The following is a 54,184-nucleotide window of genomic DNA, read 5'->3' on the forward strand; positions in this document are numbered from 1 at the left end:
ATGTATGCCATTTCGTACCTCATGGAAGATTTGTGTGTATACCATTTCGTACCTCATTGAAGATTTGTATGTATACCATTTAGTACCTCATTGAAGATTTGTATGTATACCATTTAGTACCTCATTGAAGGTTTGTACGTCTACCATTTCGTACTTCGTGGAAGATTTGTATGTATGCACTTTTGAACCTCGTGGAAGATTTATATGAGTTTCATTTATTGGTTAAAATAGTCTCATTGACCTTTTGCTGTAAGGCGGTAGAGGTCACGAGAAATGCATAAAATTTGAAATTAAAGCACCTATGAGATATTATATAGGAATAAAGTCAATAAACACATTTTTTTTAAATCTAGAACTTTTTTATTTATGATATTTATTTCAAGTATTACATTTCTTAGCTAGTGCTTTAACAGTACACATTTCTGCCGATAACATTGATTTTGCATTCTAACTAATTGGATTAAAAATGTTTATTGAATACACGTGCCATTTGAAATTGCGACGTGTGCCTAAATATTGGGATAATCAATTTATTATCATACGGTGTAGTTGAACCTAAATGTATATATCATATTTTTTTAATTTCTCGAATTGAAAAAGCCACAGCAAGTTCTTTGATTGGTAACATAAGGTGCAAATTCTTATTCAAACATTTTTATTCATGGCCGCCTTCTTGTGTGAATATCAGCTTGTGCCTCTTTTTACTGCATTTCCTGACAAAAACAACCGTCAATAACTATAAAAACAGTTGCAAATAGTTATTCCTTTTTTGGTTAATTAACCTCATATTTTAAGAGTTGAAAAATTGATTAAGGATCAGTGCTGCAAACAAACAAAGTGTAATTAAAACTATTAAAGTTTGCAAGTGTTTAATCAAACCTATCATCAGTCATTATAAAATGTCTACGGCTGGATGCAATTTATTTATGTTATATTAAAAAAAAAATCATATCAAAATGTTTTATATCTTAAAAAATAATTAGAACTTCTACAAATATATGATATGAAATGGTAAACATGTATATAGTCCATGAGGTACGAAATGGTAGATGAATTTGGCCCATAGGATATGAAATGGTTTTTATCGTGGGTACGAAGTGCTGAATGTTGGGTACAAAATGGTAATTTTGGGTACGAAATGGCTAAGGTACGAAATGACTTTCTACCGGTCAATGTATAGATTAAAATTATTTTGTTTTTAAAAATGGAAATTTAATAAATTAAAAATCAGGAAGAAGATTGATTTAATTTGATTTCAACATACAAAAAGTATTCCCCATAAATTTACAATAGAACTAAATTTTTCTGGAATGCAGTAAAAAGATTTGTCCATACTTTTCAATAGTTGAATTAGGCATCTGTTAATGTCCAACACCATGGGAAGCAAAATAGAGGTTGGAGATTAACCCAGGGTATAACGCCTACTTTATATTTAAGTTATAAATTCATTATCAAAAGTGATCAATGCAGAGATTGTGATAGTTGCAATGATTTAAGATGAGGTTTTATCAAGTTGTAATTCATATCTCTATATTTACTCCACTACAGACTGTCATTTGATCAAACGATGGACAGAATTTTGTTTAGCATTGTCTTGTAGGTCTATCAGTGCTTTTTTTCATTAAAATTCTGTTTTGTTTGTTGTACTAGAGGAAGATAAAAGTAATTAAAATTAAAATTTCAGATTTATAATGAAAAAAATTTTCCTAAAATTTTCTATTTTCAATACAATGTGGTCAGATTGTAGAATAAAAGTACTTGAAATTCATTTACCCTCATGGTCTAGTGCATTCAAAGTTTCATAGCAAAACATACTTTATCTTCAGTGTTTTGGTGAAGACTAAACAAATATCAAGTTATCATTTCAGAAATACATTATGCTTGAAGCGCTGCGTCTTTACTAACATATAACAGTTGCTTATTGGTGTATAAGCTTGCAGTAGGTTTGGTTATATCTTCTGTTTGTTTCAATTGTTCTTTGGATGGTTCTTTGGTTTTTAGGTATTCAGGGTATGGTGTTTATCTTTCAAAGGATTCCATATATGTAATTCTGAAATGAAAAATATTTGATATTTTTACAGTCATAAAGATAAAAAAAAATCCAATGTTAGAGCATAAAGCTGCTTTGAACTTTGAATCTGTACAATAGACACACTTTTTTTTAATTTCTTAGTATCAAAATTTTGAAAAGCAAATATCTTAAATCAAAATTTAAATTGTATTTGACATATTATGATGCATTGGAAATGGAAAATTAGAAAACATATTTTTGTACATCAAGTTGTATTGAGGTGTAGTGAAAAATGATCCAAAAAGTTGAATTTACTTCAGCTTTTTCAAAATTGTTTTTGGGTATCTACTTCTTCAAAGCACTGATTGGTATCAAGGTAATCATGAAGTAAAAGTACATTTTTATTACATGACGAAGTTTCTGTCAAACAAAAAGTATTTTGATGTTTATTCATTATTTTTTAAAGAGGAACCAACTTCTTTCATGACTGAAAGCTTGTAAAAGTATTTAATTTTTGGTGAACAGTAATAAATCATCACTTAATGTTTTGACTAAAAAAAAAAATTAAAATAATTTTAATAACTTCCAATACCTAAACAAACTTCATTCTGAGTTATTTGAAACTATCATCATCTCCAAGAGTTATTTCGAGTTATCAATCCTGATACAGTAGTTATCTCTATTTGCTTCAAAAATCTCAACAGTGGGTTAATTTTCAACTCTTACCTCGGGACACTAGGCTTTCAATCAGACATTGATTGATTACTTTAATTAACTATGGTTTTGACAAATTCTCCATACAAGCTTAACAATTTTTTTTTTGTCAAAGACTTAAAGGGGCACTAGCTGTCAACTTCATGTTCACCGATTTGACTCAAATTCTCATATTTGATTTATAACAATGTAAAACATTTATCCAAACTATTAAAAGTCTAAAATAAACAGTTAACAGGACATGGGCATGATAACACGTAGCTTCGTTTCGTGTGTATTTTAGTCTAGATGCCATCTAATTAACTATCGAGTTGACCTCAAAAGTCATCCGATGACCATATAAGCCATGTAAACATAAATAAAGATATAAATAGATTAAGCAAACTCATGCTATTGGATTTTTCTAGGTCTGTTTAATTTCATATTATAGATTAAAAATATATGTTTATCATCGCTTTTATCTGTATAAGAATGATTTTTTGTGGATCAGATCAGTCAATCAAATGATTTACCTTTGTTTCACTTTCAATGTTGACATTCTTTTCCTTTAAATAACTTTACACATACAATTCACATGTTATCCATCTCTAGCTGAGGGGTTAAATTGAAGTTCACATGAATACGGATTCAATGAGGTCGAATTATTCACTTGCAAGTGAATAATTCATCATCAATGTTTCTTAGCTTATTTTGACAAAATTGAACCATACTGGCGGCTAAAAGCGAATAATTATTTCACTATTTCACTTTCATTAATGATTGAACAAAAAAAAATCATATATATATATATATAAGATTTTTTATATATCTCGTAGCTGGTGCCCCTTTAAATTTATTGTTTACCTGAATCCACAAAAAATGAGTAACACGTGAATAATAATGAATCCACAGTATTCTATTTTTGCTTACAACATGCTCATAATCGAGTTCCATCATAAAGCTAGAAATGTTCTATGGTGATAACTCTGCTTCAAATTGTGATTTCAAGATTCTAAAAATTAGTTTTGGAAACAGGCAATTTTCTTTGTCTTCTGTGCCCGTTTGGCGGCAGATTTGACTAAAATCATAAGTAACTATTTTGCATATTATTATCAAAGCCTAATTGACAATTTGTATTAATGTATTAATTTTATTTGTTAATATCCATTTAAAAATTGCTCATCATGATTTGTAGAAAAGTTTTGTAAAATTTAAGCTTTTCTTTTTAAAATTTTCCTGTTTAATAAAATATTTCTCTTTTTAACTCCCCAAGCCATTCTGTGATCAATAAATTAAATGATATCAAACCATATATATTTTTTTTTGTCTATCTAATAAAATTCTTGAAACAATGTAATCAAAAGTAATGAGAGTCAGCAAGATCATTTCAAGATCACAAAAAAAGAAGCTGAATACTGGTCCATTTATATCTTTTCATCTTGTGTACATGATTGTACCACACAAAAATTTTCAAATGAATGTGCATTTACTATTTGAATTGTCATTAGTTTGTTGAAATATGAAGTTCATTTTATACAATTCAGATCTTTTATTGAAATAGGTATTAGATTGATCTTAACTGTATCCTATTTTATGAATTGCAACAGAATCAAACTATTTTATCTTTTTCAAATAACATTGCAAAATATTTTGCAATGATGGGTATTTGGTAATTATAATATAGGTAAAGCACTTGCCATCATGAAATACTATATAGAAAAATGAGTAAAACATAATTTTTAATACTTAACTGCAGTTATTTTTAGTTTAATCCATTTTGAAACTCATGGCCAGTCCAAGAGGAATCTGCAAGATTTACTCTTAGCAGGGATCCCACATTTGCCTCATTAGTTTTCTAAAATTGCCTGTTTATAAATTTTGAAATTATAAAGAAACTAAGGTTTCAACTCCCTCAGGCAAAGTTGACCTTAGATGGATTTGGCTATTTGTTTTAAGTATTTTTGTCATATAGCTCTTCAACTGTTTCGGTACTTATACATCCCAAGGATTTCAAATGTTTGGCTTTGAGCGTTCCTGATGAAGGTAAATCCAGAAAAGCACTTCGGACGCATGAAATTATTAAACGTGTTGTTTTCAATTTTTTTCAAAGAATTTCCCATAGTCCATAGTTATGCATATTAATGGAACTGCTTCCATTATAATTGAGATCCTTTTAAAGATTCCCAACATTTTTTTAAGAATTGCATGCAATCAGTTCTATTAATCAAGCAGTTTTAAGATTTAAATTGGACCCTGTTCCAGACTTCGGGGATTTCACTTAATGAAGTTTATTTCAGATTTAACTGGGAATATTCTTTTTTTTTCCCAATAGCAAGAATGAGCTTTGTCTTGTAAGTATATATATTGACTGCAGCTGGTTCTGTTTTGACTGTTATCCTTTAAAGGAACCAGTGGTTCCCTAGAGTTACATCGTGTCAGTCTCTATCAATGTCAAGATATCAGTGATTTTCCTTCTTTTCCAACAGAAGTCATTGGAACAAGTCTTGTGAAAGATGAATTTTGATATCACCATCAATATGCTATCAAACATAATTTGGGAACAAAATCATCACTTTTTGAATTGTAAATTTTGGTACATTGTATTATATTTTTCAAGTATTATAGTTTATAAAACAAAATTTATTAAAAGTATCACGTGCAATTTGAATTTTGAAAATTATTTTTATTATATAAAGAATCAGTATTTTTATCATTTCTTACAGTTTGCAATTTTTCTTACTAGATTTTTAAATTCATAGATTTCTTACTTCATAGAACCATTTTGCAGCATATTTGTATATTTTTATGTCAGTGTTTCTTCAAAATGTACCACCGAAACTTAACAGAAAGATCGCACAAAAGTTGCGAATCTGCTATTATGGTATTATTATTATTATGGATTTGCTTGAGGAATTTTTCCCCATTTTTCTAAAAATTCTAAAATTTGTGAACTTTGGTGAATAGTTGTCTCATTGCCAAGCAATCATACCACACCCTAAAAATTCTAAAATTTGTGAACTTTGGTGAATAGTTGTCTCATTGCCAAGCAATCATACCACATCTCCTTATTTTTATATTAATAATTTTTTTATCAAAATTTACTAAGACAGTACCAATAGTGTGTAATTAACTCCTGCAGTTTTCAATCTTTGTCTTTGAAACTTCACACAATGATCACACAAATATTTAAGTTGTACACTCGGCACTATGGATTTGTTTGGTTATTTTTTTCCTATTTTTCCCCGACTTGGAAATTTAGTAATTTTTCATCTAAAAATTAAAAAAAAAAATGGTAGTTTTTTTACCCATATCTTTGGAACTTCAGAGAGTTTGCAAATCTATTGAGGTTGATTGTCATCCCCTGTTTTTACACTTTTCATTTCAATAATTTTAAATTTCAGTATAGACCATTCTCCATTTTATAAGAACTGCACACAACTCAGCCATTTGAGGCTTTATCAATTTTTGGAATATACATGGCTACTTTACCATGAGAATTGAGCACACATTCACACATATGTACACGAGAAGTAAACCTTAAAGGAAGAGGTATTCTTTTAAACTATGCTTCAAAATATTAAAAAATGTTGGTGATTAATAGATGTTAGAGCCTCCTCATGGGGTTTTTGATTATGTGATTACTTGGCTGTTTTTATAGTGATTATTTGATTACCAGACCAAATATTTCATGATTATTTGATTATTTGATTATCTAGGACTGTATTTTTGATTATTTGATTATCTTGTTTAAAAAAAATAATTCATGATTATGTCATTATATTGGCAAAAAAATGTGATTATGTGATCACTTGGACACCCCCATGAGGGGCCTCATGTTAGGCTATACCGTCTTTTTTTATTACATTTTATAAGTATTTACATATCAAATGTCTTTTAACTGATATATAAGCTATTTAGAGCTCTAAAAAAAATGTAAACATAAATCTAAATAAAACTTTTAATGGGTGGAAGAAATTGTGGGGGTACTGAAAACATTCTGTAAATTTTTAAAGTACAGGTTACCTGTTTAAAAGCACATCTGGTAGTTTACAAAATTTTATGACTGAATTTAATAAATTGTTTGTATTTAACATCGAGAATGATTGGAAAACAAAAATATTGAGATGCCTTGGAACATTCTAGTGACAAATGTATATTTCATTGAAAACTATGGATACAAAGGACATTTTATTAATTGGATAACATGGATTCAGTGAACTGATTAGCATGAAAAACTATGATAAAAATCATATAACAGCAGCCTGGAGAGCAGCTCCAAGGAAGATGGTTGATTAAATCTTCCAACCAAGTCTGAGGCTTTAACAAGAAAATAAAAAGGCAAGATTATTAAGGCCAAGCAATTTCTATACATTCTCAGAAAAATTGATAAAAAAGAGCACATTAAGTCGAGTAGCACCCTCATTTTCTGCATTCAAAACACCATCGACTAATTAACTGACCAGTTTATTATTTTAAGATACCAGCAATAGTAAATTTAACTTCAAGGGAGACAAGTACAATTAACAGCAAAATTTTATTATTCAATGGTAACTTTATGTTAAATATGCAAATGATTTTTGTGCTGTTGAAATTCAAATCGTACACTTTTAAAACCAATTTTTATTACTTTTTAGGTTCTTTCTGTGACATGTTTTCATGGTGTGGGAATAAGACTTGGTGGTCTAAAACAGCTAATATGTAGGTAGGCACCAGTATGTTATTCCATGTTAAAAAAATAACCAATGTATTATAAAAGATATCGTGCTCTTCTAGACTTGAAAGTTTATACAAGTTTGGTCAGAAATCTTCTCTTTTGGTTCACCAGTAATATTATATGAGTAGATTTAAAGATTCAAATTGATTATGTAAAAGTTGGTTGTGTTGATGGATTGCTGTCTTATCCATATGTTTTCAATATCTATTACACATTTATAGACTATTTTTTATTCAATATTCATACAGTATACCAACATTGATCCTTTTAAACAATTTTGAATGACTAAGCATTTTATATTTCAGGTTAGCATCACAGCTTGTCTTAGGATTGAGGCTGGGAATGGTCATTGGAGCTGAAATTTATGGTAAGAACCAATACGTAGACTTATGAGCTATTCATCCAAGAAAATGTAAATGCTCAAGATTTTTATTATGCACAAATGTAGATCTTGAATTAAAATGTTTTATTTAGTTATAATTGAATATATAATCTGGAAGGAGGTATTTAGATAAATAAGGGAAGTCAAAACTTATAATTTAGGAAATCTTATTTCTGGTTTTTGTTATCTCCATATATAAAAATAAAGAGATGTGGTGGGATTTCAATGAGTCAACTACTAACCAGAGACCAAATGATATGGATGTAAGCAGCTAAAGGTCACTGTATGGTATTCAACAATGAGCAAAACCTATACTGTACAGTTGGCTATAAAAGTCACAAACATAACAAAATGTGAAACAATTGAAACGTCAAAAGCAACAGCCTGATTTATGATAAAACAATGAAGGAAAAAAAAAATATGTCAGACATTAACCAACAACTTGTTTTTTATCTTTTTTTCCTGATAAAGAATGGTAGTTTAAAATTCAGGTCAACAAAATATCTTTAAAAAGAAAAGTAAAAGAAATATTATATGCATCATAATTGTAATGTCCAGTTAATTATTCTTTTGCTTTAAATATTGTTTCAATTTTCATATAGTTTTGACAGATATGTTTACGAATGTATATTTCTTTTTCAGGTAACTTTTACTGTGGCTGCATAAAATGATTGTGTGGTATAACTATAAAAAAAAAATGTAATTCAGACAATTTTTGTGTATGTTTAAGAAAATGTGTATATTTTTTTGCCAAAAAAAAAAAAAAAAAAAAAAATATGTAAAGGTTCTCCATTTTTAACAGGATTGGGAGTTGTAGATTAAATTGTATTTGAAATTTTGTACTTTGAAAAATGTAGTGAAACTGACCCATTTTACTGTAAGATCTACTTTAGATACCAGTATATTAATAATGGTTCATATCTAGTCAAAACACTTTCAGTAGGTTAAGAATGGAGATTCTAAAAAGAAAAAGAGAAAAAAAGAAAAAGAAAAAAATGAAAACAAAAAATGTTATTTATTGCAATGTATTTTTTTGATTTTCACGAATTTATAGATACAGGCTAGTGATACAGTAGTTGAACTACTTGGACCACTCTGCCACAGAGGTGAGATTTTAGTACAAAAATGTACTTATTATATTATTGAAATGTGTTGGATTTTTGTTATTGAATTATTTTTTAATGTTTATTAATCTTTTTTTGGTAATTTTGTTCAATGTAGCAAGGATGTGGAGTCTTAACAGGGTGAAAGTTATGTCAAAGGGAGGTAATTTATTATACCCCTGTTAACCTCCCTCAGTGCTAGCTTTTATTTTACTTGGATATTTATGTTTGTATAACTTTTTTTTTAAATATCAGATGTATACTAGCTAATATTGACTATTATTTAGAGCTCTGTAATTAAAAAAAAAATTGTAAGCAGAGCTCTATATAATAGATATGTAGGGTGGGAGAAATCATGGGTAACTAAAAATGATTTGGTGTTATTTTTCAAAAAGGTTCTTAGTTGAAAGTGCATCTGATATTTTTTATATACATACTTTTATTTCGAAAAACAAATGGACAAAAATAGATTGACAAGAAGATGAGTACACCCACCTTTGCAGCCAGCAGAGTAGCTCCATGGAAGATGGTTAAATAAATCTTCAAACAAGTCTGAGGCTCTAATTAGAAAATAATGAGGCAAGTTTATTTGAGCCAAACAATTTCTATACATTCTCTAGATATATTTGATAAAAAGAGGATATTTAGACAAAAAGCATTCTTATTTTCTGCATGAAAAAACACCATTGACTAATTCATTTACAATTTTATTATTTCAAAATACCAAGTACATGAACAAGGGTTTCTATTAAAATAGCAATAGTAAATTAACTTCAAGGGGAGACTATTACAATTAACAGCAAGATTTTCTTAACCAATGGGAGACAATTCATTGTTAAATATGCACTCGATTTTTGTGTAGTTGAAATTCAAATCATTAAATTGACCGTTTTTCCATCTTTTATATTAATTTTATAAAATGGTGTTGATGTTATATTATTGTGTACATGTAAGAAATCAGAACAATATTTAGTTAATTTTATGTTGACAGAAAAATGGATTTGTAAAATTATATAATGTGTCAAATTTTTATTTCTTTTTAGGGTTCTTTCTGTGACATGTTTCCATGGTGTGGGAATAAGGCTTGGTGGTCTAATACAGCTAATATGTAGGTAGGTACCAGTATGTTATTCCATGTTAAAAAATAACCAATGTATTATAAAAGATATTGTGCTCTTCTAGGCTTGAAAGTTTATACGCATTTGGTCCGAAATCATCTCTTTTGGTTCACCAGTAATATTATATGAGTAGATTTAAAGATATAAATTGATTATGTAAAAGTTGGTTGTGTTGATGGATTGCTGTCTTATCCATATGTTTTCAATATCTATTACACATTTATAGACTATTTCTATTCAATATTCATACAGTATACCAACATTGATCCTTTTAAACAATTTTGAATGACTAAGCATTTTATATTTTAGGTTAGCATCACAGCTTGTCTTAGGATTGAGGCTGGGAATGGTCATTGGAGCTGAAATTTATGGTAAGAACCAATATGTAGACTTATGACCTATTCATCCAAGAGAATGTAAATACTCAAGATTTTTATTATGCACAAATGTAGATCTTGAATTTAAATGTTTTATTTAGTTATAATTGAATATATAATCTTGAAGGAGGTATTTAGATAAATAAGGGAAGTCAAAACTTTTAATTTAGGAAATCTTATTTCTGTTTTTTTGTCTAGCCTTGAAGGAGTCAAAAAGCGAGACATAGGTATGCTGTTTCCGGCGGCGGTGGCGGCATCAACAATGTATTAGTTTGTGATTAGGTCTAGTTCATGGTGACCTACTATTGGTAGGTCAATGATATTTGGTATGCAGTTGTATTATTATTGGCACATCTCATTACCATGGAGATTATTTGGCCCCGCCCCCTCAGTCAAGGTCTATTGACTTTGAAACTTTGCTTAGTTTACATGTATTAGTTTGTGATTAGGTCAGTTTATGGGGAACCACAAGTGGTAGTTCAATGATATTTGGTATGCAGTTGTATTAACATTGGCACATCTCATTACCATGGAAATTATTTAGCCCGGCCCCCTCAGTCAAGGTCTATTGACTTTGAAGCTTTGCTTAGTTTACATGTATTAGTTTGTGATTAGGTCAGTTTAAGGGTAACTGTTAGTGGTAGGTCAGTGATAATTGGTATGCAGTTTTATAAGCATTAGCACATCTCATTTCCATGGAGAATATTTGGTCCTTACCCCTCAGTCATGGTCTATTGACTTTGAAACTTTTGCTTAGTTTACATGTATTGGTTTGTTATTAGGTCAGTTCAAGATGAACTGCTAATGTTAAGTCAATGATATTCGGTTTGCAAATGTATTGGCATTTGCAAGTTTCATTTCCATGGAGATTATATAACCCCACCCCCTAATTATGGTTCATTGACTTTGAAACTTTTACATAGTTTACAAGTTAATGTTTGTGTTTAGGTTTTGTTTAAAGGGAATGACTTATGAAAAGTCAATGGTATTTGGTTTGCAGTTGTATTAGCATTGGCACATCTCATTTCCATGGAGATTGTTTAGCCCTGTACCTTCAGTCATGGTTCATTGTCTTTGAATATTTGCATAACTTACATGTTAAAGTATTGCTATTTTAATTTCAACATTTGCATTATCAAAATAACAAATAGGCAAGACATATCTCTGTGTTAACATTTTATGTTATCTCCATATATAAAAATAAAGAGATGTGGTGTGATTGCAATGAGACAACTACCAACCAGAGACCAAATGATATGGATGTAACCAGCTAAAGGTCACTGTGTGGTATTCAACAATGAGAAAAACCTATACTGTACAGTTAGCTATAAAAGTCACAAACATTACAAAATGTGAAACAATTCAAATATCAAAAGCAACAGCCTGATTTATGATAAAACAATGAAGGAAAAAAAAATAAGTCGGCCATTAACCAACAACTTCTTTTTCATCCTTCTTTCCTGATAAAGAATGGTAGTTTAAAATTCAGGTCAACAAATATCTTTAAAAAAAAGTAAAAGAAATATTATATGTGTCATAATTGTAATGTCCAGTTAATTATTCTTTTGCATTAAATATTGTTTCAATTTTCATATAGTTTTGACAGATATGTTTAAGAATGTATATTTCTTTTTCAGGTAACTTTTACTGTGGCTGCATAAAATGCTTGTGTGGTATAACTACAAAAAAAATGTAATTCAGACAATTTTTGTGTATGTTTGAGAAAATGTTTATAATTTTTTGCCAAAAGAAAAAAAAAAAAAAAAAAAAAAATATTGTAAAGGTTCTCCATTTTTAACAGGATTGGGAGTTGTAGGTTAAATTGTATTTGAAATTTTGTACTTTGAAAATGTAGTGAAATTGACCCATTTTACTGTAAGATCTACTTTAGATACCAGTATATTAATAATGGTTCATATCTAGTCAAAACACTTTCAGTAGGTTAAGAATGGAGATTCTAAAAAGAAAAAAGAAAAAAAATGAAAACAAAAGAAAACAAAAAAGAATGTTATTTATTGCAATGTATTTTTTTGAGTTTCCCGAATTTAGAGATACAGGCTAGTGATACAGTAGTTGAACTACTTGGACCACTCTGCCACAGAGGTTAGATTTTAGTACATGTACAAAATGTACTTATTATATTATTGAAATGTGTTGGATTTTTGTTATTAAATTATTTTTTAATGTTGATTATTCTTTTTTTGGTATTTTTGTTCATTGTAGCAAGGATGTGGAGTCTTAACAGGGTGAAAGTTATGTCAAAGGGAGGTAATTTATTATACCCCTGTTAACCTCCCTCAGTGCTAGTTTTTATTTAACTTGGATATTTACGTTTGTATAACTTTTTTTTTTTAAATATCAGATGTATACTAGCTAATATTGACTATTATTTAGAGCTCTGTAATTAAAAAAAAAAATGTAAGCAGAGCTCTAGATAATAGATATGTAGGGTGGGAGAAATCATGGGTAACTAAAAATGATTTGGTGATATTTTCAAGAAGGATCTTAGTTGAAAGTGCATCTGATATTTTTTATATACATAATTTTATTTCGAAAAAACAAATGGACAAAAATAGATTGACAAGAAGATGAGGACAGCCACCTTGGCAGCCAGCAGAGTAGCTCCATGGAAGATGGTTAAATAAATCTTCAACCAAGTCTGAGGCTCTAATTAGAAAATAATAAGGCAAGTTTATTTGAGCCAAACAATTTCTATACATTCTCTAGATATATTTGATAAAAAGAGGATATTTAGACAAAAAGCATTCTTATTTTTTGCATGAAAAACACCATTGACTTATTTATTTACAATTTTATTATTTCAAAATACCAAAGTACATGTACAAGAGCTTCTATTAAAATAGCAATAGTAAATTAACTTCAAGGGGAGACTATTACAATTAACAGCAAGATTTTCTTAACCAATGGGAGACAACTCATTGTTAAATATGCACTTGATTTTTGTGTAGTTGAAATTCAAATCATTAAATTGACTGTTTTTCCATCTTTTATACTAATTTTATAAAATGGTGTTGGTGTTATATTATTCTGTACATGTAAGAAATCAGAACAATATTTAGTTAATTTTAGGTTGACAGAAAAATGGATTTGTAAAAATTATATGTGTCAATTTTTATTTCTTTTCAGGGTTCTTTCTGTGACATGTTTTCATGGTGTGGGAATAAGACTTGGTGGTCTAAAACAGCTAATATGTAGGTAGGTACCAGTATGTTATTCCATGTTAAAAAATAACCAATGTATTATAAAAGATATGGTGCTCTTCTAGGCTTGAAAGTTTATACGCATTTGGTCAGAAATCTCTTTTGGTTCACCAGTAATATTATATGAGTAGATTTAAAGATTCAAATTGATTATGTAAAAGTTGGTTGTGTTGATGGATTGCTGTCTTATCCATATGTTTTCAATATCTATTACACATTTATAGACTATTTCTATTCAATATTCATACAGTATACCAACATTGATCCTTTTAAACAATTTTGAATGACTAAGCATTTTATATTTCAGGTTAGCATCACAGCTTGTCTTAGGATTGAGGCTGGGAATGGTCATTGGAGCTGACTTTTATGGTAAGAACCAATACGTAGACTTATGACCTATTCATCCAAGAAAATGTAAATACTCAAGATTTTTATTATGCACAGATGTAGATCTTGAATTTTAATGTTTTCTTTTAGTTATAATTGAATATATAATCTGGAAGCAGGTATTACGATAAATAAGGGAAGTCAAAAATTTTAATGTAGGAAATCTTATTTCTAGTTTTTGTTATCTCCATATATAAAAATAAAGAGATGTGGTGTGAATGCAATGAGACAACTACCAACCAGAGACCAAATGATATGGATGTAAGCAGCTAAAGGTCACTGTGTAGTATTCAACAATGAGCAAAACCTATACTGTACAGTTAGCTATAAAAGTCACAAACATTACTAAATGTGAAACAATTCAAACGTCAAAAGCAACAGCCTGATTTATGATAAAACAAAGAAGGGAAAAAAAAAAAAATAAGTCAGACATTAACCAGCAACTTGTTTTTCATCTTTTTTTCCTGATAAGGAATGGTAGTTTAAAATTCAGGTCAACAAATATCTTTAAAAAAAAAGTAAAAGAAATATTATATGCATCATAATTGTAATGTCCAGTTAATTATTCTTTTGCATTAAATATTGTTTCAATTTTCATATAGTTTTGACAGATATGTTTACGAATGTATATTTCTTTTTCAGGTAACTTTCACTGTGGCTGCATAAAATAATTGTGTGGTATAACTATTAAAAAAAAAATGTAAAACAGACAATTTTTGTGTATGTTTGAGAAAATGTTTATAATTTTTCGCCAAAAAAAAAAAAAAAAAAAAAAAAATATTGTAAAGGTCCTCCATTTTTAACAGGATTGAAAGTTGTAGGTTAAATTGTATTTGAAATTTTGTACTTTGAAAATGTAGTGAAACTGACCCATTTTACTGTAAGATTTACTTTAGATACCAGTATATTAATAATGGTTCATATCTAGTCAAAACACTTTCAAAAGGTTAAGAATGGAGATTCTAAAAAGAAAAAGAGAAAAAAAGAAAAAGAAAAAAATTGAAAACAAAAGAAAACAAAAAAGAATGTTATTTATTGCAATGTATTTTTTTGAGTTTCATGAATTTATAGATACAGGCTAGTGATACAGTAGTTGAACTACTTGGACCACTCTGCCACAGAGGTGAGATTCTAGTACAAAATGTACTTATTATATTATTGAAATGTGTTGGATTTTTGTTATTAAATTATTTTTTAATGTTTATTGATCTTTTTTTGGTATTTTTGTTCAATGTAGCAAGGATGTGGAGTCTTAACAGGGTGAAAGTTATGTCAAAGGGAGGTAATTTATTATACCCCTGTTAACCTCCCTCAGTGCTAGCTTTTATTTTACTTGGATATTTATGTTTGTATAACTTTTTTTTTAAATATCAGATGTATACTAGCTAATATTGACTATTATTTAGAGCTCTGTAATTGAAAAAATAATTGTAAGCAGAGCTCTAGATAATAGATATGTAGGGTGGGAGAAATCATGGGTAACTAAAAATGATTTGGTGAAATTTTTCAAAAAGGTTCTTAGTTGAAAGTGCATCTGATATTTTGTATATACATAATTTTATTTTTGAAAAACAAATGGACAAAAATAGATTGACAAGAAGATGAGTACAGCCACCTTGGCAGCCAGCAGAGAAGCTCCATGGAAGATGGTTAAATAAATCTTCAAACAAGTCTGAGGCTCTAATTAGAAAATAATGAGGCAAGTTTATTTGAGCCAAACAATTTCTATACATTCTCTAGATATATTTGATAAAAAGAGGATATTTAGACAAAAAGCATTCTTATTTTCTGCATGAAAAACACCTTTGACTAATTTATTTACAATTTTATTATTTCAAAATACCAAGTACATGAACAAGGGTTTCTATTATCATAGCAATAGTAAATTAACTTCAAGGGGAGACTATTACAATTAACAGCAAGATTTTCTTAACCATTGGGAGACAACTCCTTGTTAAATATGCACTTGATTTTTGTGTAGTTGAAATTCAAATGTTATATTATTGTGTACATGTAAGAAATCAGAACAATATTTAGTTAATTTTAGGTTGACAGAAAAATGGATTTGTAAAATTGTTATATAATGTGTCAATTTTTATTTCTATTTAGGTTCTTTCTGTCACATGTTTCAATGGTTTGGGAATAAGACTTGGTGGTCTAAAACAGCTAATATGTAGGTAGGTACCAGTATGTTATTCTATGTTAAGAAAGTAACAAATTGATATAAAAAATATTATGTGCTATAACCTTGATGGTTTATACGAGTTTGGTAAGAAATCTACTCTTTTCTTTTATCAGTTTTATGAGTAGATTTAAGGATCTGAATTGATTATATAGAAGGTTGTTGGATTGCTGTCTTATTGATATGTTCTTTACATGTACTACATATACAGTATATATAACCCATTTCTATATAATAAAGATACAGTATACCAACACAGTATGACAACAGTGATCCTTTTAAACAATTTTGAATAACTTGGAATTTTTTATTTCAGGTTAGCATCACAGCTTGTCCTTAAGGATTGAGGCTGGGAATGGTCATTGGAGCTGACTTTTATGGTAAGAACCACACCTTACATTTTAATGTTTTTCTTAAGTTATAATTGTATATATGATCTGGAAGGAGCTAAATAAAGAATTGGAAAACTTTAATTTAGGAAAAATCTGTTTTTTGTTATCTTAAATAGTCCCTATATATAAAAATAAAGAGATATGGTATGATTGCCAAAGAGACATTTGACTCGGACTTCTTTTAAACTGAGTTTTACCTAGTGTATTGCTATGTGTTTCTTTATTCTACATTGGCTAGAGGTATAGGGGGAGGGTTGAGATCTCACAAAACATGTTTAACCCCGCCACATTTTTGCGCCTGTCCCAAGTCAGGAGCCTCTGGCCTTTGTTAGTCTAGTATGTTTTTAAATTTTAGTTGATTTATGTTTTGGAGTTTAGTGTGACGTCCATTTTCACTTAACTAGCACACAATTTTATTTAGGGGCCAGCTGAGGACCACCTCCGGGTGCGGGATTTTCTTGCTGCATTGAAGACCCATTGGTGGACTTCGGCTGTTGTCTGCTCTTTGGTCGGGTTGTTGTCTCTTTGACATATTCCCCATTTCCACTCTCAATTTTATTTATCAACCAGAGACCAAATGACATGGATGTAGGCAGCTTTCAAAAATGAGCAAAATCTATACTGTATAATAAGATATAAAAGGCCCCAACATGACAAATTGTGAAACAATTCAAATGAGAAAACGAACAGATATATGATAAAACAATAAACAAAAAACAAATATATGGGACATCAACCAACGACTTGTTTTTCATCCTTTTTATGCCCTTGACGTAGCGCAGGCGGCATTAAGTTTACCATAGTACATCAGTACATCCGTAAGTCCCGAAATTGGTTTCCCTTCTCTAACTTTAGTTTGCCTCAACCTAATGTTATGACACTTATACACTATGCTTATTACCACAAAACACAGATGAAGTATGAATTATGGTGGTGTCACTTTTACCGTTCTAGAGTTATGCCCCTTTTAAAATGGAAAAATTGCTGAATTTTTAGTTTCTGTTCTCTAACTTAAGTTTGCCTCAACCAAATGTTATGAAACTTATACACAATGCTTATTACCACAAAGCTCAGATGTAGTACGAATTTTGGTAGCGTCTTTTTTACCGTTCTTGAGTTATGTCCCTTTATAATATTATATGCAAGCTGGTGCATCACCTGTGTCCCATGGACACATTCCCCATTTATTTTCCTAATAAAGACTAGTAGTTTAAAATTTATGGCAACAAATTACTTTGAAACAAATAAAAGAAATGTTATATGCATCATTATTGTAATGCCTTTTTATTATTTCTTTTGCATTAAATATTGGTTATATTTTGATATAGTTTTGACAAATATGTTTAAGAATTTCTATTTCTGTTTCAGGTAACTTTTTCTGTGGCTGCATCAAATAATTGTGACGTATAACTGTACCAATAAAGAATGTAATTCAGACAATTTTTGTGTATGTTTGAGAAAATGTTAATATTTTTTTACATAGAAAAAAAAAAAAAGAAAAAAGAATTGTGCAAAGATTCTCCATTTTCAACAAGATTGGAAGTTATAGGTTAACTTGTATTTGAAATTCAAAATTTCATTATTTTTTTTTCCATTAAAGCCCCATGGCAATATTTTGGTAGCTCTACTCATGTCCATTAGTGTCTTCACATATTTTTGTCATTCTTATGGATAAGGAACTGGTTTTTGGTATGAAGTACTTCGCACTTTGAAAATGACGTGAAACGGACTTATTTTACTTGAAGACCTACTTTAGAAATATCAATATTTGTCCTTATCTAGTTAAAACACTTCCAATAGGCTAAGAATGGAGTATCTAAAAAAAAGAATGAAAAAAAACCTTGTTATTTTATTGAAATGTATTGTTAGATTTATATTTTTTCTAATTTTTTTGTTATTTTTAGCTGAATTTGTAACCAAGCATAATAAATTTTAAAGAATATTTTACAATAGTTGAAGAACATCTTGGTGAAATGTGTTGGATTTTTGTTATTGAATTATTTTTTAATTTTGATTATACTATTTTTTGTACTTTTGTTAAATATAGCAAGGATGTGGAGTCCTAACAGGGTGAAATTTAGGTCAAAGGGAGGTAATTTATTATACCCCTGTTAAACTCCACATACTTGATATTCCCTCAGTGATAGTTTTTTTTTTAATATCAGATGTATACTACCTAATATCAAATATTATAAATATTTAGAGCTCTGTTATTGAAAAAAAGTAAGCAGAGCTCTAGATAATAGATATGTTGGGTGGGAGAAATCATGGGTCACTAAAAATGATTTGGTGAAATTTTTCAAAAAGGTTATTAGTTGAAAGTGCATCTGATATTTTTTATATGTATAACTTTATGTCTAAAACAAATGGACACAAAATAGATTGATAATAAAATGAGGACAGCCACCTTGGGAGCCAGGAGAGCAGCTCCATGGAAGATGGTTAAATAAATCTTCAACAAAGTCTGAGGCTATACTAAGAAAATAATATGGCAAGTTTATTAAAGCCACACAATTTGTTTACATTCTCTAGAACGTTTGATAAAAAGTGCATGTTTTAAAAGACCACAAACAGCATACTTCTCATTTTCTGCATGCAAATATTCTAAGATACCAGGTTACAAAAACAAGATGTTCTATTAAAATAGCAATAGTAAATCTCGAGAAAGGAATAAAACTTCAAGGGAGACTAGTATAATTAACAGCAAGATTTTTTTTAATTTTCAATGGGAGACAACTCTGTAAAATATGGAGATTTTTGTTTAGTTGAAATTCAAATCATAAATCTGACTTATTTTTTTGTTTTTTCATCTCATATTAACAAACTGGTGTTGATAGCAAATTTTAGGTTGACAGAGAAATGAATTTGTCAATAATATATAATGTGTCAATTTTAATTTCTTTTCAGGTTCTTTCTGCAACATATGTTTTCATGGTGTGGGAATAAGACTTGATGGTCTAATACAGCTAATATGTAGGTGGGTACCAGTATGCTATTCCTGTCTTGAAGAAAAAAATTACAAATGTATTATCAAAAATATTTGTAAAAAGCATGTCCTCTAGGCTTGAAGGTTTATGATAGTTTGGTCAGAAGTCTACTCTTTTCTTTTATCAGTACCATTATATAAGTAATAATAAGGATCTGAATTGATTACGTTAAAATTTGTTGGTTTGTTGGAATGCTGTCTAATCTTTGAATGACTAAGCATTTTATACTTCAGGTTAGCAGCACAGCTTGTCTGTAAGGATTGAGGCTGTGAATGGTCATTGAAGCTGACTTTTTATGGTAAGAACCAATACAAAGATTTATGAACTATTCATCTAAGAGCATATAAATGCCCCTAAATTTTATTTATGCACAAATGTTGATCTAATACTTTATTGTTTCTCCAAGTTATAATTGTATATATAATCTGGAAGGTGGTAGCAAGATAAATAAGGAAAGTAAAAAATTATAATTTCTGAAATCTTATTTTCTCTATATTTTTTTTATTTATAGATGTCCCTAAAAAATAAAAATAAGGAGATGTGGTATGATTGCCAATGAGTCAACTATCAACCAGAGACCAAACAATGTGGATAGGTCACTGTACATCCTTCCAACAATGAACAAAACCTGTACTGTATAGTAAGCTATAAAAGGCCCCAACAGGACAAAATGTGAAACAATTCAAACGAGAAAACCTTTTGCTTGATAGGATGAAACATTGAATCCAAAACAAATATGACCGACAGCATCCAATAACTTGTATTTTCATCTTTATTTGCCAATAAAATCTGGGATTTTAAAAATATACTTCAACAAATCACTTTGATAATTCTTTTGTATTAAATATTGTTTTTATTCTTGTATACTTTTGACATCTATGTTTAAGAATGTACATTTCTTTTTCAGGTAAATTTTACTGTGGCAGCATTAAATGATTGTGTGATATGACTGTAACATTAAAGAATGTTATTCAGACGATTTTTGTGTATGTTTGAGAAATTTTTATTAACTTTTGCCAAAAAAAAAGGTGTAAAGATTCTCCATTTTCAACAAGATTGGAAGTAATAAGTTAACTTGTAGCTGAAATTTTATTTTTTATGCCCCATTTATGGGCATTATGTTTTTCGGTCTGTACATCCATTCTTTCGTTCGTCTGTCCATCCGCCTGTCCCGCTTCAGGTTAAAGTTTTTGGGCAAGGTAGTTTTTGATGAAGTTGAAGTCCAATCAACTTGAAACTTAGTACACATGTTCCCTATGATATGATCTTTCTCATTTTAATGCTAAAATTAGAGTTTTGACCCTAATTTCACGGTCCACTGAACATAGAAAATGATAGTGCGAGTGGGGCATCCGTGTACTATGGACACATTCTTGTTTTTAATCTTTTTTCCATCTAAGCCCCATGGCAATACTCTAATAGCTCTACTGGTGTCCATTATTGTCTTGACATTTCTTTTGTCTTGCAGAGCTTCTTTGACCAAATACTTTTATAAATATTTTTATGGTCACATTCTAGTAGTACATACTGATAACAAAGGGTCATTTACTTTAATTAAAGACCAGCATGCATGTACTTTAAATTGCTCAATTGTACCCCAAGGGTGACTGGGGAATAGAAATGTGCTCACCTGGTCATCTGACCAGCAGGACAACCCTTGCCAATCTTTTTTCCATCTAAGTACCATTGCAATACTCATAGCTCTACTCATGTCCATTATTGTCTTGCAGAGCTTCTTTGACCAAATACTGTTATAAATATTGTTATGGTTACTTTCTAGTAGTACACACTGATAACAAAGGGTCATTTACTTAAATTAAAGACCAGCATACATCTACTTTAAATTGCTCAATTGTACCCCAAGGGTGACTGGGGAATAAAAATATGGTCACCTGGTCATCTGACCAGCAGTAAAACCCTATTCTCAGGCTGGCCTGTGCAGGATGTACAAGTATGCAGCCAAGTCCGATCAGAATGGGGACATTAAATCTGATGCCTCCTGTTAATATATTTGAAAATCAGGACATTATGGAAGTATTGGCATATCTAGTTTACAAGCAGAAAATCAGCACTGTGAAATTTTGGTTTCTGAACTTTGTTTTGGTTGAGTGCATATGAATATTTATAGAAACTGAATTGTGTCAATCCTAGAGAATCAGATAATCCCTTCAGGGATTTTGGGACCAGAGAGATTTTTCCGTTTGGCCGCCAACACAATCAGAAAAATCTGCCTGGGTTTCTGAATCCCCAAAGAGATAATCTGGTTTTCTAGGGTTGACAAAATTCAGCTTCTATAAGCGTTCATATGCACTTATAGAAAATTGGGTACCTGTTAATCATAACGCCAGATATCGTTCAACAGAATTAGTGTTCTAACTAATCTTTTTTTTTGGAAGAATGTGAAAATGATCAGCAGGCTGAGGCTTATATTTAACAAAATTTTCAGAAAATTGGTCTACCCAAATTGGAGTAATTGTCCAGAAATGTAAATCATTCGAAAATTTGAGGTTTTAGTTATCTTGAATACTTTCACAGTGGAGTTTTAAACAGTAAAAATGAACTAAACAATAAGATCTACAAAAAGTCAACTTGGCAGAAATTGTCAAACGACCCTTTGTAGGAGTTGTTGATTTTAAATGATGATTTTTACCCTTTTTGCATTTTTATTTAGGAAATAGTCAATGGAGAGAACATTTCAATAGTAAAGATGTTCAACTAAATATGACCTACGAATAAGTCAATAAATATGGATGAATCGTCAATTAACCCCTAATAGGAATCATTGCCCTTGAAGAACTATTTTTTCTTTTTTGATTTTGTTTGAAGAAGATAGAGAGAAAATGTTAAAGCAAAAGTGTACAGCTAAATAAGATCTAAAAATGAGTCAATTTGAGTGAAATTGTTAATCGATTGCATGTCTATACTTTCATCATAGATACCAGGGTTAAAAATTTAAGTTTACAATTTAATTTGAAGATCCACTTTATATATATTAGTAGTGGTATGTGTCTAGTCAGTACACTTCCAGTAGGTTAAGAATGGAGAATCTTAAAAAAAAAAAAAAAAAGAAAGAAAGAAAATTAGGAAAAATAAGAGATAAACAAATGTTGTTTTACTGAAATTATTTTTTTGGGGAAACATATCTCTTTTCCAACTTTTATGTCTTTTATGTTGAGTTTGTAACGAGGAATAAAAATTTGTAAGAATATTTTACAAGATGCATATTTGAAGAATATCTTGGTGAAAATAGATTGATTGAGTATTGGTGTTTAACACCACTTTAAGCGCGATTGGCCACCATGGTCAGAAGAAAATTTTCTCATTTTCATGAAATCTTGAGTACTATTTATGGTATTGAAATGTATTGAATTTTGTTATCAAATTATTTTTTAATTTTAATTATGCTATATTTTGTATAAATATCAGATGTATACTAACTTAAATTAACTATTATTTGGAGCTCTGTAAATAAAAAATGTAAACAGAAGTCTTGATAATAGATCTGTAGGGTGGGAGAAATCATGGGTCACTAAGGGGATTTGGTAAAAAAGCTATTATTGAAAAGTGCATCTGATATTTTTTTAATGTATAACTGTATTTAGAAAAACAAATGGACAAAAAAATAAATTGTCAATAAGATGAGGACGGCCACCTTGGCAGCCAGGAGAACAACTCAAAGGAAGATGGTCAATTAAATCTTAACCAAGTCTGAGGCTTTACCAAGAAAAATATGTGGTAAGTTCAAATATTTCACAAAATTTATGGTAATAATATGATTATAAACATTTCAAATATTTTCTTTAAGTGTTTTTTCTATCTGTGTTTGATTCTGAGAATATTGTTTTTTCGATCCGTGTTTTGATTTTGAGAATATCTACATTACCTAACATATTTTTGTTTTGAAACATAATCATGATCATTTGTATTAAGGTAGATAGGGTGTCTTCCTCCATCTTGGATTTTGAAATACAAGAAAATCGGTCTAGATCTTTAATAAAAGGTGCAAATTTTGAGAGTATTAGGTAATTCATGTGTAAGAATTTTCATTTTAATTGAGAAAATGACATATTTTATAATATTTATGGTTGTATTTTACAGAAAAACAGAATACTTTTGTTTGATTCTATTTTTTCCAACTTTGCCACATAAGGGGAGGCAACTCAAATGTAAGGGCAGATAATTCAGATAAAGTTACTTTTACAATAGAATGTGTTAGGAATTTACCTATTTTATTATGTAGCAAGAAAACGGGTCCCGTGACCCCATTTTTTCTTTTTCTTATCTGAAAGCATACTATTAGAGCTATCTTCTCATATTTTATCTCAAAATTCTATGGTATAGTTTTCGTTTTATGGCAGAAAATTGGGTTTTCCATGCATAATCTATACAAAATCTGTCAATTTTGCACAACCTGTAGCGTGAAAATAAGGCCCGTAACCCATTCTTTTTATTATTTTTTTTTAAAAAGCATGATATAAACTACATTTTGGCAAATTATTAAAAAATTCTATGGATTATAATTTAGATACCCCATCTACCTTAAGGTACTTGTATTTATTTGTTTTCTACCTTTGGTATCAAGTTTACATATTGAAGATGATAATGCTGGGGATTTATTTGTTTTCATGGATACCAATTTTCGTGGATTGCAGAAAAATTGTATTTTCATGGATATTTGATTTCATGATTTTGTCTGATTCTGCATACAAGCCTGTAGAAATTTTGTACTTTGTTGAACATTTGAATTCTTGGTTCACCTTAACAGCCGAAAAGAACGAAAAATTGTATCCCACAAATAATGAATCCACAGTAGACAACAATTTTGTAAAAAACACAGCAAAACAAGTATAATTTCTTACTTATTTTTATTTTAGGTTGTTGCAATGACAATATTTTCATGGTGTTGGGAGTAAGATTTGGATATCGGATACTGTTAACATGTTGGTAGGTATTGAAGCTTTTTATTATGCCCCGGCTGATAGGCGAAGGGATCATTAAGTGTTACCCTTGACTGTCCGTCCCATTTTCATTTCTGCACTCTTAATTTTGTCTCATCTTGATTTAATGAAACTCGTACACAATGCTAAGAACCAAAACTCGCTGAATGATTTCGAATTTGGGCAGTGAGTCACCGTTCTAAAGTTAAGCCTATTTATAACTTGAAAATTGCATATTTTTTCCTGTCCGCATGAGCAGTGACATCAAATGCTCTTGAAAAGTATTTCATGTATTATAAGTTGGCTTGAATTCGTGTTCACTTATTTTATTTTGGATTAATTTTGTAGTATTTGACATCAAAAAATTTCTTAAAATATTTGACATTATAAAAGTTCAAAAGTACCAAAAAATTAATTATACAATACATGTATGATGAAATACAAGTTGATTTTTTTATTGCAAATTTTAAATCAGAGTTTATGATTTAGAATCCCAAATATTATTTTTAGGACATTTTTTTGTTATCCAAATTCTATTTTAAATTTATTACGATGATATAGAGATTTTTTTGGAAAAATTTAGAATAACTGACTAACTTTGTTTTTTTCCAGGTTAGCATCACAAGTTTCTGTAGGGTTACTTGCTGGGATAGTAATTAGAGATGTTTTAAGGTGAGAATTAATTCATCAACATATGCAACTTAAATTTGTTTATGTTATGTTTTGCCCCTTAATATTTATATAAAATTGAGAATGGAAATGGGGAATGAGTCAAAGAGACAACAACCCGACCATAGAGCAGACAACAGCCGAAGGCCACCAATGGGTCTTCAATGCAGCGAGAAACTCCCGCACCCGGAGGCGTCCTTCAGCTTGCCCCTAAACAAATACGTATACTAGTTCAGTGATAATGGATGTCATACTAAACTCCAAATTATACACAGGAAACTAAAATTAAAAATGATACAAGACTAACAAAGGCCAGAGGCTCCTGAATTGGGACAGGCGCAAAAATGAATAGATTCCATATAAAATGTTTTACCTTACTTTAGAAGTGAATCTGTATTCAATGATATTGTCTTGCTTGTCATTTCCTATAATCAGGTCCTGAATAAGAGAAATGAAGGGGAGATAATCTTACATTTTAATGTTAGGATAAAACCAGTGCTGTCATAAAAAAGATGTATGATAACTTCCTTTTATTCAGTCTTGAATTTTTTCCTTATTCCAATATTTATTGCGAAAAAAAATATTAGAGCAAGAGTCAATTAAACAACAATCAAACAAAATTATAGATGTATGAAGATTATAGAATAACTAATCAAAGAATTCAAATAGAGAAAAATATTCAACGAGTGACCGAACAACACATTAATTCACGAATGCGCATAGCGCATGAGTTAATTATCAGTGTTGTTCGGTCACGAGTTGAATATTTTTCGATATTTGAATTCTTTGATTAGTTATTCTTTTTATTACATTGGCACAGGGCTTTTTTTAATGAAATTAATGTAGAAAATGTAAGGAACTATATCTTTTTTCTACGCATTCACAATTTGTCTTGGTCCGACGTTATCGACATCTTGACAACGCATATTGTTGTATGACGTCAGAGAGTGAAATAACTACGTTTATTTCACATGTGAAATTATCGGTTTTTATTTGACTGGGAAATCAATGTAATTCATTGCTACCAATGTAATAAGGTAGTTCATTTTGTTTGCAGCTTCACATTTGTTCTATATTTCAAATGATTGTTCAGGTATTTTGAATTGGTCATAGTAGAGTCCAGAAAATTTAAATTAAGATTTTTAATTTTTATTCTAGCTGTACATTATCAGTACTGTGGATTCATTATTATTATTCATTGGATACCAATTTTTGTGGATTTGGTTAAATTTTAACCATGATTTTAAATATTCAACGAAAGTACAGATTTTATATAAGTTGGTATGCAGACTTGTACAAAACCATGAAATCAAATTGCAATATAATCTTCCTTCAATCGACCAATATTGGTACCCACGAAAATAATTGAATCGACAGTATCATATATTTTGGAGTAATCAATAAATTTACTTATCTGTTTATTTAATTGAAAATTGCCACTCAAATTTTTATTATACACTTTTAATATTATTTTAATATTAAGAATTAACAATTGAAATCTAACTTTATTTCTTTTTCAGTTGAAAGTGTTACTGTTGCTGCCTTGTATGGTTAAATCCTCAGACAATAATCCTGCAAACCATTGGATGAACTGTTGCTTTCAATTTTGATAGAATCCATAGACAGTAGTCCTGTAAGCAGAAAAATGAATTAACAAATTTTGATTTTTTATTGCTGTATTGAGTTATCCAAATTATAAGTATTTTTTTCACTGTTTTTACTTGCATTCATTTATTGTATTGTGATTGATGAAAAATAAAACTGTGAAATTATTTTTATTTGAGGGGTCTTAACAGTATGCCATATGATTTCACAAAATACCCATAAGACTCATCAGTTTACATATATGTTTTAAGTTATGTACGTGTAAGTCTTACAAGTGCTTTGTGAAATGAATTTTGCAGGTTAGAAACCAATAAATGTAGGACTTTGATGGCCAAACACTAAAGGGAATATATATAAAAAGATCCCCTGTTTTTTTATTCAACTGGAACTGGAATAAAAATGTTTGGTTAGGTTGTTGGGTTTGACTCCACTTTCAGTACATCTATCCAACTAAATGGCTGTCAGTTTTATTTATTGGTTTTGTTTATATATTATAAATGCATTATTCAGCATCTGAGGCCACTCAAATGAAAATAATTACACAATTTTTTGCAGCTTTGTTTTATTATTTCATTTTTATGTGATTGATTTTTATGTTTTTTCTCATTCATTATTATTTATATTTTAAGGACATATTTTAAGGTTTGCTTTTTGAAGATTGTACTCAACTTTTAAAGATCCACTTTTTTACCCTACCCAAGATTAATTGGATGGAAAGATAACTGTTTAATGTCCAGTTACAAATTAAATGCATATTCAGGATGAGAACATGAAAATGTGATATGGATATAGACCCTGCTTTGTACTAGACCAGCATGCTGAGCTGTATTTTTTAATGTACTAGTTCATAATGTAACAAACAGACAACACAGTGGCGGATCCAGAACTTTTTATTAGGGGGGGCCCACTGACTGCCATAAGAAGGGGGCCCGCTACAGTTATGCTTCTGTGATTCCCTTTATAATCAACCAAAATTTGGAATGTGTTCATTAAAACTTTCAGATTATCTACTGTAACTGATGGCAGTGTGTATTTCATTTTTATTATAATAAAATGTTGGGGTTCCCAATAGAAATGAATGGACCTTCTAAATATTTTGATTAACTTGGAAAGGAAGCATCTCTTACAACAATTTGATCATGTGAAGGATAGGTTGGTTTGAATAATTTTTATAGTGTTTTTAATCTTGTTTTTAATAGTTGGATCTCATTATGACAAAATTTTCATAACATTAACACAAATTCAAAATAAATTCTGCTTTAAAATACTAATATATCACCCCTGTAGCTTTTTTGTATACTTTTCAAAGCTTTGCTATAACAAGATTTGTGTTTTATCTGGTTTTATATGATTTTAGTGGTTTTTATGTGATTTTATTTGTTTTTATTGTCAAGTCTTGTTATATCAAGCCTTAATATGAGTTTGTGGGGGAAATTGATAGATTTTGCATATACATGCAGTACAAAATATTTATTTACGTAATGAGATCCGACATTTTTATGCTTTTAGCTCTTTCTTAAAGGATTGAATAGAAAATGAATGAATTAAACTTGATGTAGCCGTTGAAGATTGACCAAATTGCAAGATTTATGGATGCAAGTTCAGAATCTGCTCTTACAAAATATATGATCATATCAGCTGAACCATCCTATCCTTCAATATGAGTAATAAGATGTAAGAAATGTTTAAATCCATTCTTCAATAAGAGAACCTTAAGAAATTTATAATGATACACAATGTCAACACACACACTGAAGATTATTTGAAAGTTTAGGAAAGGTCCATATAATCCTTTAATTGTGGATTAAATTTGAAGATGGATGAGTAAACAGATGATACACTGATACATATTCTAATGGATAAATAATGAAATTATAACTGTACTAGTTATCTCCCTTCCAAGGAAAAAAGTACTTGTCCTTGGAAAAAATATATATACTACTTATATATAAAAAAAATAATTTGCATAGAAAAGAAACTTTATATAATAAACCTGCTTGGGGTTAATAATGAGGAATTAAATGCAGTTAACTATTTCTTTGGTGATGTAATAATTTTTGCACAGGTTAAGATATTTAGTTTATTTTAATTACCAAGTGAATATGTTGAGTACACCTCATAAATGAATTTGATTCGTGTATTTTAAAACCTTTTTTATTGTAGTTTTTACCATAGTTTTCATTTTGTATAAGAATTGTAATGTTTTTGAATGTCCTTTTTAAAAGTTGAGACAAACTGATGATTCTTTTTTTTTTATGGAGTTCTATCCTTTTTTTATAAGTTTAGTAAGCAGTGGAAAGCCTCAAGTTGATAATTAAACAAAGAAACGTTACTTTGATTGGAACTAATGATATCAAAATTTGGTACATGTATCTTAAAACCAATCCTTTTCCAGTCTGAGAACTGGTATCCATGAAATTAGAAAGAATCCTCAGTAATGTTCGATATTTTGTATAATTGTTATGTCTTCCTGATGATACCTTACCCATGATGCAGTTAATTTTCATCCTTTTAGTTGTGAAGTTGATGTACAACCGTTGCCAAAAGCTTAATTATTACTAGTTACTGTAAATTAAGAAATTATTGCGAGGTTTTTATTAATTCAAATAATGCGACTTGATGATGATCGCAATAATAAGAACTCGCATTCTGATATCTGATATGTATATATGTAGGCAGATTTTACTGAAATTGCAATGATTAATCTAACATTTTTGTCCATTCTTCAAAAATCGCAATAAAAAATGCACACAATAATTTCTGAACTTACAGTATATCTATTTCTTTGATATTTATACACACTTGATGAAGCAGATTGTGTCTTGTTTCTTTTGGGTATTGTGTATCATGATGCATGATAATAGTATAACTAATTGATAAATAAAATTTATTTGAGAAAACCCATCTTATATTTTATGTGAGTCTGAATTGCTAACGAAGGGGGAAGAGGTTTCTGTAGTATAGGGTATGAGGCAGATGATTTATATTCCCATTACTTGGTGTCTTATCATATCAATAATTAAATTTTTAGAAATGTTCTTTGCTGGTTTGAACAAAACTTGCAACAAATGATGATTTAAGCCCGGTTTTCACAACCAAAGTTAACTTGGTCAAAGCTTTCCTTGGTCCAAGTCATCTGTCATCAGTATCAAAGTTTTTATGGCCCTGCCACAAAGTGGTCGGGGACATATAGTTTTACCCTTATCCTTCATTCCGTCATTCCATCATTTCGTCATTCTGTCATTCCTCAACAAACATGCAGTTATGCAGATTTTTTTTCTAAACTCCTTCATATATTGAGCTGATTTTAAGTATGTGAATCTACTATGATGAGTTACAGATTTAGTATATGTTTGGTTCTGCTCAGCTGATTTGTGCCGAAATTACAGGCTTTGGTCTAAAATAACTGTTATATAGCCTTTTATTTTCAAATTTTCACTCCCAAGAAGTGCTCCAAGCTATTTTTGCGAGCGGGGCCATTTGTGTTGTTCTGACACATCTAGTTTTTCAAAACCTTGGTCAGGTAAACTTGGTCTAAGTCATCTGTTGTCACTATCAAAGTTTTTAATCAAAAACTTGATAAAAAAAAAAAAAAACTACTGTGATTTGATTTGATTATTCCCGTCTCAAGTTCATCCAAGTGTAAAGAAAAACTAGGATGAGATTTCATTCCATCCAAGTCCGTCAAAGCTTTAGATCAAAGTTTTCTTTGATGGTTGTTACCATCAAAAAAAGTCCATCAAATACTTTGACCGAGAAAACTTGTTCAAGAAAACTTCGATAGTGACAATGGGCCTAAAATTAGGCATCACCTTACAGAATTTTTCATTGGATTTGATCATTAGCAGATTAGCTGCCAATGCTTTAAATAGGACAAGAATGTTTAAATGATCTTATTTATTGTCTTGCATGTCATATACAAAACAAAACTTATGTATACTGATCTGTTGTTGGAGGCGGATGTATAAAACTTCATTATCCAGACACTGAATAATGGAATTTGGTATGCAGATGCCATATGGTCTCAGGTTTTCATCTGGTATACGATCACTGTCTTGATCTCATTTTTCGGGTTCAATTACCGCCCAAAAAAAGTGGATAGTTTTTTGTCCAGCCTGCGACTTTTGTCGCAGAAAGCTCGACATAGGGATAGTGATCCGGCGGCGGCGGCGTTAGCTAACTTTTTAAAAGCTTTATATTTTAGAAGCTAGAAGACCTGGATGCTTCATACTTTGTATATAGATTTTTTGTTACGTTTAATTCTCTCTTATTATAAGTAATAGGATAACTATATTTGGTATGTGTGTACCTTACAAGGTCCTCATCCCCGTCAGACAGTTTTCACTTGACCTCAACCTCATTTCATGGATCAGTGAACAAAACCGGTTAAGTTTTGGTGGTCAAGTCCATTTTCATGGTTCATTGGTCAATGTTTAGTTTTTTGGTTGATGTTAAGTTTATGTGACAGTTGTAATAAAGCTTTATATTTAGGACTATCAACATAATATCAATGATTAATAAAGAAGGCGAGACATTTCAGCATGTGCACTCTTGTTTTTTACATGAATATGACTGTTTTTGTGTGTAAAAAGGACGGCTACTGCCATTTGGCATATAAATCATTGCAAGGTATGCATGTCCTTTCGACTGGGATCACCTGACAGTGGCCCCACGCCTAGGTTCAGTCATTAATGTTCAGTTTTTGTCGAGCCTGCGACTTTTGGCGCAGAAAGCTCAACATAGGGATAGTGATCCGGCTGCGGCGGCGGCGGCGGCGGCGTTAGCTAACTTCTTAAAAGCTTTATATTTTAGAAGCTAGAAGACCTGGATGCTTCATACTTTGTATATAGATGCCTTATGTTACGAAGTTTCCGTCTGTCATATGTCCATTGTCCTTGACCTCATTTTCATGGTTCAGTGACTACTTGAAAAAAAAAGTCAACATTTTTTGTAATGTTAGTTTCTTTCTTATTATGAGAAATAGGATAACTATATTTAGTATGTGCGTACCTTGCAAGGTCCTCATGCCCATCAGACAATTTTCATTTGACCTCGACCTCATTTCATGGATCAGTGAACCAGGTTAAGTTTTCGTGGTCAAGTCCATATATCAGATACTATAAGCAGTAGGTCTACTATATTTGGTATATATGGAATGATTGAAAGGTGTACATGTCCAACTGGTAGGTGTCATCTGACCTTGACCTCATTTTCATGGTTCAGTGGTCAAAGTTAAGTTTTTGAGTTTTGGTCTTTTTTTTCTAATACTATATGCAATAGGTCAACTATATTTAGTATGTGCGTACCTTGCAAGGTCCTCATGCCCGTCAGACAATTTTCATTTGTCCTTGACCTCATTTCATGGATCAGTGAACAAGGTTAAGTTTTCGTGGTCAAGTCCATATATCAGATACTATAAGCAGTAGGGCTACTATATTTGGTATATGGAATGATTGTAAGGTGTACATGTCCAACTGGTAGGTGTCATCTGACCTTGACCTCATTTTCATGGTTCAGTGGTCAAAGTTAAGTTTTTGAGTTTTGGTCTTTTTTTTCTAATACTATATGCAATAGGTCAACTATATTTGGTGTATGGAAATATTTTATGATGTACATGTCAGTCTCGCAGGTTTTATTTGACCTTGACCTCATTTCCATGGTTCATTTCTCAGTGTTTAGTTTTTGTGTTTTGGTCTGTTTTTCTTCAACTATAAGCAATAGATCAACTATATTTGTTGTATGGAAGGATTGTAAGGTGTATATGTCTGTCTGGCAGGTATCATCTGACCTTGACCTCATTTTCATGGTTCGTTGGTCAATATTTAGTTTTCTTGGTTAAGACTGTTTCTTAGAAACTATAAGCAATAGGTCAACTATGTTTGGTTTATTGAATGATTGTAAGGTGTACATGTATTTCTCGTTTGGTTTATCTGACCTTGACCTCATTTTCTTGGATCATGTTTAGTTTATGTGTTACTTGTAGTAAAGCTTTATATTTAGGACTATCAACATAAAATCAATGATTAGTAAAGAAGGCGAGACATTTCAGTGTGTGCACTCTTGTATGGATTAGGTATTAGTTTCTCCAACATTCTTAGTAATTCATCAATATATTCAATGGATAGAATGATTGTAACATGTACATGTCTGTCTTACAGGATAAATCTGACCTTGATCTAATTTTCATGGTTTTTGTTGAGCCTGCGACTTTTGTCGCAGAAAGCTTGAAATAGGGATAGTGATCCGGGGGCAGCGGCGTTAGCTAACTTCTTAAAAGCTTTATATTTTAGAAGGTGGAAGACCTGGATGCTTCATACTTTGTATATGGATGCCTCATGTTATGAAGTTTCCGTCAGTCACATGTCCAATATCCTTGACCTCATTTTCATGGTTCAGTGACTACTTGAAAAAAAAGTTAACATTTTTTGTAATGTTAAATTCTCTCTTATTATGTGAAGTAGGATAACTATATTTGGTATGTGCGTACCTTGCAAGGTCCTCATGCCCGTCAGACAGTTTTCACTTGACCTCGACCTCATTTCATGGATCAATGAACAAGGTTAAGTTTTGGTGGTCAAGTCCATATCTCAGATACTATAAGCAATAGGTCAAGTATATTCGGTGTATGGAAGGACTGTAAGGTGTACATGTCCAGCTGGCAGGTGTCATCTGACCTTGACCTCATTTTCATGGTTCAGTGGTTATAGTTAAGTTTTTGTGTTTTGGTCTATTTTTCTTATACTGTATGCAATAGGTCTACTATATTTGGTGTATGGAATGATTGTAAGGTGTACATGTCTAGCTGGCAGGTGTCATTTGACCTTGACCTCATTTTCATGGTTCAGTGGTCAAAGTTAAGATTTTGAGTTTTGGTCTTTTTTGTCGAGCCTTCGACTTTTGTCAAAAAAGCGAGACATAGCGATCCTACATTCCGTCGGCGGCATCATCGTCGTCATCGTCGGCATCCACAAATATTCACTCTGTGGTTAAAGTTTTTGAAATTTTAATAACTTTCTTAAACTATACTGGATTTCTACCAAACTTGGACAGAAGCTTGTTTATGATCATAAGATAGTATCCATAAGTTAATTTTGTAAAAAAAAAATTCCTGTTTTTCCGTATTTTACTTATAAATGGACTTAGTTTTTCTGCCAGGAAACATTACATTCACTCTGTGGTTAAAGTTTTTAAAATTTTAATAACTTTCTCAAACTATCCTGGATTTGTACCACACTTGGCCAGATGCTTGTTTATGATCATAAGATAGTATCGAGAAGTTAATTTTGTAAAAAAAAAAATCCTGTTTTTCCGTATTTTACTTATAAATGGACTTAGTTTTTCTGCCAGGAAACATTACATTCACTCTGTGGTTATAAAGTTTTTAAAATTTTAATAACTTTCTCAAAATATCCTGGATTTGTACCAAACTTGGCCAGATGCTTGTTTATGATCATAAGATAGTATCCAGAAGTAAATTTAAAAAAAAAAGTCCTGTTTTTCCGTATTTTACTTGTAAATGGGCTTAGTTTTTCTGCCAGGAAACATTACATTCACTCTGTGGTTAAAGTTTTTAAAATTTTAATAACTTTCTTAAACTATCCTGGATTTGTACCAAACATGGCCAGATGCTTGTTTATGATCAAAAGCTAGTATCTAGAAGGAAATTTTTATTAATATTTTGTACTTGTTTATCCATATTTTACTTATAATGGACTTAGTTTTTCTTCCAGTTAACATAACATACAGTCTGCAGTTAAATTTTTAAAAATATTAATTAGATTCATAAACTATCCTGGATTTTTACCAAACTTGGACAGAAGCTGCTTACAATAAAAAAATTGTATCGAGAGGAATATTTTTATTAAATTTTTTCCTCATCTCATTTTTGTTGAGCCTGCGATTAACAGCAAAAGTAGGCGAGACACTGGGTTCCGCGGAACCCTTACAAATTTTTTCTAATACTATATGCAATAGGTCAACTATATTTGGTGTATGGAAATATTTTATGATCTTTATGTCAGTCGCGCAGGTTTTATTTGACCTTGACCTCCTTTTTAACAGTTCATTGCGCAGTGTTAAGTTTTTGTGTTTTGGTCTGTTTTTCTTAAACTATAAGCAATAGGTCAACTATATTTGTTGTATGGAAGAATTGTTAGCTGTACATGCCTGCCTGGCATGGTTCATCTGACCTTGACCTCATTTTCATGGTTCATTGGTTAATGTTTAGTTTTCTTGGTTAATGTTAAGTTTATGTGACAGTTGTAATAAAGCTTTATATTTAGGACTATCAACATAATATCAGTGATTAGTAAAGAAGGCGAGACATTTCAGCTTGTTAGTCCATATTTAGTTTTCATGATTAGGTCTGTCCTCAATCTGTTTCTCAAATACTATAAGATATAGGTCAACTATGTTTGGAGTGAAGAATGATTAAAAGGTGAACATGATTGTCTGATGAGTTATTTGACCTTAACCTTATTTTTATGCTTGGTCAACATCAACTTTTCATGATTAGGTCCCAACTACAGAGAGTGTATAGAATGGTTGTAAGGTGTACATTTCCACCTGACATGGTTTATATGAAATTGACCTTATTTTAATGGATCATTGATATTGTAAATTTTTTGCTACACCTGGATTAAAACCTGTATCATTGGTTTGAGAGACTTTCAACATAGAATTCTATTATCAGTTACACAGATTGGATGAAACTTTACTCGTGCCAAGTATTTTTTTATTTTAAACAAAGATAAGTTCTGCACAATTTTTAGCTCACCGTTCCGAAGGAACTGTGAGCTTTAGCCATCACTTGGCCTCCGTCGTCGTTGTCCTTCATCATTGTCATCTGTCTGGTGTAAACTATTTCAAACATCTTCTCCTCTGAAACTACCAAACCAAACTTAAGCTGAATGATCTTTAGGGTATCTAAAATAAAGTTTGTGTTTTATTTTCTGTTTCGTCAAAAAACATGGCCACCATGGCTAAAAATAGAAAATAGGGGTAAAATGCAGTTTTTAGCTTATATCTCAAAAACCAAAGCAGTTAGAGCAAATCTGACAATGGGTAAAAGTGTTCATAAGGTAAAGTTCTATCAGCCCTGAAATTTTCAGATGAATCTAATAACCCATTGTTGGGTTGCTGCCACTAAATTGGTAATTTTAAGGAAATTTTGCAGTTTTTGGTTATTATCTTGAATAGTATTAATGATAAAGATAAACTGTAAACAGCAAATATGTTCAGCAAAGAAAGATCTACAAATAAGTTAATATGACCAAAATTGTCAATTGACCCCTTAAAGAGTTATTGCCCTTTAAGGACAATTTTACACAATTTGTTGATCATGTCTTCTAACTTTAAAAAATCTTCTCCTCTGATACCACTGAACCAATTCCAACCAAACTTAGGCTGAATGATTCTTAGGGTATCTAGAATAAAGTTTGTGTTTTATTTTTTGTTTCGTCAAAAAACATGGCCACCATGGCTAAAAATAGAACATAAGGGGTAAAATGCAGTTTTTGGCTTGTATCTAAAAAACAAAAGAAGTTAGAACAAATCTGACAGGGATAAAAGTGTTCAATAAGTGAAGTTCTATCAGCCCTGAAATTTTCAGATGAATCTAATAACCCATTGTTGGGTTGCTGCCACTAAATTGGTAATTTTAAGGAAATTTTGCAGTTTTTGGTTATTATCTTGAATAATATTAATGATAAAGATAAACTGTAAACAGCAAATATGTTCAGCAAAGTAAGATCTACAAATAAGTTTTTATGACCAAAATTGTCAATTGTCCCCTTAAAGAGTTTTTGCCCTTTAAGGACAATTTTACACAATTTGTTTATCATGTTTTCTAACTTTAAAAAATCTTCTCCTCTGAAACCACCAAACCAATTCCAACCAAACTTAAGCTGAATGATCCTTAGGGTATCTAAAATAAAGTTTGTGTTTTATTTTTTGTTTCGTCAAAAAACATGGCCACCATGGCTAAAAATAGAACATAAGGGGTAAAATGCAGTTTTTGGCTTATATCTAAAAAACAAAAGAAGTAAGAACAAATCTGACGTGGTAAAAGTGTTCATAAGGTGAAGTTCTATCAGCCCTGAAATTTTCAGAAGAATCTAATAACCCATTGTTGGGTTGCTGCCACTAAATTGGTAATTTTAAGGAAATTTTGCAGTTTTTGGTTATTATCTTGAATAATATTAATGATAAAGATAAACTGTGAACAGCAAAAATGTTCAGCAAAGTAAGATCTACAAATAAGTTAATATGACCAAAATTGTCAAATGTGTCCTTAAGGAGTTGTTGCCCTTTAAAGACAATTTTTCACAATTTGTTCATCTAGTTTGTTTTCTTTAAAAAATCTTCTCCTTTAAAACTGCTGAATCAATTTCAGCCAAACTTGGGCTGAATGAGTTTCAGAGTATCTAGTAAAAATTTTGTATTTTATTTTCTTGTACGTCAAGAAACATAGCCACTATGGCTAAAATGGAACATAGGGGTAAAATGTATTTCTTTGCTTTTGAAGAAAATATGACAGATACAAAGAACATCTCAATGGAATTTTTAAGCCACTCATCAACATATATTAAAAAGCAAAAATAATCATTGATGAAAGATTTAAGCAAAAAATTACAGGTGAGCGATTCAGGTTCTTGAGAGTCTCTTGTTTGAAATGTGACAATTTAACAGACTAATAGGGGAAAATCAACGGTGGTATTATTCCTAAATAGTGAAGCTGCACCTTGTATGTACTCTCATTTTTTAAAATTTCATTCTATTTCACTGAAATATTGCAAACATGAAATATTCTGAGTGAATTGAGTCTCAAAAACATATTAGAGGCAAAATTGCCTTGAAATAGGGCTTGACCGTGAATATTAGTAGGTAGCCACACTCCTTGTTTTAGAGAGCTTTTTCTGACTTTTTCTCCTTATTTCCTATATTGGACTTTAAAAGAAAACTTTTTCCTCAGTAGTTCTTTAAGAAATATACAGTAATAAGTAAATGTAATGTTTTTTAAAGCAATAACAACAAATTATTTACAAAAAGGGAACCATTATATGTCCCTCTCTGGAATGCAGCGTAAACTTAAGTTTTATGTAAGGACCTATTGAAACCTCCATGGAGTCAGTAAGCTTTTATATGGATAGTTCGTTCAGCTTGAATACTTCAATTACTCATTCATTATCACATTTCTTACATAAATGTGTGATAGTTACCCCAAAATATTAATTTATTAGCCTAAAAAGTTAAAATTTTGAGGGAATGAGAGGTATAAATGTACCATGAGGGACCTTATAATGAAGAAAAAGAGGTACATTAGTGGTGTTTATCATCTTAAGAGTCATCTTTTGTATCATACTCAACTGGTTTTATGCAGATGAGATGAATATTTGATCATTTATTGGTGAATTTATTGGTCCACACTATATTCTATCATAATGCGGGGTGATTTGGATTCTCCTCAAATTGTTGAAGATGTCGTCTTACATTATACTAAATTTCTCTCAAACTATTGAACTGATTTTTCTCTCAAACTATTGAACTGATTTTAACAAAACTTTACAGTAATACTTGAAATATTATTTCAAGTATTACTGTAAAGTTGGTTAAACCAGTATTTCACAGAAAAGTAATCACATTCAGTTTATTCAACAAAAATGTCTTCCATATAAAAGTTAAGTTATTTGAGTTGTCTCACCTTATATGGCAAAGTTGACAAAAATGGAATCATACAAAATATGTTTTGTATATATTTTTTAACCAGCCGTTATAATAAGATAAAAAGCATTATTTTGTTTATTTAATTGAAAAATCTTACAAATAAATTTCAGTCCTCTCTCAAAATGTGTATATTTTATTAAGGACCTAGACTGATTAGTTTCTGCTTTTTTCTTTCAAAGATGGCCGAAGACATCCTGCCTAACTTAATAGATAATGTTCGAATGTTTTCTCTTCATTTTACAGCATTTAGCTAATATATGGACTTAGTTCTTCGAAGTTAACATTTATATACATACAGGGATTAATTTTATAGACATCAATCTCTTTGCAAAACCCTCATGGAATGTTATGAAACTTTGATTGAAGCTTTTTCAAAATAAAAAATAAAAAATAACAACCTGGAGGGGGTGCAAGGATGATTTTTTTTTCTGAAGGAATATTCATTAGGTTAGATTGTTTGCAGTTTGAGATTCAAGTCAATACTATGTATGTTAAGATGAATACCATGGGCAGGGGTATCATTTTGTGAGCTTTGCTTATTGTTACCCCTGGTAAGACATTGGTGTTAATGAGTTTTTCATAGCTTTATGTTTTGATGGTAGATCAGTGTAGCTAATAACAGATTTTTTTTAAGTTAACAACAATTGACAAAACTTACAGAAGACAAGGACAGATTCCAAGTGATGGTAATAGGTCACATGGCCCAAATTCTCATTGTCCAAATGTAGGGAAATTCAATCTGAATGTTCCTTTGGAAATTTAGATCAAAATTGTATCCTTGCATATATCCATAAAAATATGGCTGCTGTTGCAAAAAAGTTAACATAGGTGTAAATTTGGCTTATTTTTTTTAAAATTAATGCAGTCAGAGCAAAACTTATTGGGTAAAAAGGACCAGCAGGTCAAGTTCTATCTACCATGATTTTTTTTAGAAAACTGGACAACCCAATTTAGAGTAATTGCCCCTGAAATGTCCTTTTATTACAAAGGAGTAGAGCCGATATTCCAGTAATTCTTATAATTAACCATGTAAAGATGTATCTTTTTTTTAACTTCAACTGTTTCAGTAAATTTCATGACATATTTATCAGTATGAAGCAGATATACAATATTTCTTATTATATTTTCAAAAAGTATGAGTTAAGCAATATATACACAGATTTAATAAAATGCTCCGCTAGGGCGCAGCTTGATACGACCGCAGAGGTCGAACCCTGAACAGTTGGGGCAAGTATGGACACAACATTCAAGCTTGATACAGCACTGAATTTGGATTGTAATTAAATATTTGACACAGCATAGGTTTCTGACACAGAATGAAAGTGGTCTAAGAACTTAAAATTTTTTTAATTTACCTATTCAAACCATATCATTATTATTTGCTTTTATATATAAATCAGAAATAACCAATTTAAAATGGAAAATTTTAAAGAAAAAAAAGGAAAAAAAAATCCCCCCCCCAAATTTTTTGAACCCCCTTATGATTCATCACCCCCAAACTCAATCCCAGCCTTCCCTTTGTGGTATGGTACCTTGCAGTACAATTTCAGAGAGATCCATACACTTGAACACAAGTTATTGTCTGGAAACTAGAAAAATGCTTGTTTTTTGGACCCTTTTTGGCCCCAAATTCCTAAATGTTAAGGGCAATTACCCCCAAACTCAAACCCAGCTTTCCCTTTGTGATAAGGAACCTTGCAGTACAATTTCATAAAGATTCATACACTTACACACAAGTTATTGTCCTGAAACTAGAAAAATGCTTGTTTTTTTGCCCTTTTATGGCCCCTAATTACTAAAATTTTGAGGGAATTACCCCCAAAATCAATCCCAGCCTTCCTTTTGTGGTATGGTACCTTGCAGTACAATTTCAGAGAGATCCATACACTTGAACACAAGTTATTGTCTGGAAACTAGAAAAATGCTTATTTTTGGCCCCTTTTTGGCCCTTTATTCCTAAACTTTTTGGGCAATTACCCCCAAACACAACTCCAGCTTTCCCTTTGTGATATGGAACCTTGTTGTACAATTTCATAAAGATCCATACACTTACACACAAGTTATTGTCATGAAACAAGAAAAATGCTTGTTTTTTGCCCCTTTTTGGCCCCTAATTCCTAAAATTTGGAGACAATTACCCCCAAAATCAATCCCAGCATTCCCTTTATGATATGGAACCTTGTGGTACAGTGTCAGAGAGATCCATACACTTACACACAAGTTATGTCTGGAAGTTACAAAAATGCTTATTTTTGGCCCCTTTTTGGCCCCTAATTCCTTAACTGTTGGTACCATAACCCCCAAAATCAATCCCCACCTTCCTTTTGTGGTATTGAACCTTATGGTAAAATTTCATTGAGATCCATTCACTTAAACTAAAGTTAGAGAGCGAAAACTAATGTGTCTTCGGACGACGACGACGACGCCAACGTCATACCAATATACGACCACAAAAATTTTTTTGCGGTCGTATAAAAATATAATAATGAATATTGTATATCTCCCTCATATTGATAAATATATCAGCTTGAAATAGGCATAGATATATTTCAGTCCATTTTATCTATGAATTTGTCACTTTTCCCTACCTTTTTTCCTGATTCATATGTGGCACCAACCCTTGCCTATTGAAATTTAGGTTGAAAAGACAAGAATAAGGTACATAAAGAATATGGTACATAAAGAATATTTCAAAAAAAATATTAATGGGCAAGGGTTTGCCCAACTGTTAATTTTTCAGAAAACTTTTATAACTTTTGACATATCATGTAAAAAATCATATTTTAACAAACTTCCCCTACATTAATGATGTCATAAACACATCACAAATGACGCAATTTGTGAAAATCTTTTTTAACTGAAACAATTGGACATTCTAAAATATGTTTTCATCAAATTTTTACAACATTTTGGCAATGATCATTTTTGTTAGATTTTTAGAGCCAAAATTTGATTTGGTGAACCAACTTCTTTCACAGTTTTCCGTTATTTTCTTAAAACTTTTATAGGTAGAGAGAAACTTTAAAAATAAAAAATGACTAGAACAATAAAATCTACAAGTAAGGGAACATTGCAGTACTTGTAAATTGATAGCTTCTAGGAGTTATTGCCCTTGAAAGACAATTTTTACCCATTTTTGCAGAAACTAAAATAGAGAGAATCAGTAAATAGCAAGAATATATCAGCAAAATATTTTAAAATTCCAAAAATCATGCCCTGGACCTACTGGGGGCCTTGAGCAGCCCCCAGATCCCCCTGCCGCAATTTGTGCCTACAGTTTATTGGATACCTAGCTGCGCCCTTGGATTTATTACAAAAATGAGTAAGAAGGGCATCCTTTTTCTATCGGAAGTATAGCTATGATTGTAGGCAGCACAGTATCGTAAAACTGATCTTATTATAACGGCTGGTTAAAAAAAAATTAATTAAAACATCCTAAGAAACGTGTAACATTGCTTTATTGTCGAGCCTGCGAAAGCGAGACATAGCGATCCCATATTCCGTCGTCGGCGGCATTAATTTAGGTTCAGTCTGTGGTTAAAGTTTTTTTTATGTGTCAATAACTTTGTCAAACTTTCATGGAATTTTATGAAATGTTGACAGAAGCTTGTTTATGACCAAAATACAGTATCCAGAGTAAACTTTTGAAAATGTCTATTTTCATTTTTCCGTATTTTACTAACAAATGGACTTATTTTTTTTTACAGTTAACAAACAAACAAACAAACAAACAAATTAACAAGTAAATACAATCTGGCGTTAAAGTTTGTTACACATCAATTACTTTGTCAAACCTTCATAGAACTTTTATTAAACTTTGGCAGAAGCTTTTTTTTATGATTAAGAGATAATGTATGAAGCAAACTTTTGAAAGTATATTTTCAGTTTCAATTTCAGTATTTTACTGATAGATGGACTTTTTGCGTGAACCCCCCCCCCCTCCCCACCCCCTGAGGGGTTCACGCTTATATATTGGCTGGAAGTGTCTATGGGCCACTCGATATCCTTCTTCCTTTTCTTCCTTATGAGCTTCCTATTATAAGGAACACCCCTTAGCGGGTAATATTAAAATATTCAATAGGGGGAAGAAACAGGGATAAAATATATTACATCAAGGTAAAATCCAATGGTGGTGCGCTATACATTGACAGTGAAATGTAAAAAAAATCATAGTAGATAAAATATACAATGATATACATAAAAATGATAAAACCAATCTACAGAAGGTCATATAACCCAAATAATTAGTCATTCATTTTACCAGCAGATAGCTTTCATAAAATTATATAAAAATAAAGTACTTGTTACAGAATAGTTGGAACGATATATACAGTAACATTCATTAAAGTTCAAAAATTTATCTAATATTTCACTTTTCCATTGTCTATGTTTCATCATCCAATTCTTAATGACAATTGTCAGCCGTCTAGCTTTTTTAGAAGAGATAATCTTTGGTAATGTAGCTTGAAACAGAAGTGTCTTGTAAGCGTTTCCAGTTTAAGAATTAACTCTTCTTTGAATCCAAGCTGTTTGATATATTTTGTACAGTCCAGTACAAGTTGCGTAACTGCTAGTTTATTGTTAAACAGCAGTTTCCATGTTCCAGGAGGAGAGTTTTCAGTCACAAGTTGTTTAACAGGAGTGAAGTATTCTTTTCTCTCACTGCCTAGAACAGGACAAGTTGTTAGGACATGTAAGATATCCTCTATTTTCCTGTGGCATAGCAGGCATGTGGGGTCAATTGTATATTGGCTGAACTTGTGTTTGTCGGCTTGCACCATGTAGGTCCCTGTCAGCATCCTTACTTTAGCAGTGGCTTTTCGAATTTCTATCATATTTCCATAGTCCCATACAGGATGAGTTGATTCTGCAATGCCAAAGTTGAGGTTCAGAAATTTTAAAGATGACATTTGGAGAGCTTCCTCTTTGAGTCTGAGGGTCCAGAAGGATGAGATTTCTGTTTTTACTAATTTCTTCCAAGATAGTTTTGATGGAATTGGAGTGTTTTTGTCAAAAATGTCCGGTAGATTGTATTTTGATAGTAATAAGGCAGTTTGAAAGAAGAAGCTATTGTTGTTGTCAAAGTTCACTGCAATTTGTCTGTTAATGATTTCTTTAATCTTATTGTTGGAGCAGGTTGTAAGGGAGTGTAGAAATGTTAATTTCCTCTTGTGAATTTCTGCTTCTACAGGGAGAACTCCAAGAAGTAAGTATACCGCCGGTTTTGCTGTCCTCGTGGCAAGAGCTTGTATTGCACGCAGTGTACCAATATGGAACCTCTCCAAAATCTGAATCTGAGTTTTTGTTAGAGAAAGGATTTCAAGGCCATATAGTAGTCTTGGTAGCATATATGTTTTATATATTGTGTAGGAGATTTTATGGCTTAGTCCATTTGTACCATGAAGTCCTGAATTCATAAGAGCATATTTTGTTCTTCGAGCAGATTTAAAACGGTCTTCTATATTTATTTCATTTTCTTTTTTGCTTGTTCTTTTAAGGCCTAAATGGGTAGTTTTATCTGAGAGTTCAATTATATTTTCTGATAAGTTCCAGGTGTTTGTGCTGTGATTCTTTGCAGATCCGTAACAGATGACTTTCGATTTTGTTGGATGGATATTGTAATGATGTTGATTTGCATATCTTCCAATGGTGTTTAGCATTATTTGTAGTTCTGCTGGGTTAGAGCTTATCAGGGCGATGTCGTCAGCACAGGTAGGCGTTCCACAGTATATATTTCCAAGACTAAATCCTATTGCATTTTTCTCTAATTCTACTAGGAGATCCTCTACAAATATCTTATAAAGATGGGTTGACAATATTCCACCCTGCCTGACTCCTTGGAGTATATTGAAGCTGTCGCTAAGTTCTTGCCATTTGACTTTAGATGTAATGCCAGAGTATAGATCTTTGATGACAAGCCATAGATCTGGGTGTATATTCCTATCTAGCATTTTGTCGTGGAGTATCAGATGCTGGACTACATTAAAGGCAGATTGGACATCAACAGTAGCCAGATGGAGAGAGTTGTTTTTCCGTTCACATTTGCATTCTGATATAATGAGACTAGCAATTAGTGGACATAGCCCTTCTGTAAACCCAAATTGTAGATCAGTGTTAGGAGTAATACTGAGTTTGCCAAGAATACAGAGTTCATGGAGTTTAGAGATTACAGGAGTTACAGTAATTCCTCTATAGCTGGATACTAGACATTGATTTTTTTCCTTTTTAAGTACTGGAGTTAGAATTCCAGACTTGAATTCAGTTGGGACTGCTCTATTAATGAGTATATTATTAAATATATTTGTGAGCGTCGGTGTGACTGTTTCTTTAGCAAGTTTTAGATGTTCTGCACATAAGCCGTACTCATCTTGGGATTTGCCAGTGTTTAGGTTGTCTATAGCTTTGGATATGTCATCTTCTTTGTATGGTTCTATATTTGTTTGTTGGTTATATAGAACTTCTTCCACGAGTCGCTGCCTTATTTGGCATAGTTCCAAATATGAGTTATCAAATTTTGATTCTTTTGGGATACTGAGATCTTCATAGTACTTTGCGAATGCCTTTCTCTGTATAGTAGGATTGAATTCTAATTCACCCTCTATGTCTATATCTGTTGAATTTGTTCTAGGTTTGGATCTATTCATATTGATTAATTTGTAGAATAAGTCTGTGGATGGATTATCCATAATTTGCTGGTATAAATTCAATGTATCTTCAGCATGTTCCTTTCTTTGCTGACTGCGGAGATTTTTCTTTTCTGCTTTTAGTTGTTTCCTGAAAGGGTGGTCTGGTTGTTTGCCTTCAAATTTCCATTTTGAGTATAGCTGTTTGCAATTTTTTAGATGTTTTTTGACTCTAGGTGATGCCTTCCATTTTGGACCTTTCAGTTTAATGGGTTTGGTTAGTACTGCTTTGTTTGAGGCTGTAAGTAAGGCTTTTGTGATATTTTGGATGCTGTTGGATGGTTTTTGAGTCAATTGCAGCTTTGAAATTTCATTCTGAACAGATTCTATATATAGAGGGAGATCGGTCTGGTCCCATTGAAGCTTATGAACTGTTTGAATTTCTTTATTGGCTTTGTTTACACCAGTGGGGATGATAATGTTAGTCGTCACTGATACTGGCACATGAGCTGATACATTATTTTAAGATGAATTATTCCAGATTGTATACTTTTTAAACAGAATTTCTTTAGAGGAGAAGATATAATCTATTTGGGAGCTTGATTGTCCTGAATGGTGGAAGAAGGTTTGTCTGTCAGATTTATCTTTATCAGCAGTAAAGTTAAGCTCTTGTATGAATTCCTTTAATAATTGATCATGTTTATTATTTCTGGTTTGTAAAATTGTCCCATTCAGATCCCCACATAGTATAATAGCATGGGTATTCAAATATTTTGTTGCTATGTTATGAATGAGGTCGAGACATTCTCCATATTCGTAAGACGAGTCTTTGTCCATAGTTGGCATATAGACGTTTATTAGGCATACGTCCACGTCTGATGAAATCAGAATAGCTATCACCCTCTCATTTCCGTCAGGAAGCTTTTGAATTTGGCTGTTCCATTGTTTTGGCCATAGGATAGATACTCCTGCACGACCTCTAGGGAGTTTAAAACCTGATAACGGTTCGTTTGTATCATGGCATCTAGTATGATTATCGTGGTCAGGGAGAATTGAGTGTAGTATGTTTGATTGGCAATCCCAGAGAAAATGTTCTTGCAGGCATACAATGTGTGAATCTTGAGATAGGAGCTGGAGGAAATATGTATTTGATCTCATTCCCTCTATGATACATGTTGTTATTCTGATATTCTCTCTATTATGAGTGTTTCCTCCTGAAGAAGCTGATCTGGTGGTGGTTCTTTTCCTCTACTGGGATGTTATCATCTTTGGGCGGGATTGAGAAGTGTCCCGATTGTTGGCGTTTGCCAAATACCTCTGTCCTACGATTAGACATTTTGTTGTTCAGAACCGTTGAACACTTTGTGTGATGAACTGGCTTCTCTGGGGTAGAGGCAGATATAAGATGACGAGTCTGATCGTGCATGATTGGATGAAAGGAGTGTTCAAGAGTTCTGCACTTCTGTGGGATTCCTTTGGATGAGTGAGTAGGAAGTCCAATGCTGTTGATGGATTGTATAATTTGTGGTGCACCTCTGTTTTGGTCTGACGATATGTCTCCAGGTTGTTGGGAGCGTTGTCCTGCTGGTTGTTGGTTCAATGGGTCATAATTGTGTGCAGTATGATTCATAATTGGAACTGCTTCTGGATGTTGTTGAGCAGATGCAGTAGCCGTAGTCATGATGTTAGGATGAGGAGTTTGTTGCTGCTGCTGGTATGCTTGATGAGGATGATTGCTCTGTAATACAGAGTTGCCTGTATTGGTCGTCCTATTCTGAAAAGCTTGAATATGATGGTTAGAGGCGATAGGATGAGTTCTATAACCTTGAATAATATCTGGGAAGGTTCGTGCCTGAGTATGTACACCTGTAAACAATTGAGGTGGTTGTCCATGATGAGGTATATATGATTGATTGAAGTGATTATAAGAAGGATATGGTACAAAGGTACGGTGATGCTGGTTATGAACCGGATATGATGGATAAGGTTGATGCGGCTGAATATTGACAGGATGAGGTACAAAATGTTGGTGCACTTGGTTTTGTCCATGATATGGTATATATGGATTTTGAGCATAGCATGGTGGAGATGGATATGAAGGTGGATTCTGGTGCGGAGGTCTCACCTGTAAAGAGAGCTGATTGATAAGTGACGAGTTGATAATCATGTTCTGTACCATTTGACTTTCCAAAAGTTTAAGTCTTGTTTCTAATAGGTCTTCCCTGTGCTTGCAATGTACAGTTCTTTTTTGACAGCATGATTCTTGTTGAGGTAGTTGTTCTATAGGTTGTGGTCTAGGTGGTAAATTAAAATCTCCGTCTCTACTTTGTGTATTTACTTCTGATCTGCCATAATCCTTGAAAGTTTGCAATACGTTCCGGAGTTGTTTAACCTCATTTTCCAAATCGAGAATTGTTGCAGTCTGACGCCTTTACTATCTGCCAGAATAACAGGTCTAAGAGTCCTTTTTCCTGTTGGTCCCTCAATGCGTTTATTACCAAACTTGGTTAACTTTATCAACGACATAAACCCTACGATACAGATAATACACACAAAATTTTTTTTTAAATATGTACTAATATGTACCTCACTGAATATGCACAAGATTAGTAGATACCTATTGTCGGTGTAGCGCGGAAAAACCACACTGACCAACCGAGGTATTATACAATGCGAAAAAATTTACAATATGGTATTTAAATTAAATTTATATTCAAGTTGTCAAAAATGAGTGGCTACACACCTGTACTATTATACTAATACAACTTATTGAAAAAGAGAACACAGTTTCTCTTCATGCAATACAAAGTACAATAGCAGACAAAAGGAACAGATGAAGGTGAATAATTTCTTATCCTTAGGCTTTTCCTTTAAGTGTCAAGTTTAAATGCCGGTTTTATCCGGGAGTGACACCACCACTGGGTTTCTTTTTTTTAATACCCCTCAATTTTATCAGAATTATCAATAGCAATGTAAATATATGTTTTAATCCGGTTTAAATCAATTTGAAATGATTTGGGATTGTGAAAAAAAACAAAAAATAAAACAAAAAACAAAAAGACAATATGTCTTCCCCTTCTTAATCAAAGATGGCGGATTGCCGGGAAAATTATGAACTAACTATCTGGATTTGTCAGAATTCTGGAGTTTAACAGGGATTTTTTTGGTGTATAATACAAAGGGATTAAATGTGAACGTGTATGGATGATTGTGCTATACAAAGGTTTTGAAAAACAAGTGATAATGCAGGAATGTTGAAATTTTTCAGCTGAGCTCAAAAAGTGCGTTTGTCTTCTCGGCCTCACTTTCACTTCCTCAGCCGGAAGTCGGAATCAAGATTCTCGGAACGTCTCGAAAGTTGTCGATTATTTATACAGGTAGTTATCTACGTCTTTGATACGGTCCCTCTATGGCTAGGCTACCACGTGACATTGTATATTTCAACAATCAACCGAGTAACCAACAAGTAAATTTGAAAGTAAAACAATGAAGACTAAGTTGCAGTCAAAAAACGTTTATATATTAGAACTTATTTGCCTTTTCACAAAACATATGTCTTTTTAATAATGTGAATGTTTATTAAATATCAAGTATAATGATAACGCAATTATATAATTCATGCTTTGAGACGGATCCATGTACACGTTGTTTGTGTAGTATTAAATACATGGTGCTGTTCTGCATTGTGACAATAAACCTGGGAGTAGTTAATTGATATGTTTATATAATGTCCCAGAATAAACTGATTATTTCTGGATGTTTATCATTTGATATTTTGTATTTCATTTATAGCATGGGAAAAGTCGGAAAGCATGAAGAGAATTAAGGAAACGATATTTCTGTTAAAGTTAAAAATATTTATCTTAGGTCGGAAAGCAGAAATTACGATAATTAAACAAAAGGATTGTTCTGTCTAAAATATCTTATTTCATTAATATATACTACCAGACCAAGAGAATATTCATTATTAAGTTTAAACTGAGACTGAATTTATTCTTAATAGAATATAATTAAAATTGTCATACTGATACACGTGCATTGTGTCTCACAGGTTTGAACAGTAAATACATTATGAAAATTGCATGCAACGTATGAGCACCAATGAGCAGGGATGCGTACCCAAAGTAAGCTAAATACATGTATCTAAATTTTAAACGGTCGTGAATGAAAAAAATACTTCCATGGTTTCAATACTCTAGTTTCGGGAAAGCTTGTTCGCGACCTAGAATTCTGAGTGGGTCAAGCGTTTAATTGAAAATCATGCGAAAATATGCGAGATTTGGATGAACTGGGGGCAAAGTCATATGGTACAAATCAATATTCGATGTTAAGGACGCCCGCCGCTTTCCGTTTACCTGTGAAGTCGTTGAGTGTCATCTGTTTTTTGGTTTATGTTTATGGTTAATAAAGTAAAAAAAATATTGTGTAGAATTACGAGACCTAGTGTTTGAAATTTAAGGGAGAATATTGGGAAAGAAGTTAGAAGAAAACTTGAAACTTACCTTTCAAATAACCAAAACGAAATGTTTGATCAAGTCGGAATTCGAATGAGGGCCTGCAAGTCCCTTAAAGCTTCCAAGTACTTTGAGGAAAGATATGTGCAGAAATATCATCTTTGGAGATTGAGAATAATTTCCTGATACATACTGACGTAATGGCATCAATGGCCAAAATAGTATACTTCTTAAAATGTATGATTGTCATGTAAAACGGAACTTTTTGAAAAGTTGTCGCTGGTCATAATACAAAGTCAATATAATGAATGACATTTTGCGAAGTATTCAATAAAATATAACCATGGCTTCATAAATGTTATGTTTTCAATATTGTATATACTAGTAGATAGTCTGATCGTTTAACCTGGGAACAGAATATATATGTTCCTTGTTTAACCCATGATAGAAACGTTCCTATAAAAAAACAGCTACGGGTCGTCGTATGGAATTCAGTAAACGCTTAGCAAAAAATCCAAACCCACTAATAAGCTATACAATGTCTTTACTCGAACTGTTGCATTTTGAACAAACAAGAGAAAAGTCCAGCTCAATCTAGAACAAAACAGTTTCAACATTCATATATCATTGTCATGATCTTGACCTGCATGGATATACATTTAATTTGCAACTGGACGTTTTGACAAAGTTATTGATGACTGCATGAAAAACTATAACCTCGGACAAAATCTGAATTAAACTGTAAAGGAAAAACGAAGTCCATTTTTTAGTAAAATACGGGAAAATGAAAATAAATTTTTGCAAAATTTTGCCCTGGATACTGTTCCAATTTCCTAAAATTCCATTATGTTTGACAAAGTTATTGATGTAAAATATTTTCCTAAATGCTGACGCCGACGACGGAATCTAGGATCGCCAAGTCTCGCTTGACAAAAAGAAGGATGTATGTCAAAAGATCCAAAGAGACAGTTATTTCACTCATAAATCATGAATATCTCCTTGCTTTCGACAAGACGACAATCATTATTTTTTGTCTTAAGGGGGGGGGGGGGGGGGTACTTTTTTCTAAATTAATTGTAATATTACAATATTATTTTCGCATTAATTATCATTTTTCTACATATTAACGTGAATGTTCTGACACAAAAAAAAATATACAACAGAACTGTTCATTAAAAGTATATAATCAAATGCCAAACTATATATATATATGTGTGAAAATTTACTTTTATTTTGTTTAATAACTTATAAAAAGATCTCATAAATAAATTAGATATTCTGCATACTATATTATGTATGCTTCACAATAGGTAAGACAAGATAAACCTGGGAGTAGTTAATTGATATGTTTATATAATGTCCCAGAATAAACTGATTATTTCTGGATGTTTATCATTTGATATTTTGTATTTCATTTATAGCATGGGAAAAGTTGGAAAGCATGAGGAAAATTAAGGAAACGATATTTCTGTTAAAGTTAAAAATATTTATCTTAGGTCGGAAAGCAGAAATTAAGATAATTAAACAAAAGGATTGTTCTGTCTAAAATATCTTATTTCATTAATATATACTACCAGACCAAGAGAATATTCATTATTAAGTTTAAACTGAGACTGAATTTATTCTTAATAGAATATAATTAAAATTGTCATACTGATACACGTGCATTGTGTCTCACAGGTTTGAACAGTAAATACATTATGAAAGTTGCATGCAACGTATGAGCACCAATGAGCAGGGATGCGTACCCAAAGTAAGCTAAATACATGTATCTAAATTTTAAACGGTCGTGAATGAAAAAAATACTTCCATGGTTTCAATACTCTAGTTTCGGGAAAGCTTGTTCGCGACCTAGAATTCTGAGTGGGTCAAGCGTTTAATTGAAAATCATGCGAAAATATGCGAGATTTGGATGAACTGGGGGCAAAGTCATATGGTACAAATCAATATTCGATGTTAAGGACGCCCGCCGCTTTCCGTTTACCTGTGAAGTCGTTGAGTGTCATCTGTTTTTTGGTTTATGTTTATGGCTAATAAAGTAAAAAAAAATATTGTGTAGAATTACGAGACCTAGTGTTTGAAAATTAAGGGAGAATATTGGGAAAGAAGTTAGAAGAAAACTTGAAACTTACCTTTCAAATAACCAAAACGAAATGTTTGATCAAGTAGGAATTCGAATGAGGGCCTGCAAGTCCCTTAAAGCTTCCAAGTACTTTGAGGAAGGATATGTGCAGAAATATCATCTTTGGAGATTCAGAATAATTTCCCGATACATGCTGACGTAATGGCATCAATGGCCAAAATAGTATACTTCTTAAACTGTATGATTGTCATGTAAAACGGAACTTTTTGAAAAGTTGTCGCTGGTCATAATACAAAGTCAATATAATGAATGACATTTTGCGAAGTATTCAATAAAATATAACCATGGCTTCATAAATGTTATGTTTTCAATATTGTATATACTAGTAGATAGTCTGATCGTTTAACCTGGGAACAGAATATATATGTTCCTTGTTTAACCCATAATAGAAACGTTCCTATAAAAAAAAAACAGCTACGGGTCGTCGTATGGAATTCAGTAAACGCTTAGCAAAAAATCCAAACCCACTAATAAGCTATACAATGTCTTTACTCGAACTGTTGCATTTTGAACAAACAAGAGAAAAGTCCAGCTCAATCTAGAACAAAACAGTTTCAACATTCATATATCATTGTCATGATCTTGACCTGCATGGATATGCATTTAATTTGCAACTGGACGTTTTGACAAAGTTATTGATGACTGCATGAAAAACTATAACCTCGGACAAAATCTGAATTAAACTGTAAAGGAAAAACGAAGTCCATTTTTTAGTAAAATACGGGAAAATGAAAATAAATTTTTGCAAAATTTTGCCCTGGATACTGTTCCAATTTCCTAAAATTCCATTATGTTTGACAAAGTTATTGATGTAAAATATTTTCCTAAATGCTGACGCCGACGACGGAATCTAGGATCGCCAAGTCTCGCTTGACAAAAAGAAGGATGTATGTCAAAAGATCCAAAGAGACAGTTATTTCACTCATAAATCATGAATATCTCCTTGCTTTCGACAAGACGACAATCATTATTTTTTGTTTTAGGGGGGGGGGGGGGGTACTTTTTTCTAAATTAATTGTAATATTACAATATTATTTTCGCATTAATTATCATTTTTCTACATACTAACGTGAATGTTCTGACACAAAAAAAAATATACAACAGAACTGTTCATTAAAAGTATATAATCAAATGCCAAACTATATATATATATGTGTGAAAATTTACTTTTATTTTGTTTAATAACTTATGAAAAGATCTCATAAATAAATTAGATATTCTGCATACTATATTATGTATGCTTCACAATAGGTAAGACAAGATAAATTGCTGAACGACCCAGATCCCCTCCTTATTAAATTAAGCACAATACCTTTATGTGAATTTAATACACGCATGCAATCAGGGCTAGCATTTTGAACATATGTTTTAACGGTAACTGTCAGAACATAATTATAATTATTAAGGGTATATTTTGTCCAACTGTCGCCTGGTGAGATTGATAGTTTAAGGTAAAACTTTATGATTCAATATGGCCTAGGTGTTTATGACCTAAGAAATGGTAATGAAATAGCACCCGCGTATATTTGTAACTTATTGATATATCTGCTAAGTGAACATCACAGCGTGAATCTGTCCATTTTAGCGTGAAAGTGACACGCAAAGTCAGGTGACAGATCAAACCGTTTATTTTGTAATTAAGATTAATTAACATAACAGTCAAAATAGTCTGTTTTAATCTGTCAGTGTAATCAACATGGTTTCGATATTAAGTACAGTGTATTTACTGTCAAACGCTCCTCGTGTAAATGTAAACGCTAATACGTGATTAAGTTATTATATTTTCGCCACTGTATGCTTATCTAACACATGCCCCCAGTTGACGAATTCTCGGGAACTATCGTGTGATTTCATAACTTGACTAATTAGGTTAGACATGCGCAGATCTTTCCGAAACTAGAGTATTCACAAGGATTTTAAATCTTTGCATCTAACAAAAAACGTAATTAATAGTTTACAATAATCATAACAAAATTTAATTACTATCATAATCAATATGTTAATTATTTTATGCTGTTTTAGTATGGATTTATAAGTTTCTGCTTTAGCAATATAGTGAAATGTTAGACTTTAAAAAGCGATTGATTTGATAAATAAAATGTCCATCCGTAAATACTTGACGTTTGTGTTTATTGATATTATATTCTAAATCTTCGGAAAAAATTCACTCGCAGGAATGTATCTTAATCATTAAATTTCAATTCTTTTTTTTTGTGTATTTGTTTTAATAGTTCAACCTTATAGTATTTAAATATTTGTACTATATGAAAATTGTATTCATTGTGTTGACCAGCTATCGTTCAAATTGTATATTACCCTGTTCACACTAGCCTGGGATCCTGGCCAACTGCTTGACCTATCGACGAAGTATTAGATTGGGTCAGGATGCCAGGCTATGTTCACACGTGCACTGTCGGTTTGCGTTTGTTTAAAATTCCGGATAACTTGTCACGGATCCGGAG

At 31.5% G+C, this 54,184-nt stretch overlaps 3 long non-coding RNA genes across 9 annotated transcripts; all 3 read left to right on the top strand.

Annotated features, from left to right (window-relative positions):
* Positions 1-7,229: 7,229 nt before the first annotated feature.
* LOC127735213 (uncharacterized) lies at positions 7,230-15,368 on the top strand. Of its 7 annotated transcripts, none has more exons than XR_007998190.1 (4): positions 7,230-7,406; positions 7,724-7,785; positions 8,443-8,743; positions 14,953-15,368. It is a non-coding gene; the product is annotated as an uncharacterized LOC127735213 (long non-coding RNA). The 7 variants fall into 7 exon arrangements; XR_007998187.1 differs by lacking the exon at positions 8,443-8,743 and adding an exon at positions 12,036-12,339; XR_007998189.1 differs by lacking the exon at positions 8,443-8,743 and adding an exon at positions 12,036-12,214 and having other exon boundaries at positions 14,828-15,368.
* A 745-nt stretch (positions 15,369-16,113) lies between these two features.
* Positions 16,114-18,731, top strand: LOC127735221 (uncharacterized). The gene is made up of 3 exons (XR_007998200.1): positions 16,114-16,183; positions 16,505-16,568; positions 17,949-18,731. It is a non-coding gene; the product is annotated as an uncharacterized LOC127735221 (long non-coding RNA).
* A 1,754-nt stretch (positions 18,732-20,485) lies between these two features.
* On the top strand, positions 20,486-29,629 carry LOC127735217 (uncharacterized). The gene is made up of 4 exons (XR_007998197.1): positions 20,486-23,302; positions 24,442-24,511; positions 25,117-25,176; positions 26,694-29,629. It is a non-coding gene; the product is annotated as an uncharacterized LOC127735217 (long non-coding RNA).
* Positions 29,630-54,184: the final 24,555 nt, after the last annotated feature.

The sequence above is a fragment of the Mytilus californianus genome, unplaced genomic scaffold (genome assembly GCF_021869535.1).
Source record: "Mytilus californianus isolate M0D057914Y unplaced genomic scaffold, xbMytCali1.0.p SCAF_3, whole genome shotgun sequence".
NCBI classification, from domain to species: domain Eukaryota; kingdom Metazoa; phylum Mollusca; class Bivalvia; order Mytilida; family Mytilidae; genus Mytilus; species Mytilus californianus.